This window comes from Equus caballus, chromosome 17 (genome assembly GCF_041296265.1).
Source record: "Equus caballus isolate H_3958 breed thoroughbred chromosome 17, TB-T2T, whole genome shotgun sequence".
Classification (NCBI taxonomy): domain Eukaryota; kingdom Metazoa; phylum Chordata; class Mammalia; order Perissodactyla; family Equidae; genus Equus; species Equus caballus.
The window spans coordinates 19791604-19863692 of NC_091700.1; the positions used below are offsets into that span (position 1 = coordinate 19791604).

General features: G+C 44.0%; 1 protein-coding gene across 1 annotated transcript; it reads left to right on the forward strand.

The window, feature by feature from the left end:
* The first annotated feature begins 1449 nt into the window (after positions 1-1449).
* Positions 1450-32640, forward strand: FGF9 (fibroblast growth factor 9). Its single transcript, XM_005601094.4, has 3 exons — positions 1450-2555; positions 11191-11294; positions 31463-32640. Exons 1-3 carry the CDS (start codon positions 2279-2281, stop codon positions 31706-31708), a joined length of 627 nt encoding a protein of 208 aa, XP_005601151.1. The 5' UTR covers positions 1450-2278; the 3' UTR covers positions 31709-32640.
* The last annotated feature ends 39449 nt before the right edge of the window (positions 32641-72089 follow it).

Below are 72089 nucleotides of genomic sequence, written 5' to 3' on the forward strand. Positions count from 1 at the left end.
GCCGACTACTAAGGTGGATCCGACTTCTCCCCCATAGAAAGGCTCTGATCTCCTTTCCCACCGCAGGGGTCCAGTCTTTGCTTTCGACTTGGCTTCTCACTCGCATGTCCCGCAGTCTGGAGCTATGCTCAAGTCTCGGCAACTTTCACCATCTTGACCCAAGAGTCGGGCCATTTCTAAGACAATGTGAACAAAGACGAGCGGAGGGGAGCGGGGCCCGCGGGCGGGCTGCAGAGCGAGTGTGTGTGTGTGTGTGTATGTGTGTGGGGGACGCTGAGCTCAGCACCCGCCCCCGCGGGGGACCGGGGCACAGGCCGGCTGCCCCTCGCGCGGAGCGCGCCGCCGCCGGGCTCTCGGGCGGGCCTGGCCCGGCAGGGCCCCTCGCGGCCCCGGGCGGCGGATTTCTTTGTCCCGGCCTCTGGCTGGGCGCGAAGGCCGCCGGCTGCGAGCAGAAACCCGAGCCTGAGCTCTGGAGCTCAGGCTTCCACGTGCAGCCCGTGGGCAGAGCGGGAAGCAGCGGCCGCGGTCCCCTGGCGCCCCCCACGCGCCTCGCGCCCGGCTCTCCCGGCTCAGCGACGGGCTTCGGCCTGGACGGGGGCACTGGAACTCGCCTTTCGCTCTTCCGAATAGAAACTGGGCCGGGGCTGGCATTGCTCGCCCTAAATCGCGTAGTTTGGGGGAAAGAGGGCGCCCACTGGAGCGCTCTCCTCCACCCGACTCTCCGGAGACGCGCGCGCGCGTCGAACTCGGGGACCCAGGCGCTTCTCTGGCGCCCCTGCCGACTGCACCGCGGCCGCCCCGACCCCGGCGCCGGGCGGGCCCTGAACACAGCGCCGACCCCAAGATGCCCAGCAGAAAGCCCCGAGCAAAACCGAAACGGTGGCCACATCTGCCTCTCTCGCTCTCTGTGTGTGTGTATGTGTGTGTGAGAGAGAGAGCGAGCGAGAGGGGGAGAGAGAGACAGGGAGGCTGGCTTCACATCCACCCGTCTTACCTGCAATACAGCTTGCGCTTGTGTTTCGCAGAAGAATGAACGAGAAACTGCCATGTCCGTTCAAGCTCAGTAAATCAAACCCCCTTCCCTCCAGCTCTCTCAACTAAGTTTTATTTCCTAGCGCAATGCAACATGACAGAGTCCATGTGAAAACTAGTTTCCCAGTTTCAGTCTGAACCTCCATCAGTGTATCGAGCAAGGTTTTAGGTTACCAGCTTCAATTCCTCAGGGGAACCTGGCGTGTCAGGAGACTCAGGCTTTCCGCCTCCTGCTTCTCCCGGTACATCTTTCTTTGTAAAGCAGGGCTCCTGCGCCGTCCCCAGGAGGTCCCGCGCTCTGGCACGCCGCGCGGGGCCTGCCGCAGAGCGGCGCGGCCGGTCGGGCGGGCGCTAGGACCGCGGGGCGGCCGGGCGGCCGCGGCGCTACCTTAAACCCAGCCCAATGCCGCTGCCTGCGCCACTCTGCGCGCCGGCGGGGGCTGCGCAGGAGGAGCGCTCGCGGCCACGGCGCTCGGCGGCCGCGCGGCGACACCTGTTCGCGGCAGCCAGGGCGGCACGCGAGCTCCGGACGCCGCTCTCCTCGCTCGCCGCCCGATCTAAGCCAATGGACATCTGCCGGGCCTCTGGAGAATTCTGGATACTAGCTTTGGACGCCTAAAGTTTTTTTCTTCTTTTTGTTTTTAAATTAATATTATTATTATTTTTGGAGGGGGGACCGGGAGGGGAGATTGGTCGCCGCCGCCAACGTGAGATTTTTTTTTTTTCCCCTTGAAGGATTCATGCTGATGTCTGCAGAGTCGGTTAGAGTAAAAACAGCGCATGCCTTCCTGGAGTCAGGATCCGTAAATTCTGACGTAGCCCGTGCATCTTAAAAATCCCTATAATAACGCCTAGGCATTTAAGTTGCTATGGTCATTCTGATCTCAAACCAAATGGAGGAGCTACGAATTTTTTTTCCTTACTACGGTCGGATGGGATGAAGACCTTCCTGCCTGTTAAGAGCTGGGGATCTATCTATTGAGATACATAGATATGTTTATCAATATGTCAGTGTGTGAGTATAAAGTGGTGGTTTCTTAGACTATCGGTGGTTTGACCTTGAACCTGTGCCAGTGAAACAGCAGATTACTTTTATTTATGCATTTAATGGATTGAAGAAAAGAACCTTTTTTTCTCTCTCTGCCTCTGCAGTAAGGGAGGGGAGTTGGATATACCTCGCCTAATATCTCCTGGGTTGACACCATCATTATTGTTTATTCCTGTGCTCCGAAAGCCGAGTCTTCTGATGGCTCCCTTAGGTGAAGTTGGGAACTATTTCGGTGTGCAGGATGCGGTACCGTTTGGGAATGTGCCCGTGTTGCCGGTGGACAGCCCGGTTTTGTTAAGTGACCACCTGGGTCAGTCCGAAGCAGGGGGGCTTCCCAGGGGACCCGCGGTCACGGACTTGGATCATTTAAAGGGGATTCTCAGGCGGAGGCAGCTATACTGCAGGACTGGATTTCACTTAGAAATCTTCCCCAACGGTACTATCCAGGGAACCAGGAAAGACCACAGCCGATTCGGTAGGTATACCATTAACCCTTTAGTGTCCGTGCGATGACATGTTCGGATTCTAACTACCAAGAAGGCGGTGGCCGGGCGGGGGTGCGGGAGGCGATCTCTCCCTCTATCTCTCTCTGTCTTGCCAGCTCAAAAAAAAAAAAAAAAAAAGAAAAAAGAAAAAAAAAGCCTCCGGAATTGCAGATCTGCCGTTGGCACTGATGCAAGTCTACACTGAAAGGCCTTTTTTTTTTTTTTTTTTTTTTAAAGGAGGGCATAATTTATAAATATAACGCAAGTTCCTAGTTCTTATGCATCAGATACTCGGGAAGATCTGGTTTAGGAAGTTTCTTTTGAATGGACTGTTTCCACGAGTTTAAAGCTTTAATCGTTAACTACTGAGCACTTAAAAATGCATTTTCCTGATGGCAGTGATTATCGTCTTGTGCCTAACTGAAGTTTTTGCCCCTTCCCTCTTTCCTCTAGTAAGTTTACTGCTTGAATTGTAAATTCAGCGTATCGTTTTTTCCTGCCGCGAGGGTCTAAAAGCCCCGTGGGCGAAGGTCGCTGGTTTGTTCGGTTGGGAGGAGGAGTGAAAAAAGTCAGGTTTGAGTCTCTGTCAGCAGCAGGGGCAGAGACGCTGGGGGGAAAATGACTTGGGAAGGGGCAGAAGGCTCCCCAGGAGTTTGTCCTTGCAGCTATGAAGTTATCACCTATGCTCTGTAATCTCCATAGTGTACAGCCCTGTGTGGGTTTCCTGGGTGGCTCTCTTGGGTGAGTGTGTGCACGCGTGCAAAAGCTGCGAGCTAATTTTAAAGGGCATTCCGAGGATTTCATTTCCCGAGGAGGGTATTTGTGACTCAGCATTGAGCGTTGCAGACCCGAGGGCTGGCGACTGTCCACTTTAATGCCCGCTACCCTGAGCCCAACGGCACGAAGTCCGCGAGCACCGTCCCGATGGGGAGACTCGGGTTTCTTCCTTACTTGCAAAAAAAAAAAAAAAAAAAAAAAAAAAAAATTGCCAGTTTGGGCGACCAGACTGTTGGAAGGAGTTAACTTCTGAGTGAACCCACCTGACAATACTTAAACTGGGTCGTAAAAAACAAAGTCCTGTGGTGATTTTTCTTCCTCATGCTTTAATGCCAGATGTTGACCACAATCTAAACTATCTGTTTAGATTCGTGGGGCCGTAGATGATGCCAGAAGGTGAGGGAGATTCAGGCCTGAGATGGGGATGGTCCCCGATACACGAGGCCTTGCACCTACCAGTGTAAATATTTCTGGCTGTCTCCCTTCTCTGCTAAAAAAAAAAAAAAAAGGAAATAGCTGCTGCTCTTTGCTTTGCAATTATTCAGTTGAAACATAACTCCCCCTCGAGAAGTCATCGCAGCTCTGGTTGTGCAAAGCGAAGAAGAAACTTTGCTGGAAGTGCTGCCTCTCTGGCTGCTTTCAGGCTGCTACGGTGCCTGGCGTTCAGGTCCAGAAGCGCCGGCGGCGGGGCCGAGCCGTCCTCCCGCGCTCGCCGCCGGCAGGTGCCCGCTCGGCTGCCCGGGCCCCGCGGCGCGCTCGGCGGCCGCCCGGCCGGCTCCGCGCGGTCCTAAACGCGCTCGGTTTCCGGCTCCCTTTCCACCCGGCACGGATGCGCCCTTGGTGCTGCGGAGACTACTTGTGTCCCGAGGCGACGGGCAGGGGCTGACACTTTCTGGCCGTGTTTAGGGAATCAGATTTTTCTTGCCTAGTTTAGTCCCTTCTCTTTCTCTTTGTGTGCGAATGTGGGTCCAGCGGGGCTGAGAGCCGCCGCCCGGGGCAGTGCGGTCGTTTGCGGTGTGGGAACCGCTGGAGGCGCGCGCCGCAGCGGGAGAGTTCGTGGCAGGGACTGAGGACGGCTGGAGGTCGGACCGCTGACTTCCCCCGTCCCACCTCGGGCCCTTCTTCCCCTTTCTGAAGCAAGAGTCGGGTCTTGGAGAGTCGCTGGGCTCAGCGGTGCCCGGGAGGTGGGTCGGGGGCCCCCGGCCGGGCAAGGCCTGAGCCGCAGGGGAAGGGGTGGGGGACAAAGGGCCGCGGCGGTGGGCGGAGGGGGCGGCGTGTGCTATTGTTAACCGCTTTCCCGGAGCGAAGCTCGCGGCCCGCGGGCCCGCTTTCCTGCGCCCCGGCTTCGGCCCGGCCTCTCGGCCCGGGGGAGCCCGGCAGGGGCGCAGCGCCGCAGGGCCAGGGCCAGGGCCAGGGCCAGCTTCATTGTGTGAATTAGCCGAGCCCTGTCTTCGAGAGAGCACCTCAGAATCCCCGGTGTATCACGAGTGGACCCCGGCGTAGAGAGATATGGGATGTTCCAGTTGGGGCTCCTCCACGCCCGCCCCCATGGGCTTTTTTTTTTTCTTTTTTGATGCAGTCACCTTTAGGATAGGACGTTTGCTACACGCAGTCGAGTCATTAGAAATCCCGTAACTCTGCCACCAAGTAGAGCGAGGATGCAAGGATGGGATGGTGGGGACCATCAGGATGGGGAGAACCCGAGAGGCGCGTTCTGGGATCAGCGGACAAGGACTGCTGGTACAGCGGCTGAATAGAGACCATAAGACAAAAAAACCCTATAGACTTCGTCACCCCCCTCCCCCCAATCCTGGAGCTTGGAGAAAGGTGTCGCCAAGGAAGTGACATCTCTACTCCTTAGACTCGCCTGGCACTGTTGGCTGGGTTGGTGGGCAATGTTGGGTGGGAGGAGAGGGGAGCGGAAGCCCCGGTCCAGGTTGGGAGTAGGGGGCGCCAAGCCTCGAGCTCCAGGGTCGGCCAGGAGCCGGCCGCGGGGGAAGGGCGCGCCTGCGGCTCCGCTGTGTCACTCACCCTCGTTTGGATGAGCTGAGTGGGTGGCTGTGCGCAGTGGGGGTGGGGAAGGAGGGTGAGGCAGGAGGGTTATTTAAGTCTTTCATCCGGTTGCAGTGAGAAGCGGCCCCCGGGGTGACAGCAGTGCCGCGGTCTCCCGCTGCTACCGCTGCGGCAGGTCCCAATATTAGCAACCCCTGCAGCGCGATGCGTGTGCCGGGAGCCTCCTACCCTCGCTTTCCCTGCCCCGCCCGGCAGGAGGCCTGAGCGGCGGCGCTAGGACCCGGCGGCGCGCGGGGAGGGCGGAGGGCGGGGCGGGCGCGGGGCCGGGTCTGCGGCGGCGCGTCCCACCTGGGGCCCCGCCCCGCCCCCGCCCGCTGCCGGCGGCCGCCCCTCCTGCCCCGGCCGCCCCTCCTGCCCCGGCCCACCTCCCGGGGCTTCGCCTTCACCCGCTGTTTCCCTTCCGATTCTTTAGAAAACAGTAGCTTCGGGGGGGAGGGGTGCGTTTCCACCTTGATTAAAACTGAAGGTGCCTTTTCTACCTGAAATGAAACGGCGGAAGGAAACGTGCTGGAAAAATGATGTTTGCTAGCCCCATGTAACCGCAGGTGACTGCGGCTGCTGGCGAGCTTGGCGGTGACCCAGCAGCGGCAGTGCAGGGGACGTGGGGGCAGGGGAATCTTACTGTTGTCCCAGCAGGAGATGCGGCGGTGACAACTTAGGTGGGACCTTGAGGGAGCCCTTTGTTTTCCTTTGAGGGTGGTGGTGTGGAGATGGGGTTGAGCATGGAGAAAAGGAGCTAGGGGTTGTGTTACTTGGTAATGGGCCGGAGGAACGAGATGCTTCGTTTTCGTATATGTATTTTTCTCTTTAAAGCACTTGCTAGACGGGGCAAAGTGAGCAGAACCTCAACTGAGGAAATGGCAATGTAGAATAATAAAGAAGTGAGCATTGAGCCCTGTCTGCTCTTTCACTTGGCACAGGGAAGCCTGAGCGGGTTGACCCCTGGACTTCTTGGAAAGAGGGTCCCTTCTCCTGCTGTGCCCTTTAGCTTAGAGTGGTGGCTCTGAAAGGCGGGGGTCCTCAGGACCCCAGATGACCACCCAAACTGGGGCTGCTGGTTCAAAGGGGTCAGGGGTCAGGTGGAAGTTGTACTAGAGGGGAGAAACATGATAGTATTTTTTTTAAGGTTAAAAAAATCTTATATCGAGGGTTTTGCAATTTAAAAAATTCTGTTCTGTGTATCTGGCTGTTCACTATCTCACTACGGCAAAGACTACCTATTTAAGGAGCTGTTTTCAGGATTGGTTCACGTTCTTGAAAAATCGGTGGGGTTATAATTCCCATTCAGTCAGTCGTTTCCTAAGTGAACTCTGAGATTTGCTCGAGTTGCTACAGACTGGGCCTGACTTGGCCGCAGGCTCTGTGATGATTGATTTGGCAGCCCTGGTGTGGGATTTTCGGGGTGACCAGGGGTGTTAGTCTATTTTCGAAAGCCTCCTGTCGTGCCTCTCTCCACCGTCTGCGCACATTCTTGTCCTCTGAAGAATGCAGCTCTGTTGAGTGTTGGGGGCTTTTAGGCTAGAGGGTAGTTTAACGTGGGCCAGAGTGGAGCAGCTTCTGCCCAGCCTCCCATTTCCCATGACTGGCCTTGTGGCCTTGGAGGTGAGGCCCAATTCAGAGGGGTTCTTGGGAGCTGGGCCAGCTTTGGGTTTGGCTCATTTGACAGAGTTTTGGGGCTGACCACTAATACCTGGTAAGTCTGGAACAGGGAGGAAGGTCTGGTGTGGTCATTTTCTTGAAGTAGTCCTGGGAACTGACCTTGCCTCTTGCGGACCAGGGACGACATCGGAGCCCATTGGACCCCATCGGACCGCCTTGCAGCTCAGTGAACACACCCTCATTTGGAACTGCTGGCTCCATGAGAGGGAACAGCCAAATGCCACTCATCAGTGACCTGTGTTTCCCACGTCACTTCATCACTCGTTACTGTGGCCCTCTGAGTTGAAGATGTCTAAGTTATGTCTGCATAAGAGGAAAAACAGGCCACTATGATACACATGTGAAGGCGACAGTTTTAATTTTAGGCGCAGTCTCACCATTCCTTCCCACCCTCCCTTCTTTACTCCCTCCCTCCTTCCTTTCTTCTTGCTTCTCTTCCTTGCTCTTTCTTTCCCGTCCTCTCCTATTGACCATTAAACATTTAAATATGTCTGCACAGAAGTATTCTTCTGGGCTAGTATTGGTCCAGCGCCCCTCTGTGCTGCCCTACTCATGTAAACAGACATGTGGGGAGTGGGCCGCACTCAAATGAGTACAGTGGGAAGCACTTGCTTGGTGGCAGCTCAGGCCCAGAGAGAGGTTAGTTGACCTGTTGGGGTTATAGAGTTCGTTGTGGACACGGTGGTACCAGGAATGATAAGGATTCCAATGTGGACGGGGTGGGATCTTGTTGCCAGGTTGCCAGGTCTTTCTGACCTTACAGCACTGGCGCTCTGTATCTGGGGGAATGGCTGTGACTCAGACGTTCTGGTGTTCTGCTTGCCCTCAGATCACTGAGGTGGCCCCGGAAAAAGCTGGGCTGTTTTTTTGAGGTCTCTACTTTGCAAGGACCTGCAGAGAGATGGATGGTGGTCTGAGGTGATGAAATCTTTTCCACTGGGCTCACTATAGAGCTAGTTCCTTCGCATGTGGAGAGTCCCCTCGGAGACTTGTCTCAGGTATTCTTTCTTTCGAGAAACTTCCCCTGACTCCCGTCCCCAAGCCTGAGTGAGCAGCCCATCGGTGGGCTGACCATACTCTCAACATTTTCCTCTCACCGCATTCACCACATTGTTACTGCATTTATGTGTTTATATGTCCTTCCTCCCACTAAATGGTAAGCTCTTTGAGGGTATAGGGTCTAGGCTATATCTTATTCATCTTTATATACTCAACAAATGGCATGGTGCTTGGCTTTATAATAGTCATTTAATAAGTTTGTTGATTGAATAAGTCAATGCCTATGAATTACTTCTATCTTGTTGATGCCAGAAAAAGAAACAAGATGGATACCTTAATACTTTCATTTCCAGAATATATAATAATAATGTCAGAACTTAAGTCCTTTAATAGAAAAAGCTATGTGTTCTGTGTACACGAACCATTTGGGTAAACAGTCTGCATACCCACTGTCCTGCGTTCTGCGTGACAAGAAAGGCCAGTCCCAGTAGCTGACGTGTTCACTTCTTCTGCTCCTTCCAGTCCTGCCCACTGGGTCTGTGTGGATTCCAATTGAGTAGCACCTTCTAGGCGCTGGTGAGGGAATAACTATATGGAAATGGTACAGAAATCACGGGTACATGAAAAAAAGGTCAACCCAGCAATAAGATGTGCCTAATTGATAAGGGTGTCGGCTCTGGAGTCTGATTACTTGGGGCAAATTCTTTAACATCCTTACACTTTGATTTCCCCTTTTGTAGACTGGAGATTAAAATGCCTAGGGTTGTTCTGAGGATTGAATGAGAGAAGGCCTCTCATTTGGCACAGATGAAATGCTCACGTATTCTAGCTATTATGATTGTTGTTGTTGTTATTATTTTTGATGTTCTGCAGACCAGCCATTCAGAGATCACATATTCCCTGTTTTCTGTTGGGCTTGATGGGCAACGTTGGCTAATATTCATTATTAGTTCTCAGAGCTATCTCATGTTTTGAGAGAACAGAAAGGTCATCAAACAGCCTCCAAGAAGATGCAAGTGTCTTTTAGTTTTATGATTAAAGCTTTCCCCACTGTCTTGGTATATTAAATTAGTCAGACCTCAAAGGGGCAGAATATTTCCGTTCATTTTACAATGAAAATTGGACATTATGAATTCCTTACACTAATTTCAGGATAACTATGACCTATATTGTGATATGTTTTCAGGTAGCTAAGAAGAGATTCACGTGTATGTGACTCCTAATAGTAGTGAAATGCCACAATTTTAATCATAAGAGTCAGAAATAGCACAATGAGGGGGTAGCCAGGTGGCACAGTGGTTAAGTTCACAAGTTTTGCTTTGGAACCGGCCCGGGGTTCGCTGGTTCGGATCCTGGGTGCAGACATGGCACTGCTTGGCAAGCCATGCTGTGGTAGGTGTCCCACATATAAAGTAGAGGAAGATGGGCACGGATGTGAGCTCAGGGTCAGTCTTCCTCAGCAAAAAGAGGAGGATTGGCAGCAGATGTTAGCTCAGGGCTAATCTTCCTCAAAAAAAAAAAAAAAAAAAAAGAAATAGCACAATGAAATAAAATGATTGCATCAATAAGGCAGTGCATCTCATGTGAAATGAATGTCATGCAAGTATTGCCTTATTTATCTTTCCATTTGCTTTGTGAGTAGGGAAGGCTAGTAATAAACTAGCTTATTTTAAATGTATCTTCCATTATTGAGTCACGGATTAGCAGATCCAAAATGTAATTTGTAATTTCTCTTTATATTTTTTTCATACACTATTTCACATTCTGTTAAAATAAGTAGTTTTGCAGGTCCAGATAGAAATTCTGTAAACTGTAAGTATGAGATATTTGTTGTGTTTTGTGCTTATAGGAGAATTAGGAATACTCCTTTGTAAGGAATCTCTCTTTTTCACGTCGCCTTGGAACCGTTTGCTTTCTTCGATTTATGTGGTTCATGTCTTCTTTTGATTGCAGCACAGTCTATTTTGTGAGAGTTGCAAAATTAATTGTTTAAAAATCCACGTAAGTGCTTTTTCATTAGTCACATGGGACTGCCTATAGCACAGTGTTATCCGTAGTTTTTTCTAAACTCTTAAAGGTAAGTACATTTTTCAATATTTGAAGATATTTTTAAAACAAGAACTCAATATTTGGTATGCGTTAATGCAAGGTCTACACAAAGTGTAGCATTTTATAACAAAATTGAGAAAATGGCTAAGCACAGTAATATTAGCATTGTCCCGAATACACTGTGGGATAATCATGTTAAAACAACAACATAGTGAGAGAAATTGAAGCTGCTGTTGTGGGGCCATAAAATTCGGGATTTATGCCCAGCTTAGGTGTTGTTATTCTTGGTGAGTAAGAAAGGGAAAAGAAGGAAATAAAAGAAGATCATTACATTGATTTGATTTCGAACTATAGTATTCCTGGCCTATTTTAAATGAAGAGCATTTTTGGAACCAGCATTTTTTCCCCCAGAATATTATGTCATCTTAATTGTTCAGCTATCTCTTTGAGGCTTAGATAAGTACAGCAAAAATCAATACTTTGTTTCAGCAGAAATATCCGGGATATGTAGGCTGGTTTAGTTTTCCAGATGAGGCTCAATAAAGTGATGCAATAGAGAGCGGGATAATTTTCTGTATAAACCAATAAAGTCTTTGGTTATCACCTTATACTCTCGTTTTGAGGGAATTAAGACCATTCTCTGAATAGCATTTTTTTCCCTATTTATGCCCATGCACAAATACTTAATTTCACATTTATAAAGTGGAAATAAGTGTTTTTTCCCATAAACTATACTCTTTTAGGTTAATTAGGATATGTACATTGGTTTATCTATCATATCACTTCTTAGCATATCTATGTAAATACTAGCAATTTTATTTTTAAAATGTACTTGTTATGTGTCATGTTGATAAGTATTTTTGCATAATTATTATAAGATAGAATTTAGTTGAAAAATCAGTTCTTTTAGGCCGTGGTTTTAAGAGAAGACACTTGCTTAGTGAGTGTGAGATTGTGCACGTTGGGAGCTGGGCTCAGTGTCCTCTCAAAATGCCTGGGGATGCTGAGACTCTAAAGAGGTGCTCTGTGCTCTGACTTGTCTCCCGCCTTCTGCCGTTTGTCTCATAGGCATTCTGGAATTTATCAGTATAGCAGTGGGCCTGGTCAGCATTCGAGGCGTGGACAGCGGACTCTACCTCGGGATGAATGAGAAGGGGGAGCTGTATGGATCAGTAAGTACCGTGAGAGACGTTGCCCATCTTTATGTCTCACATTGGATTCGAACTGCATTTTCTCTAGATTATAAATAGCTAGAAGTGAAACTGAGTCTGTTTGCAAGGAGAGTGTAAGTTTTTCCTTTTTGAGGAAAACCATTTTGTTTTTATTAATAGATATCAGCCCTGGATCTTCACCAGACCAAAGTTTCTAAGACAATGCTTTATTTGTATACCAAACCATTTTCATTATCAAGTAAATAAAAAATTCGCAAGTGTGAAAAATCCCATCTTCTTGTATTGAATGGGAGTGATTTTCGAAATGAATTGAAATTATCTTCTTCCAAGTTTTGCCAAGCATTGTAATTAAAACTAGAAATAGACCATGCAGTGAGTGTGAACCCTTTTTCTGAGCTGCATACAATTTTCATTATGTGGAGAGAGAAGAGAGATGGAAATTGTCAGATATTCTTGTATATGAATAAGAATATAAAAATATTATAATTATTTGCAAGTATCATGGGTTTCTTTTTTCCTGTCTCACTTCCCGTCTCCACTGGGTTGTGTGTCCCTTGGGGGAGGCAGTGAAGAAAAATTTGCTGTAGCTTCCCAGCTGCCAGGCAGTGCTGTTGGTGCTCGGGACGGCAGTGAATGAGGCGAAGGCCCTGCTCTGGCTTGAGAAGAGGGGACTGAGTTTACATCTTTGTATCTCTTTACGTCTGCTAGCGTGGTTTCTAAGCCACGGTGCGTGGTACACAGTAGGAACATTTTTGCTAAACGTATGAGTATGAAAAATAGGTTATTAGTTACTCTACACTAAGTTGAATTTTTAGTAAAAAACTTGTAGTGAAATCAGTCTTAGTTTTTCATTGCCATTGTTGGTAGTCAAATGAGAATTTAATCCACGTTATCTGGAATATGAGAACTTTGATTAGACTCTACAAAAAGTTGGACGTTAAAGGAAGCTCAGAATGGAAAAAGTTCTGGAGTCCTGTCGACAGAAATGAAAGGTATTTTCATATAGAATCAGGAGAAATTGTTTCTAGTTATATTCCTTTCCTATCCATATACTAGTAAATACATATGTGTGTGCACACCCACACATGTGCAATGGTTGGAAGTAGTATCACACTTTTACTCAAAAACTCCAAATGACAATAAATTATGGCCTGTGTAATTTGAATATAGCACATACCACTTTTAATGACACACGGATGATTTTTCTGCCTTGGTTAAATTTGAATCTGGATGGGTTGATTTTGTTAGCTATTTAATTCTTTTTTTAAAAAGTGCTTCCTTGAGAGAAATTATTTTAAAATATGTTTTTAAACATAAGACTGAGTTTAGCCTTTTAAACATACTTCTTGGTTTAGGTAAAGTTATTTACTTTCTAAATTATCTTTGTCAACACTTTTAAGTGCAAAGATACAAGATGTAAGGAAGCTTTAAAATTTTTAAAGTATAAAGTGATGTTCTTTTGTCACTCCAATTTTTTTTTCACTTTCAGGTGTATAATGTGGATTTAATTAAGTCGGTCACAATTGAACTCAATAAAATGCTTTTTGTGTGTAGGACACAATCTGACCTTTAGTGGGAGAGACTATAGTTTATCACAATGGTCTCTAAACTTTTTTTATCACGTACCGTCACACCAAAAACTTTTTTTTTGAGTGTGGATCTCAGTAATGCCTATTAAATTATTTTAAAATTGTATATATAGAATATAGTTCATACATGTTATTTTATTTTATAGAACATGTATTAAGGTACAAATTTTTAAAGGATGTGATGAATGAGTAAATACAAGCAGAGGCCATGCTGCTTGTTCCCCTCAGTGGACCACCGTGCACGACCCTCCGGAGCGCTTTCCTGGTACAGAGATGACCGGTCTTTCAGATGAAATCGCGGCCTGACAGCCCCCTGCGGTTTATTGGTTGACAGGAGAGCAGATGGAATTTGGTGTTCAGCAAAGTGGCCTCTGCGTTTGTTGTCCCGGCTGAGCCTGGTCTCTCCGTCTGGGTTCTTTCAGGGGCTTCCTTCCTCATCTCTGCTCGCATCTTGCTGCCCTCCTTCTGTGTACCCCCACGTGCAGCACAGGCTGGGAGCAGGGTGAGGGCTTGAGGAGGTCCCTGAATGTACACCCAGTGAAGACCAGCGACAGGACCGCCTGAAATGGCAGCCAGGGGGCAGAAAGTTGGAGAACCCTGTCCTGTTACATTTTCTGTGAATCCCAACTGCCTGTGTAGGGCTTTCGAGCACGCAGAGTGTTGCTAGGAGTGTGCTTGCCGCCTCCACTGCCAGGGCCACGCACTCGCGCGGCTGGCTGGCAGTCCCCGTCCCGGAGTCCCAGCGAGGCAAGGGGGAAAAGGCGAGAAAAGGCAAAAATGACTCTTCCTTCTATGCTTGAGAGCTGCACGCCTTCTCGTGTGTATCCTCAGGCTTGGAAACCACTTGGAGGAAAGTCTGGCCAGGATCACTTCTCTATATTGCGATTTCCTTTGTGGAAAAGTATCTTAAGCGGCTTCTCTGCATCCAACTTCTCCCATCCCCAACCCATTCTCCACACTAATGGGAGAATTACCTTTCAAACCCAGACGCGAGCTTCCCTGCTCCGCTCCGACCCCTTCCGACCCTTGCCTCTGAAGGCTGCTGCCTGCATTCCTTGTGCTGCGTAGCAGGCGGGGATTTCACCGACTGCTTGGCCGGGTCTGCTTTGCCAGGGTCATCTCTTGACCTCAGTCAGGCTGCTCACTGTTCTCCACACAAGCCGGGCCGTCTGATTTGTGCAAGTGGTCAAGTTAGTCCCTCTCCCTGCCATGCCTTTCTCTTCCCTTCTCTACCTGATGAAGCAGTGTTCTTTATTGAAGATTCAATGAAATCATTGCCTCTTCTGCAAAACCTGTACCGTACCCCTAACTCGAACCCTAGTTACTCTGGTTATCATTTCTTCTGGTTTACTCTGGGCCCCGGTAATACTTAGTTTATATTTCCATTATCAGGCAAGTAAGAGTACAATTTATCATGTAGTTAATTGTATTTCTGTGTTCTCCAATGTATCAAAAGGACATGGGCCACATATTTCTTTTTTTTTTTGAGGGAGGTTATCCCTGAGCTAACATGCCCCATCAATCCTCCTCTTTTTGCTGAGGAAGATTGGCCCTGAGCTGACATCTCTGCCCATCTTCCTCTACTTTGTATATGGGACACCTGCCACAGCATGGCTTGATGAGCGGTGCTAAGTCCTCAGTCGGGATCCAACCTATGAACCCCTGGGCCACCAAAGCAGAGTGCTTGAACTTAACTGCTACGCCATGGGCGGCTCCAACACATATTTCCTTTTAGTGTTGCCTAACACATAGCAATGGCTCTTACATATAGCAGGTGCTCAATAAACGCTTGTTGGATTGAAATGAATTAAACATTGTGATTTATTTTTATGCTCCATTAAACATATAGATGTGGACCTCACTGTGTGTCCACTTGTATGGTCAGTGTGTACTTAGGACTCTGCTGGAAGGAAGAATCCCTCTCTTCCATTCCCATGCTGAAATGGATTGTGATGTGTCATCCCTGCTGTGTCCAGCCCAAGGGGGATATGGCTGAGGCTGGAGAAAAAGATAGTGTTGTGCGAGAACATGACAACAGGAGTCAGGAGACTTGAACTGTCATTTTGTCTCTGCCTCTGGCGAGGTGCCGGGCCCTCATTCTCCTCATCTGCAACATGGAGAGCTTGGCTTCGGTGTCTGGACTGTCTCCTCCTACTCTGGATCTCAAGCATTCATGGTTTGGATTTTTCAGGCTTCACTCTTAAGTCTCGTCTGCCTAACCCGTGATGTTCTCTGTGCACACAGGATGTTTATGCAGCCAGGTCTTTCTGGTCTTACGCATAGAGCTGGGAAGGAAGCTCCCTGGGCAGCCAGCCTCCTTTCCCTTTGGCCTGTGCCTAATGCAGGTGACGGGAGAATGAGGGTGAAGCCTGGGCTCTTCCAGGGCCAGGAATCACATCTTCCATTGGGTTTGTGGGTATAACACCTGGTGTGGCACTTAGAATGAGGAGTGACCAAAATACTGCACTCTCTTTGTGATTAGACTGAGAGAAGGAAAGAAAAGAAACAGGCAATGATTCTGTTATCAAATGCACTAGAAATTGTAACTTAAAGAATTTTGATCTGTATGAAGTTGTGTAAAGTTCAGTAAAATAAACTGGAGATGTTTTCTTTCTAAGCATTGGGGAAACCTTGAAAAGACTGATCTCATTAGGAAAGAAGGTAAATAGGAGATTTGGGGAAGTAGCAGTCACTTTTATAAAGTAAATGAGTGTGTAAATATAGCAAAAATTACTTTAAATGTGTTTTCATATTTTGGGATTATTTCTCTCTTTTCATCTATGTAGTGCTTATGTTTCCAAGTTTACCTTGGAATAGATCTAAAATGTCAGAGGTCAGTGGAGTAATATTTCTTCAGAAAAATAGGTAGGATTTTGATATCCTATTAGAATGTAGAAATAGGAAAAACTATATTGCTAATGTGCATCATGTTGTGATTTAAGGAAAACCTGAATAATTCCAGCTATGGGGTGGAGTTGGATTTTTGTATTCATGTGTTCATCCATCCATGCATTCATTCATTGGTTTGCTCATTCACTCACAAACATTTATACCTACTATGTGCATAACACTGTGCTAAGTGCATAACAGTGCAACAAATATCTCAAAATCTCGTAGGAGAAATGTGCTTATAAATAATTCAGTGCAACATGAAATATCCTATTTTAGGGGAATGCAGACCTGTCTTGGGGGCTTAGGAGAGTGTTTCAGTAACTGCTTGGGGAAATTGGGTTGTGACATTTAAAATGAGTCTTGAAGGATGAATAGGCGTCTCAGAAAAGGAAGGACAGACAATAAATGAAGGCATATAAGCCTTCACATGTAAAGATTAGAATGTCCTGGGCGAAATTTAGAGAGGATGTTAGGTCACACTCACACACAAGTGCATACTTGGCAAGAGGATTGAAGTATTAGAATATTAGTTTACTTTTGTCACTTTTGTCCTTACCAAAGAGACAGGAAGTAAGGCTCCTATGGTTACTTTTAGGCTCTTAATCTAAATTATCTGAGTGCTATTAAGATACTTTAAAACATCAAGAATAATTGACTATAATAAACATCTCACCAAAAAAGAGTGCTATGAAAAAATTAATTTCCTTCAAGAAGCTTGCATTTAATGAAAGATATTTGACCTTTTCATTAAAAAAAGGTAGCACAATCACTAAAATTGTAATGATGTGGGAGTGTGGAGCGTGGAATCTGCAAAAGTGATGCAAAAGGATAGCACAGATTTCTGGTTTGTATCACGTCTATAGCACTTACCTTGTTCTGCCCAGGATTTTAATTCCTGTTGGTCTTTCCCACTAGATTCAGTTTTTAGGAGTCAGAGTCTCTGTCTTTAGAATCTTTCTGTTTCTTAAAGGCCCAGCAGTGCGTGGTATGTGCAGTAGGCATACAGTAAGTGTTTGGTGACCCAGCTATTCAGCCTGTCCCAAAGCACATACATGCAGAGCCTGGCTGTATTTGAGCGTCATGCATTGATAGCTCTGCCCAGCAAGTAGTTGTCAGCTTATAGTGTCCTGTGTTCCCACTGGAGTTATCTCATTTACCTGTTAACACCGAGAGTGAGAGAGGCTCTGTGATTTGATCAAAGGCCCGGAACTCTTAGACGGCAGAGTAGGGACTCAAGCCTAGTTCTTGCAACTGTCGGACCAGCGCTTCGGAATCCCCCGTCATCCTGACAGAGATGCTTGTAAAACAGGTGTTTACTAGTGGATTTGGTGGTTAAGTTTCCAGAGATACGACTGGGTCCTGGTTTATGTGAATCCCTATAATCAATAACTGAGATGTGATGGGTTTTGACTGTGTTTGCAATGCACATAAACTTTTCTTTTTAAAGATTGGCATCTGAGCTACCAACTGTTGCCAGTCTTTCTTTCTTTCTTTTTTTTTCTGCTGTTTCTCCCCAAATCCCCCTCAGTACGTAGTTGTATATTTTAGTTGTGGGTCCTTCTAGTTGTGGCATGTGGGACGCTGCCTCAGCATGGCCTGATGAGCGGTGCCGCGTCTGCGCCCAGGATCCGAACCGGCGAAACCCTGGGCCGCCGAAGTGGAGCACACGAACTTAACCGCTCGGCCACGGGGCCGGCCCCGCACATAAACTTTTTAAAAAATCAAAAGGGGCAGTTGTCTCCAATGGGTGGAGACACGTGAGCCAAAGAAGTTTCTTGTGTGGTGTTTCCAGTGTGGAGAGTGGAGGTGGGAGGGACCCTGTAGATCAGCCTGCCCCAGAATGAAGGAATGTATCAACCACTTTACATTGTTTTTGTTTTTGTTTTTGAGGAAAATTAGCTCTGAGCTAAGATCTGCCACCAATCCTCATCTTTTAGCTGAGGAAGACTGGCCCTGAGTGAACATCCATGCCCATCTTCCTCTACTTTCTATGTGGGACGCCTATCACAGCATGGCGTGCCAAGCAGTGCCATGTTCATACCTGGGATCCGAACCGGTGAACCCAGGCCACCGAAGCGGAATGTGTGAACTTAACCGCTGCGCCACCGGGCCAGCCCATGTATCAACCTCTTTAAGAGGAAAAAATAAAGTATCTTGGATCCTTAGAAGCCCATATTGACTTAAATCGTTTTATTATGTTATTTGAGTATGTACAAACATAAACTCCTTATACCTCTTTGGCAACTACAATTCAAAACATATGAATATTAAAACTCACACTAAATTATAAACCAATAAAATCCAAATTGGCATGATGGATTTAATGGACTGGATGATGTCTGAGGCTCACTTCAGACGTGGCTTCAGTGTCAGTGTGGCCCGGCAGCTGTGGCCCAGCTTTGAGCTCAGCACACCCATTCCTCAGAGCACCTGGAGGCCTCTGGAGGGCAGTTCCCCCACTGTCGTCCTAGTCGAGTTACTGGGAAACCGGATGATATCCTCTGGTCATCACTGATGTTCTGAGTCTGTCTTTTTCTTTTCCGATTAGCCCTACGGTGAAAGTAGCACTACTTAGCGCGGAGAGTAATTTTAAACACAAATACATTTGTAGGTGGCAGCATGTGGTTATAGGTCATCTGGAGAGTCCAGAATAGCCTTCAAACAATTCATTTACTTTTTCATGAAATGAAAAGACAAAGTGAGAACGTTCTTGTAGAAAACTTGTAGCCACCCAGATTAGGTGCTTTGTCTTCCAGGGATCTGCAGATGCCACTTTTGAAAGCATCCTGGTACGTGTGAGGTCCTAGCAAGGAGGGTCAGCGGTGTGCTGGGAGGCAGCTGGACCTTGGCAGTTTATTGGAGACCTTCTTGTCTCCGTTAGGCGCTGTGCAGTGCTGACTGAGCAACTTTTGACCACGCAGAGTAAACTTGTGTGTTTATGGAACAGGATACCATCCCAAATGTCAAGGAACCACTAGACTTTGCAATTTGTCAGTATGGTGTGTCAGTTCAGATTGCTTTATGGTAGATGTTCAGGCATGTCCTGTGCATGGCGTCTCCAATGAATGTAATTCATGTAAGGAAATGAAAAGGGTCGTTTGCTTGGTAATCTACTTGCTAGCAGGCTTGCTATGGAAATGGGTGGTTTTAAACCTTATGCATTTAAACCAGATGCATTGCCTTATATTGCATACGTACATTGGCAATTTTCAAAGGGCAAATAATAATTCTTTGATGATAAAGAGGGCAGCTCCTCAGAGGAGCATCTTCTGCTGTACTCTTTGATTTAGTTCATACAATGTCCTTGTTTGAGAGATGAGGAGAGGAGAGTTTAGTGGCTTAGTGACTTACTCAAGGTCACATAGATAGTAAGCGACAAATTACGGTTTGAACGTAGATGAATTAGTAAACCTTGTCCGATAAATAATGCATAAGAGTGACCATCCATTTTTGTGAATAAAAAATATTTTTTTACCAGAGTAAACCACATATTAGAGCAGGATTTTAGTTTTTCCTTCATAGATAGGATTTTGGAAAAGGTTTTTCTTTCTAGTAGCCTAGTTTTTATTTAGTGGTTCATTTCTTTCCTTAGCATCTGTACTGCTGGCCATTAGTTAGTGGAAAATCATCTTTAAAAAAAGTGTCTATTTATTGAATTTCAGTTAAGTTTATGTTGTTTAGCAGGGTAGCTGCATTTGCTGGTTGTCTGAGGCATGTTGAAGACCTCCCAGGCACAGCGGCCAACGCCGTGGAGCACAGGGTTGGAATTTTACAGGGTTTGGAAATGATTTCGCTTTAATTATTAATAGCTCAGTCTTATTAATAGCTCCTCTGCGATAAGAGGTGGGAGGAGGATGGTTCTGGGTACCAGGTCACGTGCTCAGGAATGGGCTTTCTTCACGCTCGGAATCTTGGAGCAGAATCTTCTCATGACAGACGCTGCTTTGCACACGATCCTGGCTCTTCTCTCTTCCGACCTTCGGTTTGCGTGTGTTCCCTGCTTCGCAGGGCTGCCTTGTCTGAAGTCCCCTGCCTCAGTCCCTGCCAGGGAAGTCTGATGAGGAAAGCTTGAGAGCCTGGTTTTGGGAAGCCCTGGGTCAGGCACTTATGAAAGCTGTTTCTTGGGGTGGAACCTGGACAGGCACCTAGTTCTTCACTGTCCCTCATGGAATTCCAGTTCATGACAGGGACGCTCTGTGAAGGTGGCACTTGGTTACTTTGGTTTCCCATGGAACTGCCCATACTTGAAACAGGGTCTTGCATGCAGTTGGCACTGAATAAATGGAATGTGTGAATGTGTTGGCAGTAGGATCCCAAATCACCTATTTCTTTTTTCTATATTCCAGGCAGACCCTGGTTTATAAGCACCTAATTTATGAATAGCTATTTGAGGTGTAGACCAGAGTGGGTTCCTGATCATTTTGAGTTTAAACCTTATGGCTCCCTTTTTGATAAAAATTGTTATGGAACCCTGCATGGTAGTAACTGTACTTGTGTCTTTTGATTGAAAAAATACATTATGACAAAAACTTCTGTGAATTCATTAACACTTTAAAATGAATTTGTTACAGAGCGGTTCATATATTTGTTTGAGAAGAGCCGCATGGCTGTGTGATGGATATTTCATTTAGATCATTTACTGACACTGCTGACCCCTGGTTCCTAGCACTTCGTCTCACTGCGCACATGAAATCCAGTCAACTTGTCAATTGGGGGCTGTGAAGACAACCAGTGGAAGTGGCCTTAGGACAGGAGGGGCACAGGCTCGCTGCGTCCTCCGCCCCTCACCCACCCTCTGGGCCATTTCCTCACCCCGTCCTTCATCTGCCCTCTCCAGCGCCTTCCCTTCTTTCAGAGGAGATTGTCAGTCACACAGAGCCCTGAACGGTTATTTCTCAGACCATTTTTGGTGGCAGAGCTTCCTGCCTCTCCTGTCAGCCTCTTCGAGCTCCTTGCACTCCTGCTGGTGGACAGCCTGGTTCAGAAGGAGGAAGCGCTCCAGCCTGTTCCTCACTCACGCTCCCACTCCGCTGCTCTAATGCTCACTCAGTCACCCCCTCTTCCATTCACTCGGCCACACACCCACTCTTGCTTGCTTGCTTTCACAAAGTCCACAAACATTATTTATCTTGCCTGCTACTAATACGTGCCAGGTACTTTAGTAGGTGCTGGAAATACAGTCGATCCTCATTATTTGCAGACTGTTTATTTGCAAACTTGTTTACCTCCTAAAATTTGCTCGTAACTCTAAAATCATTACTCACTGCACTTTGTGGTCATTTGCAGACGTGCGCAGAGAGGCAAAGCATGAGTCCCCTGACGGGCGTCTTCTCAACTGAGGTGCCACAATATGATGCTCTGCCTTTTTATTTCAGCTCATGCTGTGAACAGCTGTCCTTTTAGAGATATATTTACTGCCACGTTTTTCACATTTTTGTGTTGTTGGCGATTTTGCCATTTAAAATGCCCCCAAAGCGTTGTGCTGAAGTGCTGTCTGGTGTTCCTAAGTACGAGAAGGCTGTGCTGTGTCTTTTGGAGAAAATACATGTGTTGGATAAGCTTTGCTCAAGCGTGAGTTGTAGTGCTGTTGGCTGTGAGTTCATTGTTAATGAATCAACGATATTAACTTACACAGAAACTCACGTAAAACAAGGTTGTGTCTTGGTTATTATGACCAGGGCTCCCAGGAACCGAACCCCGTGCTTCCCTGAGGAGCAGTGGTTCAGTGTTCGCTAATTCAGTGTTCACGGTGACTTTACAGAGCATAACTCCTGTGAATAAGGAGAATTGACGGTACGTGCAAATGCAAATGGCACTTCCTCTTGTGGGTGATCTTAGAACTGATTCAAGAAGAACTCGAGACTTTGTTGGGGGAGTCATATATGCAAACCAAGAATTACAATCTGGTATGATAAATATTATAATAGAATTATGTGCAAAAAGGGCTTGGAGAGCTTGGAGTGGGGAGCTTAATTCTAGGGGTAGGAGAGGATGTCAGGATTATTCACAGAGGAGATGGAGAAAAACAGGCAGGTGTTCTCAGGAGAGAAAAAAACTTGGGTGAAGGCAACTTTGCTGCAGGGTTTGGAAACATGGTGGCTGCTAGGTGTTTCCTGATTCTGCCATCTTTTCTTCCACCTCCCCTGTTAGGGTTCTGTCTCTGCTTCTGTTTTTCCCAGCTGCTGCCAGAGGCTGCATTGCTGACCTTTGGAGGGTGCTCCCCTGCATTCACAGCCATTCCCGGGACGGTGCTGCTCTCTTGCTGTGTCCTGGCCTGGCAGGTGCCCTTGAGCCTCATGGAGAAAGCTGGCCTCGCTGGAGCAAAGTGGGAGGCACTGCTCAGGGAGCAGCTCCAGCAGCTGCCTGGCCACCGCGTCCCTCCTGCCTCCCCCATGCCAGGGACTGACTGGGACTTGTGCAAAGATATCCTTTGGCAGTCTGTTGACTTGGTGCACCTCAGCAGCATCCTGACAGGCAGCTGAGAAAAATGCCTGCATTCCTGACACCCCTGCTGCAGAGGGCTCCTCTTGAGGATTAAAAGGTTATGGCATTAAGTGGGAGAGACATGCGCAGAGCTGTCTTCCTTCATCCTCTCTGTAAATGCCTAAAGTCCTGACATAAGTTGATCCCCTCCTTTCTTAATCTTTGTTGTGTTGTAATTCTTCATTGAAATCTCCATCGACGTTTGCTTTTCCTTTGTCATGAAGTGCCCAGAGCTCAATGCAGTATTCCGAGAACAGACTTGCCAAGGTCATGCCAAAGACATCCCTCTCGCTAAGGCGCATAATGTGATTGCTTTGCCCTAGTGGGGACTGATTTTTGCCTATTTAGCTGCCACTTTGTACTGTACATTCTCGCATACCTGCTGTCCACTCTCAGCTCTAGATTTCTTTCCGTTCTCCTGGGCCCTTCCTTCCTTCCACCCATCCATCCATCTGTTTTCCATATGAATTGCTGTGTTTCTGATAGTTTTCTCTTGGTTGGGTTAACTTGCCTTGTATTCTTTTTCTTTCTCTCTCTCTCTTTCAAGTTGATTTTCAGTTTTCCATGTTTTGATGAAATATTCAAGCCTGTACTTGCATTCTCAACAGTTTGAACTAGGAGATAAAGCATGGAGTAGTGGAAACACGGGGCCTAGAACCTACCCAGCTCTGTCGTTCACTAGCTGTGTGACCTTGGGCAACCTCCTCAAACAGGCTGAGCTGTAACTATGAAACAGGCTAATGGTGGCCACGTCATAGCAGTGCCGTGAGGATTAGAGAAGGTGATGCCTGTGAAGCACCAGCATGGTGCTGGGATCAAGTGGCTGCTCAGTCCAGGCTTGCTGCCTTAGCATCTTCATGGGTGAGCGTGGCAGTGATGGAAGTCCTGTCCTGGTCAGCCTCGATCCTCCTGACTGGATGGAGATGCACGGAAATTGTGTTTCTTCCAAGTTTGAATTCTGAGATAAAGATTTATGACACTCTATAAAAATAAGTAAACATTTTCCTTCAAATCAAAATATGGCGTCCCTCGAATTATACTTTAAAGAGTTAACCATAAAGCCTTACTTATTAATTTTATATACTTGATTCTCATTTGTAGCTCATTATTATTTTATCTACTTAATTAAATAAATTTTCTGTTTTGGGATTTAATTTACTTTATGATTATTATTATTATTTTAATGTTCACATATTAGTGAATTCACTAGGCTGTCACAGCACCCAAAATGTCTACCATCACAACGGGGTTTTCAGGGTTAAAGCACTGTTTTAAAAGGCCTGTGTCAGCATATGAGTTGGGTGCTTTGGAGGAACAGATGACTAGTCAGTGGTGTCAGCGTTGATCAGGGCTGGCAGAGGGCTGTCGCGCCTGAGCAGAGAGGGGCCCAAGCGTTGCAGAGAGGAAGGGACGGCGGCATCAGTCACTTTCTAAGAGAGAAGAGTCAATTATGAATCACAAGGTGGGGGTTGGGAGGAAGAGTTGGGTTCCAGGGAAATCTGGGCTGACGCGAGTACAGTTGGAGCTCGGAGTTGGGGACCCAAGGAGTCAGGAGGATGCCAGAGACAAGCTTCGTCCACCTTGAGTTTTCACTTGGGATTTCTCCGTGGGCGTTGGAGGGGGTGGAGGTGCAGAGGAAACATGAGCATCGGCTGGGGGTATTTGAGAAATTCAAGAGTGCTGGTGTTATTTCTCTTTAGTGTTGCGTTTTATCTGCCTTGTTACACACATGCGGCTTTCCACTCAGGTTTGAGCGCTCTGTGACATCGCTCATTTTTTGTTTTCTTACAAGATTTGGTTTTTCTTCCAAGTAAGTTCTCTTAGGGCAGCTCCTGATGCAGGGTTTGTTGGTCAGGCAAACATTCATTAATGAGCTGTGTTTACTGAGGCCAACGTTGGGAGGAGGATGGTGGCAGGCCCCAAGATGCAAGGAAGTAGTAGGCAAGATGCCCTGCAGGAGGGGATCATCCTAATGGTTTCCCTGGGAGGAGGGGGGAGGGCCCCTCTTGCCAAAGTGATGTCTCTTCCCTGTCCTCCTTTCCTCCTTGAAATAGCTACCTCATTCCCTTGGCTTTCAGTCTGCGTTTCTGATCTGTGCTCCCGCCCCCTCTGCAGTGGGCAACTGATGCAGCACATTTTATTTGGTTTCTTTCCCTATTTTCCAACTCCACAGCAGTTTCTTTTCCTTTCCTGTTCACTTCTTCCTTACAGAGTTATTGTGGATAGCTCTGCTTTCCACATTTTGATGTTCCAAGACTGAATTGCTAGAATCTTAGACACAAAGAGACCTTAGGAATCTCTTAGTCCAATTCTCTCATTTTACAGATGGGGAAGTTGAGGCCCAGGATTGTTAGTCAACCCATCTCCAGTTACCAGATTTGGTATGTTGTTTGTGGAAGGTTGGCATTTCTTTATCTAAGGAAATTCTGTGAATCTTTTAGTTCTTCAAAAATTGTCTTTGGGCTTATGCTGTCATTATATTTGTTAACCTTTCAGTTTCTCTAGTTTTATTTCTACAAACCAAGTCCTGAATTTGGTCTGCTTAGTCTACCATAGAAAATCTTTGGTACGTTTTCCTCGTTCAGTCCCTCCCTACAGTACACCAAGGATCCTCATGAGACGGAGTAGCTGGGTTCAGTAGTCTCTGGGCGGTATCCTTTTTGGATCCCTTATTTCCTTAATTTCCCTCTCAGCCTTTTAGCTCTCCAATTTTCCTCCATCGTCAGTCAATCTGATTCTTCAAGGGCATACTACTCTCAGTTTTTACATAGAGTAATATTTAATTTGAAGTTTTTTCAGCTTTTGCATATCTTTGATGTGCATTTTGAGTGGTCATTGAATGGCATGCTACTCTTATCATGTGATAAGAAATGTTGTGTGTGATTTCTTTTTAACTCAGTGTTCTAAGATCTTAAAAGAAATTTCATGAATTTTCCCTGTAGGGTTCTTTGTGGAAGAATTAAGTGCGTGTTGCTTACACATTGACACAAGCACAGATATTTTTTAAAGTGAATATTGAACTTCTCAAATTTGTATTCTGTCCTACCTTGAGTAAGATTTTCTTTCCCCTGTGGGACTATGTCTCTGGAAATGTATTGCAAATTTGTGAGCTAATATATTTTGCTGAGCAAATGTCCATTTCTACAGGCAGCTTCTAAGGAAGGCCTCTAAATTGTCTAGCCAGTCCCGTGGTACACTTGGCAGGCTCTGTCCTTGGCAGCATCCTTGGTGCCATATGGCTGGTGAGAGCACAGCCTAGAAGATGTCTGTGGGTGCCCCTAGGTTCAGACTGGGCCCCCGGCCTTTGAGTCCCTGAATACCTAAGAAGCAGCTTCTGGGGAGAAGGTGTTTCTGCTTTTTTTTTTGGTCGAGGGGAATGGAGAGAATGTAGGAATTCTTAATTTTCTATATATTTTGATGAGACAAAATGAAAAATTGCCTGCCTGTTTGCTTCATTTTTATGCATTGACCAGACACAGCTGATTCAGTTATTCCCACAATTCCAGCAGCAACTGTGATGGCCAGGATCATGGACTTAAAAGCAAGCCCATCTGGAATAGTGGGTATTTTAAAGAGGTTTTGAAAAACGGGGCTTAAGGTGAGGCACATTGAGGACATAAGAGGGTTGGATCTGAATTGGAGCTTCTAATGAAATAAATAGTGCCCTCCTGCCAGTTCTGTCTATGTTGGTTGCTTCCTGTCTGTTTGGGGACTTCTCCCAGGAGAGAAGAGTTAAAGGACCTGCTTCTTGTTAAAGGTCCTTTAGTCATTATATTTAATTACCCTGATCCTTGCAACAACTCCCATTAAGACTTTACTGCTATGTTATTAATGAGGGAGAGGACATCTGTACAAGTCATTGTGGTTGAGGCAGGCTTAAATACCGTGATGTAGGAAACGGTAGGCAGGAGGACGAGTGGCTCCCTCCCATCCTCACCTTATGAAACGCTCGGGGACACTGCAGTCAGGTCAGTTTCTCTAGAGTCTAAGTTTAATAATGGTTTAAGCAACCCAGTGAGTTGAAAAAAGGCAATCATTTCGACAGTGTGGTTAAAGCTACTATGTATATATATAAATAAAAATATGGAAATCATATTTGAAAATAGCATGATATGTCTATAGTTTTCAATGAGAACTATTGAGTAAGAAATTTTGAAAAATTCTGATTTCACTTTTCAAATAGGTATAGATACGAATTGGGCATAATAATGCCCATGTGGATTATACATTTTCTAATTGTCTAATATTTTAAATTCGTGTCTATTGTAGTGCCCGCTTATCCTCAGTTTCGCTTTCTGCGGTTTCAGTTACCCATGGCCAACCGTGGTACAAAAATACTAAATGGATGAGAGAGAGAGAGAGCGTGCACATTCACATGACTTTTATTACAGTATATTGTTAGAATTCTATTTTCTTGTTCGTTATTGTTGTTAACCTCTTACTCTGCCTAATTTATAAATTAAACTTTATCATAGGTATGTGTGTAAGGAGAAACACAGTCTATTTGGGGTTCAGCACTGTCCACGGTTTCAGTTGTCTACATCTTGGAACTTATCCTCTGTGGATGACGGGTGTATGAGTTGATGTCTTACAACATTCCTAAACATTCTCTGGGGTCTACTATAATTTTCACATTATTATCTCATACTTTGGTTTTAATAGGTTTGCTAAAAGTTTTGATTTCAGTTTTTCCCACTGCTCAGAATTTGATGATATAAAATAAAAAGAGGTTTCCATAGTTGCTAACATTCAACAGATTTTGTTCCAAAGCATAGGCTTTAGTAGACTTTTGAATTAAATCCACATTCTCCACCCAAACCTAGTGATATAATCCAACAGTTCAAAGATAGGTATGCTATAAACAGCTGCAGTTAAATAATCTAAAAAAAAATTAAAACATGGAAATACAATAAAACAAGAATTGATCACTTTATAGTGGAATACTCTATAAACTGCCCGCATTGGAAACATGTGGTGAGTTTTAAAACATCTGACTTCTATAATTCTAACGTGTATAGTTTATTTGAAGGCAGAAACTTTTTTTCTCCTCTACATATATATAAGAATACAGATTAATATATTTTTTTCTGTCTCAATTTGTATTCATTTACTTATTTGTAATTTAGAAAAATCACTTTGGAGTACAAATACTTAACATAAATATATTCACCTCAACTAAATATTTTGCCACTAAATACTGAAGTGTTATCTTAAGGAGATTAATTCTGTAAATCTTGCTACTTTATCTATCTTAGCCTAAAACAAAAATCACACATTAACATAATCCCAAATAATAAGAAGAAATTATTTAAAAGCATGTACATGATATAGAAAAGTAATAGTCTTTACCTTTTAATTGTCATTTTAATTTTTAAGGTGTGCAAGCTTCCCTGAGTGGTGTTACATCAATTGTGTAATAATTACGGGAGCTGAAATGTGCCAGTGGTTTTGCAATGTAATGTCTGCACAATCTCATTTAACTTGTTAACTGAAGTTGTACGATACGCCCAAGTATGAGACGATTGAACTCTTAACCATCACAAAAAATGCCCATGCAGATTATACTGTTTTCAATGGAATAATTCACTTTGTTTTCTGGGTTGCCTAGAATGTTCTGTTATGTGTGTATAAATGATGCTCCACAAAATAGCCTGCTGGGGGAAATAGAGCTGTGTTTCCTGAACAGTGGAAAGGCTAGGACAATTTCTTAGCTTATTCAACTGTTTCTTTAAAGGTTTCTTTTGGTGTACTAAACCCTCCAACACCTGTAAAATGAAAATCTTTCATAAATACTGAAAATAAATGTTAGATTGTGATATCCCTACCCCTGTAGAATTTTGTTCATCCCCTGTTTTCTTTTCATCTCCACCCTTTCCTCCTGCAAAATGAACAGTGTTTTTTAAGAATTACCTTTTGAGGTAAAGAAGAAAGGAAGCACATGTGACTCTTGGAATAAGAGTTGCTGCCCTTAATTCCTGACATAGTCTGAGGACCCTCGCCCTTCCCTGCGTGGCCCTCCCAATGCCTGGCCCCTTGGAAACAGCATCAGGAGTTCCCCTCCATGACAGGGTCTGGAGGAGCCACACTGCTTAGGCAAAAGTAAAAAAATGGAAGAGGCGCATCTTGAGAGTATGGCATCTCCAGTGGACCTCCTGGAAACTTCTTGCTCTAGTGGCTTCATTACTGTGATAGCAGGATCCTGTGGCATAGACGAGGGGCAAATCAGTTCACGTCTGGGCCTCACTGTCCACATATTTAATCAGGAAGGGTGCGCTAGCTGTTTTCTAAGGTTTGTTCCAGTTCTAAGAGGTCCTGATGTTGACATAATGTCAGCAACCACATTGTTTATTGAGGGCTTCCTCAGTGCCGAGCACTGTCCTCTGATGGCGCATTTGTAGTAGCCCTGTCTCAAGATGCTTGTTGCCACCCTGCTTTAGAGACGAGGCTGCTGAGATGTGGAGAGGCTAGGCAAGTGATTGTAAACGTCCCAGGGCTAGTGAGGGCCGAAGCTGGGTTTGCAGAGGCCTTTGACTCCAAAGCCAGGCTCTTCACCATTGTGCGAACCAGCTGCCTTCTGCCAAGGTGACCCTTTGTGTATTTCTAATCCCAGAAGGGCTCTTGTGCTATAGGCATGATGTGTCTACAAGCAAATATCAACTAGTCATCACTCATGGTTCCGAAAGGAGGAGGAAGTGTTCTGTTTTTTAGGTAAAGTGTCTGTCAGGGGCTGAGACTGCCCACTGAGAAAAGGAAAGCTTAATTTGAATAGTTTTTCATGTCCTTTGTAGAGTTAAAGGCTCAGTATACAATTCCATACTTTGGTTCATTTTATGAAGTAAAAAAACAAATGGAGCAGCTGGCCCAATGGTTAAGTGATAAGTTCATGTACTCCGCTTCAGTGGCCCGGGGTTCGTGGGTTTGGATCCTGGGGGTTGACCTAGCACTGCTCATGAAGCCATGCTGAGGCGGCGTCCCACATAGCAGAACTAGAAGCACTTACAACTAGGATATACAACTATGTACTGGGGCTTTGGGGAGAAAAAAAAAGAAGTTTGGAAAACAGATGTTAGGACCAATCTTCCTCACCAAAGAAAGAAAAAAAAAGAGGAAGCGATACCAGAGCGCTCTTAAAAAAAAAAATGAACAGAATTTGTTTAGAAAATTTTCTTAATCGCAGCAAACCCAAACCAGACAGTTGTAGCCAGGACTAATCTTGTCTGTGAGGAGGATATTTATTATGCAGATGGAAGTAAAGACTAAAATAGCTGTTAATGCCTTTAGCACTCTGTTTTTATTTCGTCAGTTTTAATTGAGCTGAACGAGAAATCGCATTCAGCCTCATCTCCTGGCGCAGCGTAGGGCTGTGTTTCCTGAGAAGCACGAGACTCTGGGCTCGTAGGTTTGGGGGTGCCTCTCCACTGCGCCCCTCCTCCTGCAGGCCTGGGCTGCCGCACCCGGAGGGGAGTGGGCCAGGTGAGCAGAGCTACGGAGAACTGGTTGCTCCCTGCAGTTCCTTTGTCCCTGTGAGCCCAGCGCCGCCGGCCCTCCTCTTCCCATCATTGCTGTCCTTGCCAGATGCATTGCTTTTTCTTTCTGCTTCCCCCTTTTTCGATCCTCTCAGCAAAGCCTTGTCCAAGGAGATAATACTTTGTTACAGACTGCCCAGTGCTGCCTGAGCCCCTGGAAGAGCTCCCAGCAGGAAGTGCAGGCCCTGTGCGCTTTCAGGCGCGTTTTAAGCCTTTGGTTCCTTAAAGCAGGGACATAGAGAAGCTGCCTTGCCGTGGACTGTTGGGGTTGTCGGTGTTTCCCTTGCCCTCCTGACTTGTTCCACAGAACCGGGGATGATGGGCACTAAACTGTGTTCTTAAGCGTGTGCGTGTAAAAGGGTGTCTATGTTTGGGGGACGTGTAGTTTGCTGTCTGTCCTCTGGGTCTGAACGACAGAAACGGAAGAACTCCAATGCCCTTGTCTGTTTTGCTGTTTTGACCCTGTGTGCGGACATGTGTTTGTTTGTTTTCTTATTTATGTAGCATGCCAGGTGTGCAAGAACAAATGGAATATTTCTAAAAGTCATTTTAGTGTTTCTTTTTTAAAAGTACCCTCTAGGAAGACGGTGTTTTTAGAAGTTTGAGTTTAGTCGTGCGAGGAGGCCCTCCAGCGCTGCTTGTTTCTGCAGGGCGCAGCTCAGAAGTGCACCTTCGTGCTTGGAGTGCGCTCGTGGTTGTGGCATGTGACCTGCTCCTTCCTGCCCAGGAGACGCGCAGCCGCAGGAGCCCTAGGCTGTGGGGCTAAATGGGACCCAGGCTTTCCTAAAGCTGAGGTGGAAAGAGAAATGTAATATGTTTATGAAAATGTGGAATCTTTTTGCTTTAGGAATGCAGAAAAAGTGCACCTTTTTCTTGGCGGCCGTGTGCCTGAGAATGCAGCTTTTTAAGTTGGGGGGGGCGGGGATCTGCTTCTATCTAAGTTCAAGGAAACAGGCGAGCTTGAATACTGCTTTTTACTTCTTTGTACTCAGGAAGACTCACTCAGTCACGATAGAAAGGATTATATCTCAAAATGTGGGCCGAGGATTATCTGCATCAGAATTCCCCCAAGGGCCTGTTAAAAATGCATATTTCCAGACTTTCTGGATCAGAACTTTAAAGGGTTGGGGGTTGGAAATCTGCATTCTGAAGAGGCCTCTCCAGCGATTCTGCACACTGAAGTTGAAAACCACTCCTGCAGAGTCGGGCGGAAGCACCGCTGCTCCCAAGGGCAGGAAATATCTGACATCGCTGGTGCTGTTGCTCATGTTGGTCCACATAGCAAGTACTTTATCCAAAGTCTGTTCAAGATGAATCAGTTATTTGAGCCGTGGGCCTGAGCAAAGGCTCCCCCTCTCAAGATGGCCACCACCCAAATCGCTGTAGTAAAAACGAGAACAACCCACCACGGGAGTTGTCCTTTGCCTGTTTGACTCATTCAGAGAACTGGCATGTGGAAAAGTTCAACTAGAAAACATTTAGAATCTCTTGTGTTTTAGTCATTATGAATAAAAAATTAGAATGTAGTTAAGCTTATAAACAGCTATTGCAAAATGTGTTAAAATGGGTTAAAATAAGTATTTTCTCTTCAGAGTTATATTGTGTAGCCATTGAATATTGCTTTAAATACAGAGACCTAATTTTGCAAAATATTTCTTTGCTTTTTTTTTTTTAACAGGAAAAACTAACCCAAGAGTGTGTATTCAGAGAACAGTTTGAAGAAAACTGGTATAACACGTACTCTTCGAATCTATATAAACATGTGGACACTGGAAGGCGATACTATGTTGCGTTAAATAAAGATGGGACCCCAAGAGAAGGAACGAGGACTAAACGGCACCAGAAATTCACACATTTTTTACCTAGACCAGTGGACCCCGACAAAGTACCCGAACTATATAAGGATATTCTAAGCCAAAGTTGACAAAGACAATTTCTTCACTTGAGCCCTTAAAAAAGTAACCACTATAAAGGTTTCACGCGGTGGGTTCTTATTGATTAGCTGTGTCATCACGTCAGCTCCACTGTTGCCAAACTTTGTCGCATGCATAATGTACAACGGAGGCTTGGATGGGAACATGCTGATTTGTTCTGCACTTAAAGGCTCGTCCTCCTGGAGGACTGCCTGTGCCCACTTGCTTGATTTATTGTGAGAAGACGAGAGGGAGACTGAGAGTGGGGGTGCGTGTGGGAGTGGATGGGGAGCAGGGGAGATTGAAGAGAGAAGCAAAAGCAGAGAGGACAACGGCCTGATGCATGCTGGGAAATAGACACGCTTTTCCATTTTTGATCAGTTCTACTTCATCCTATATCAGCACAGCTGCCATACTTCGACTCATCAGGATTTTGGCTGGTGGCCTGCACAAGGGTACGCTGCATTTTCAAAGGCATGGAGGGTGCAGTCTTACTTAAAAGACTTTTTCAGTTAATTCTCACTGGTGTCATCCCAGTGAATCGAAAGCAAAGACCTCTTAGTAAAAAAAAAAAAAGTTAAATTTATTTATAGAAATTCCAAAGGCAACATTTTATTTATTTTATATATTTATTTATTATATAGAGTTTATTTTTAATGAAATATGTACAGGCCAGATAGGCATTTTGGAAGCTTTAGGCTCTGTAAGCATTAAATGGCAAAGTCCGCTACAAACCTGTGGTAAATTCATGCAAGTAAATATAATGGTGCATGGATACGAGAAATTCTAATGACCCTAATGTACTAAAGGCGACAATCTCTTTTGTGCCCGTATTATTGTAAACTTATGCACATCATTCATGACACTGAGTATTCACTCTTCAGACTGCTTGTTTCATAGCTTCTCCCAGAGGATTAAAGATAAACTGGGTCTTAAACTTTTATTCTGTGTCTGTAATATTTCCTCTCTCATAAATGACTTCCTCCGTCATTGTTAACTTCACGGTTGGAAAAGATAAGGGTTGGTATATATCCTATTTGTTGAAATCTATTGCAGAATATACCAAAGCTAAACAATAAGTGTGCTTCTCTTTTGCTCGGTCTCCAGAACAACGGGACTAACAACAACCGTACTGATTTAGAATTCTCAAAAAGGAAAAAAATAACTTACATAGCACAGATTTTTTTTTTAAGGGACAAGAATCAGATTAACAGGATCATTCTTGTAAACTTTTTATTTGTGTACTTGGCTATCAAATATGAAATTATACAAGTATGATAGGGGTCATTGTTACGTCTTTCACAGAAAATCCTTTTGGTGTGAACTGCCCTTCAAGAAGAACTTGCAAAATGAAATGAATAAATCTTCATCAGTAATGACAATGAGAGGGAAAGTATTATACTTGTTGACTGTGTTTTGTTTTTTTAAAGTGGTCTTCACAAGCATTCAAGTTTTTTAGAGAGGAGGTTCCTGTATAGCATATCTTTTACAAGGCTTTTATAACATTTTATGCTGAAAAGCATAAGAATACATATTTCTTCAGGAGCAATAATTTTGAAACTTGCCCTTGGGCAAGGGAGACTATTTCTTACTATATATTAAGGAGAAAAGAGCCAAATTCTTAAAGCAATATTTAAGGAAAAGGAATTTATAACAAATTCTCATACCACAGAGAACACTTTCTAGCCAGTTATGTTGGGAAATTGAAAGTGACAGTTAAAAAAATGTGTTGGGATTTATGCAACTAATGTTAAAATTTAATATTCCAACTATGTTTTGCTCTGATGCACATTCTCTATGAAAAATAAAGTCTGTCACTGGTGACTTCGAGGTGTTCTGAAGCAGAAGCACATGACTTCCTGCCGTGAGCACACGGGCCCGTCTGTGGTCCAGGTCGGAGTACGCAGCAGGGCCCTCCTGCTGAAGTGCGTAAGGAGAAACTAAGTCTAACCTTTGGAATTAAGAAGACATATTTTGAGGGGAGGGGACAGACGCAATGTAAAGTAGTGATTTATGATAAAGGTCAGAATGTCCTCTTCGTTTCTTTTCTTTTTTTTTTTTTTTTAACTTTCACAACAGAAACTGCATTTAATTCCAAGGTGTAGTATTCTTATTTATTATTTAAGCCTTTGCTGCTGCTGAAATGTGCACATATTCAGGCTTTAGTTTTTCCAAAAGGCATTTAATATTTTTGGCTGAAAAACATTAAACATCTGACCACAGGGAAGAATCAAGTTTCTTGGATATCATAGGCACAATATTTAGCACTGAAGAAATTGACTCTAGGAGATAGCCAAAAGTAATCTTAAAGTAGCATGAACCGCTAGATAATCAGCCTAAAAGAAAGAAAAGAATTTGTGAAAAAGACTAAAATATCCATGCATTCCTAGAAAATGCTACTTTAATGTCTACTTTTGGAGTTATTTTGTTTTGGTAACTTTTTTTTTTTTCAAGAAAAATTGTTATATGCTTTTGGCAATGATACAATAAACTGTAATGGTCTGTAAATAAATATTGACTTATGCAATTTATGTAAATAAGTGTTCTGGGAGAGTAGATGGCTCAGGGTTTTGGCATGGGCGTTGTCCTTTTGGGCAGTAGAGCCAGTCATCCCCAGCTCATGGGTTTGCATCCGGTTCTTGTCATAAGAGACCCAAAACCCGTTGGATGGGGCGGCCCCGAGCCACTGTGGAATGGGTGGTTCCAGTTTTTGCAAACAGTTGCTCAGACAACCAAACCACTATTTATTGGTGCCAACACTTGCACCTTGGTCAAAGACTTATGGGCATGGACTGAACCACCCTCCCATCTGTCAGTGAATGTCCCCAGGCACCGTCGAAGGACATGCCAGGTCAGCGTTGGGGAACCTGTTCCTGCCAGGTCCTGTTTTGTAGATAAACAAATGGTTTCAGTTTATGGTGTTTTCATTCTATTTCATCTCATTAACACTACAACATTGTGTTATTTACTTGATAATCTGTAATTGTATGTAAATACATACAGGATTATGTAATTTGTGTAAATACATAATTACAGACTTTTGAAAACTGGTATTTTTTACTTGATGTCCGTTTTGGAGCTGCTTCAGATTATGTGCCTACATGAACCAATGGAATTTTACAAACATGCTCTCCTTGCTCTTACAGCTGTTGTATGTGTGTTGAGGGGATGGAGGGATGTGGGGGATGGACGGGGAGGAGCAAACACATCCAGATGGCTTTTCTTTTCTGAAAGCATTAGAAGAAGCAGCGAGTAATCTTCTGGGATAAAGATTTATTAACTTGCAGCAAGCAGAACGCACTGTGTGTGCACATTTACGTGGATGGTGAATGACAAAGGCATATTGTTTGAGGTCAAATTCTGTTTGCTGCATCATTTGACCTTGAAATGTGCCAAAGTTAGATCCACTATTTGTGGTCACTTGCACGAAAGAGCAATGAAATAGTGGGGGTAGGAGAATAGGCCGGATGGATTCAAAAGCTGTCCTAGCCACTGAGTTCCTTTCAAGTGTGTGTGTGTGTGTTATATGCTAAAATTACCCACGTGTGTCCACAGACGTTTCACATTTTAAAATGGATATTTTATTGTTAAAAGTGGAATGGTGAGGAATTATAAGAATAAACTGTGCCTACTTCCTTCAGAGTATAGCCCCAGATTCCGGGATTCAGGTTTGTAGAATGAACCCCGGCCACAACAGGTTTGGTTACAAACGTGTGAGCAGTGGCTTCGAGTGTGATTTCTACCTTTTACTTGCCATGTGCCTCTGTGGCTGCATTCTCTTAGGTCTTTAGAAAAGTTTTTTTCCAGTTTTATTGAGATATAATTGACATACATCACATTATGTTTAAGGTGTACAGCATAATGATTTTACTTACATATGTGGTGAAATGATTACAACAATGACTTTAGTTAACTTCTGTCATCTAGAAGAATTTCTGATGTAGCTTTTTCTTCCCCAGGAAGGAACATGTGGAAATAAGAAATAGCCACTTCTATGATTTTCTTTGGAAAGAAAGTGAAAACGAGTATTCTTGGTGTGTATTCTTCCTCTTGCAAGGATAGTCATCAGGTTGATAGACTTCTGGCTCTAAGGTTGGACGATTATTGTGATGGCCACCAGGGAGGCAAGAAAACACCAAAGAGAGCCCTGTTTGCTACTGTGGTTAATGGTAAAAGAGAAAATTCTTACTTAGATTTCTCGTTATTCTCCAACTATATTCCAGCTTATATCTTGAAAAACATTTTTAAAATTTAATTTTAATTTAAAAAGTTGTAGGCACATTGACATCTCAGTAGTCCTTGGCAAGCCGTGCTTGAGCCTGGCTCTGGCTTTTTTCCCCTATGGCCTTCAGAAGATCCTTCTAATTGTGTTCGTGGCTTTAGGTATGATTCCCATTGTTATTAGTGGACTTAGCCAGGAATATTTGATACTGGGAACTTCTTAGAGTTTTAACTCCTTAGAGTTAAAAGAAAAACTGTAACGTGGATGTTCAGAGCTGAACAGCGGGCTCTGTCCTCCTCACACGGGAAGGGCAAGCATTCTTGACAGTGTTCATGGCTCAGCTTGGAGAAACTTATTTTTAAAAATACTCAAGCAGGCTTTTTCCTAACCATTTTGTGGGATGTTGCAAAACATTCTGTAAGCTCCACCTGGCTGTTGCCTCGAGCTTCTAGTGTCTGCATATGTACAGGGTTGGGAAATGACAGCTTTGGGAGATTTCTGTTTCTGACTAATAAGAAGAGGGCTTTTCCTAGTTTGTGAAGATGTTAGAATTATAACTGCTTTTTCAGAAGGAAGTGATACTCTCAACATCTCTTTACCCTCTGGTTCACCAAATTCTTCCTTCTTCCCCAACCCGTCCCTCCCTCCATTTCTCTCTTCCCATTTTTCTTTCCCTCGCTCTCTCCCTCCTTCCTTTGTTTTATTGTGTGGAGCTGGCATCAGCAATAAAGAGACAGGCACAGTCACTGAGGGCATACACAGAATTGAAACAAACGGGCATACTGGTGTATTGTGCTGAACACTGTGATAAGGAGGGTATGGGGGCTGGGGGACGTAAGGTGTGCCCGAGGTCATGATGTCTAAGGTGAGAGGCAAAAGATGAGTAGGAGGTACAGAGGAGAGAGCTATAATCTCTGGCATTCTAAATGTGTCAAGAAAGTGCTTTGCATTTGGGGAATTTGGGCTCACTGTATCTTTTACCGATGCTTCCTGGATGACTGATTGAGCCTGATGGCCAGCATTAGTCTTGGAGGGGTTCCTACCCCTTGTGGAGTGGCATTGGTTCATGGAGATGATCAGAACCAGTCTTTGAGTCACAGCAGCTCTGTTGCCCTGTACTTACTGACGCCATGCTCAGAATGCTCTTTTGTTATTCTTGGTTTCTATCCAGAGGAAGGTAACTCTGTTAGTTTTTGTTAATATTACTCACTTTAATTTTTCCCTTCACATTTACTTTGTGTCATGGGCAGAATCCACAACATCATAGCAACTGAAGTACAGAATAATGAAAAAGGAGAAAATATAATCTATAAAATGTCCATTTCATTCTTTCAACAAATGTATAGTCCAACACTGACATGGAACAATGCTGAGGATAAAGTAGGGAAAAAAACAATGTTCTGATCTTGTTACCTAAATACCAGGCTGGGTTTTATGTCAATGAATGTATAAACACACGGTACCCATGTGAGATACTGTAGGACTGGGACGCCAACATTATAAGGCAAGTAGAACAATGTAGGCGATTTTCCATGAACTTCACCTGTCTTCAACTATGTATTCAATTTACATTAATATATAAGAACTCAGTTAGATGCAGCCCCATTCAAAATCCTATTGTTTTAAGTAGGACAGCATTTTAAAAATGTCCTTAAATTTGCTGATATAGATTCTTTCAATAGATGAGCTCCTTCTTGGCAGTAAATGAGTTTCTTTTGAAATAAACAGAATAGAGGCTGCCCTATTTTTCCCTCCTTGGGAAAATCCAAAGGAAAAGGCAATGGAATTCCAAAAGCTTATCAATTGTAGATTTGTGATGTCTTTTAAAGGTACCAGAACTCAGTGAAGCCAAAAGAATTAATGAAGCTTTGGAAAATACCTCATCTCCCATAGAATCCACCTCGTCGAAATATAAATGGGCACATAACCATAGCTTTCATAGCAGAGAGATGAAGCTATACATCTTGAGTAGAGGGATAAAACTTTTTGTTTTTCTCCACCAGAATTACAAATCTGTAGTCAATCAGCTTCTGGCCTCCTTGTGGTTGCTTTGGTTTCCTCTTCCAGTTATAGGGGTACCATGACTTCCCACTCTCCTGGGTCTCCTACCCCCACCCCACATTTAAAGAGTAGATTTGTTTAGGCACCTGTTACAGAATAAGTAGAACTGACAGAATGTGATGGATGGTCTTTCGAATTTACTCAGAAGAGTTCTTAAATTTGGCTTAGGAAATGAGGGCTAATTGAATTAGGGCAATATTTGAAGCAGGGCATATTGGCAAGAAAAGAAACTCTCCATCCTTCAGGAGATCCATCACGACTGCCCTTGTCTAGATACAATCTAAGGGTAGAACCACCCATGATGCTGCCACTCACCCAGCATCTGAAGTGACATCTAGAAATAGAGTCGGGTTCTGAATGGCTCTTTGGTGAGTGAGTGCAAAATTAGAAATCAAGCTACTTCTTTTGACGATCTGCTTTAAAGAAGCAACTGTAAATTTTGTGGTAACTCTAATGTGCCTATGTATTTGATTCTTGTGTCTTCCTCCTGGCATATTTCCTGGCGTATGCAAGAAGTCTGAATTCTACTATTCTCGTCTCAGAGCTTTCACTTGGTTCCAGATGCAAAATACTTATTTTAAAATACAGATCATTAAGTAGAAGATATGTATTGTATTAACAATGCCTCTTGTTGAAGTACATGGATTAGCTTGCCTGAAAATATAGTCTAGTCACATCTATCCCATACCCATGAGTCATGGCCCCATTCTGTGTTCCACGTGGTCCTAAACATGTTCTCAGATACATCAGTACTTTGATATGGCCAAAATACTTCTCAAATGAGTTTTTCTATGCCCTAATTAGCTGGGTGCTACAGAGACTTGGGTCACACGCTTTTTCAAATAGCAGAAGTAAATATTATAGCAAACGTAAAAATAAAAACAATAAATATTATTGTAGTTTGGATGAATAAAAGTTATTTTTTGTAGTCATGGGTCATATTTGACACTTTAAAAAAACAAACAAATAAGCCTTTAAAAATCGGTCGACTATTGAGTTTTATTCTTAGATAAACCCATGATTTTTCAACATGTCTATATAATACCCAGTAGGTGATTTAGAACCTGACCAAAATTCAAGTGAAGGGAGCTTTTCATTGAAACTCACTAATTTATTCAGCAAGCAATTATTGATATGTACCAGATTATGAAAGTAGAAATAAAATTGTTAGATTTTTAAAATATACAATATAAATATATATTGATCCACTTGACTTATGCCTACCTCTTGTAGAAGTGTCGTGAACTAATTGTTATCAGCTTTTCTTCTTGTCTCCCTTACATAAAATATCATTTCTTCCTGGAGAAGAGGACTGGGATGTGGTTTAATCATAGCACCATCTCTTTAAAGCAGGTACTTTAAATAATGGACTTATGTCATTTGGAAATTTTCTTTTGGTTACCATTCAACTGAGTGCTTAAAATTGTTCCTAAAGGAATTTCTTCCTGGTTTGACTTTGAATTGAAAAATGTCTCTGAAAAATAAAACATGCATAAAGTCAATATGATATAATTTAGCATATCTTTGGGGCATGTTTTATAACGATTAGTCTATATTTTTAGTTCAGAACAGCAGTTAAATTTCAAAATTCCTCTGTGACTGTTTTTATCTCAGAAACATGTGATGGCTTGTCATGAGGCTATCTTATTTGGGAACTACACCCAATGGTTCTGAGCACACTCAAGGAACTATATTAAGGAGCATGTGACAAATGTATGAACAATTTATAAATGCATTTGATTAGTTACTGCTCCTTAGAAAGGGGCTGTGTACTGATTAGTACGTGAGTATAAGGAAACAACTTGAGGATAAGGAAAGAATCACCCTGAAGGGTGAGTTGTAGCAGTACTTGGAGCTTGCAAAGGGCCGGTAATAGTGCTTCTTCCTACCACCCAAACTGGAAAACTGCAAGATTCGTAGAGCATTGGGTAGAGTACCCAGAAGGGTTTGCCTCAGTTGTGAAGAATAATTAGCCTTAGACTAAACACTGTTCCAATCCTACCTAACATATTTTAAAAGAAACACTAAAAAGGATCAAATTATTCAAGTAAATGTAACTTCATTTGCAGAACAAAGCTCAACAATATTTATGGGAGTAAAAAATATCTAGCATCCAGTGAGATAAAATACACCATGTTTGGCATCTAATGAAAAATTGCCAGACGTGCCAAGACGCAGGAAAATACAACCCATACTGAGGAGAAAAATCATTCAATTCAACTGGACCCAGAACTGACAAAGATGTTAGCATGAGCAGAAAAATACATTGAAACAGGTACTATAACTATATTCCATATTTTTTAAAAGTTTGAGAAACAGAAGATATAAGAAAATATTCAAATTTGACTTATAGAGATGAAAAGTACAATGTGTGAGGTGAAAAATACATTGGATGGGATTAATGGCAGTTTAGATACTGAAAAAGAAAAAATGCACACAATCTAAAATGAAAGACAGAAAAGGAATAAAAAAAATTAAACAGAGCACAAGTGAACTGTGGGAAAACATCAAGCAATTTAATATATGTGTAACTGGAGTCCTCAAAAGAGAGGAGAGAGAAGGAGACAAAAATATTTGAATAGGTAATCGCCAGAAAGTTTCTAAATTTGATAAAAACTATAAATACACAGATCCAAGATGCTCAAGGAACCTAAAGCATACGAAACATGAAGCAAACAAACAAACCCAAACTACACCAAAGCACATCATAACTAAATTGCTGACTGCCAGTGATAAGAGAAAGTCTTAAAAGCAGCCAGTTAAAAAACACATATTATGTGCAGGCATACCTCGCTTTATTGCACTTTGCAGATATTGCATTTTTCACAAGACCCTCCTCCAGCCAAAGATTATGACTCGCTGAAGGCTCACATGATGGTTAGCATTTTTTAGCAATGAAGTATTTTTTAAGTAAGGCATGCAGATTGTTTTCTTAGACATAATGCTATTGCACACTTAATAGACTACGGTATAATGTAAACATAACTTTTACATGCATTGGGAAACTAAAAAATTCGTGTGACTCACTTTATTGCCATATTTGTTTTATTGAGGTATCTGGAACCGAACCTGCAATATATGCCTGGATAGAGGAATAAAGTTAAGAATGATAGCAGATTTCTTGTCAAAAACAATGTAAGCAAGAAGACAGTGGAGTAACATCCTTAAAGTGCTGAAAGAACAAATCCATCAAACTAGAATTATATACCCAACAACAATATCTTTCAAAAACAAAGGTGAAATGAAGAATTTTTCTGAATTCATCAGCTGACCCATACTATATGAAATTTTAAAAGTGCAAATATTAATTTTTTTTGAGGAAGATTAGCTCTGAGATAACATCTGCTGCCAATCCTCCTCTTTTTGCTGAGGAAGACAGGTCCTGAGCTAACATCTGTGCCCATCTTCCTCTACTTTATATGTGGGATGCCGCCACAGCATGGCTTGACAAGTGGTGCATAGGTCCGTGCCTGGGATCTGAACTGGAGAACCCCAGGCTGCCAAAGTGGAATGCCTGAATCTTACCACTTTGCCACCCAGCTGGCACAAAAATATTAATTTTTAATGTTAAAAATTTTTAAATCTTAAAATCCTTCAGGCAGAAGAAAAAAGATAACACAGGGAAATATAGTTCTATCAAAAGGAATGGAGAGCACCAGAAGTGATAACTACATGAATAAATATATAATTTCTTATTTAAATTCTTTAAAAGATGATTGAGTAAACAAAAATGATAACAACGTACTGTGGGATTTATCACATATGCACAAGTAAAATGTATGACAACAATAGAGCAAACCTGGAAGGGGAGAAATGGAAGTATATTATTGTAAAGTTCTTATACTATACATGGAGTGGTATAATATCACAATAAATTAAAGATGTGTGGTATAAACTTTAAATCAATCACTAAAATAAAGTGTTATAACAAGATGATAGATTTAAACCTATCTATATTAATAATCACGTTAAAAGTAAATGGTCTAAACACCCCAAAGCAGAGATAGTCGGCCTGGATTAAAGAAAAGCAAGATCCAGCTGTATCCGACCTACCAGAAAGACGTTTAAAATAAAGACACAGGTTAAAAGTAAAAGGATGGAAAAATATATACCATGCTAACATTCTACAAAAGAAAGCAAGAATGGCTATATTAATATCAGACAAACTTGATTTCACAGCAAAGGGTCTTACCAGGGCGACAGAAGTTAATTTCATAATGATAAAGGGGTAAATTCATCAAAAGGACATAAAAATCCAAAATGTTTGTTTACCTAATAAATAGAGAATCAATATGTACGAAATAAAATGTGATAAAACTGCAAGGAGAAATAGCCAAATTCACAATAAACATTTAAGATTTCAATAACCTTCTTTCAATAAATGATAGAACAAGTAGACAGGAAATCATTACATATATATCATATTTAAACAACACCCTAATTGACATTTGTAGAGCACTCCACTCAACAATAGCAGAATACATACTCTTTTCAAGTGCACGAGGAACATTTACCAAGATGTTCTAAGTCATAAGACTAATCTCAATAAATTTAAAAGGGTTCAAGTCACACAAATCCTATTCTCTGACCACAACAGAATCCAACCAGCAGAAGCTGCTCTGGGTAATCCCCAAATACTGAAAACTAAGTAACAACTTCTAAGTAACCCATGATTCAAAGAAGAAATCATAAGTTAAATTATAAAGTAATTTGAACTCAAAAGTTAAAATACAACATATCAAAAACTGTGGAACACTGCTAAATTAATACTTGGGGAAATTTATAGCACTAAATTTCCTGTATTAGAAAAGAAGAAAGCTCTCAAATCTTAAGAAACTAGAAAAAGAGGAGAAAATTAAACCTAAAGTAAGCAGAAGAAAGGAAGTACAAAGATCAGAGCAGAAATTAATGAAATAGAAAACATAAAAACAGTAAAAAAAATCAATAAGACCAAAAACTGGTTCTTTGACAAGATCAATAAAATCAATAAACCTTTAGCCAAATGGATCAGGAAAAAAAGAAAGAAGACACAAATTGTAGATATCAAAAGGAAGAGGTGAGATCACTACAAATTCCACAGACGTTAAACTAAAATAAGGGAATATTAGAAACAATTGGTGATAATATTTAATGTTGGATAAATTAATTTAGATTAAATGGACAAATTCCTGGCAAAACGTAAAGTACCAGATACCAAAGCTGACTCATGAAGGAATAGCTAACATGAGCAGCTCTATGTTTATAAATATTAGTTCTATTAGTATTTTTGTATTTAACGTTTAATATTAATATAACTATAACTATAGATATTAATATTAATTACAAAATTAATAATTGAATTTGTAATTAAAAACCATCCCACAAATAAAACTCCAGGCTCAGAGGCATCACTAGTAAATTCTAAACATTTAAGGAAAAAGAAATACCACTTTAAGATAAACTCGGAAAATCGAAGAGAAGGAAATATTTTTAAGTTCATTTTATGAATTAAGCCAGAGAAAGACACTACAAGAAGAGAAAATGACAGACCAATATCCCTCATAAACATAGATATAAAAATTCTAAATATAACTTTAGCAAATTGAATTCAACAATATATAACAATGGTAGTATATCATATCCAAGTGACATTTATCCCGGGAATGCAATGTTGATTTACCAATCGAACATCAATCAATGTGATTCATCTTATTACCAAGCTAAACAAGAAAAACATAATATTATCTCAATAAACAGAAAAAGCATTAAAAAAAATTCAAATCATTCCTGATAATACCTTTAGTAAATTAAAAATAGAAAGAAATTTCCCCAACCTGATAAAAGATGTTTGTGGTAAAACTGTGTGAACATCATACTTATAAGTCTGAGTGCTTTACTCTCAAATTCAGGAACAAGACAAGGATGTGTACTCTTACCGCTTCTATCCAACATTGTACTATAGATTCCAGTCAGTGCAATGAGGCAAGAGAAAGAAAGAAAAGGCATCCAGATCGGTAAGTAAGAAGAAACACTGTCTTTTTTTGCAGATGACCTGATAATCTATGTGGAAAATTTGATGGTATCTACAGAAAAGCTACTAAAATTAAAAAATAAGTTAGCAGGATGCAAGAGCAACAGGCAAAAATCAACTGTATTTCTACATATTCTTAACAAACAATTGGATATTGAAATAAAAACACTTAAGATTAAGAAATATTGGGATAGACGTGACAAACGATGTTCAAGATCAGCACACTGCAAACTACAAAACACAGCTGCGATAAATTAAAGAAAGCCAAAATAAATGGAGAGATACACCATGTTGTGTATTGTTAAGATGTAAATTTCCTGCATATTGATCTGTTGATCCAAGGCAATCCCAATCAAAATCTTGCAGTCATTTTTTTTTAGACATTAACAAACTGTAAAATTTACGTGGAAATGCAGAGAATCTAGAATAGCCAAAACAACACTGAAAAGAAACAAAGTTGGAGGACTGACACTACTTGAATTCAAGACTTACAAAGCTACGCAATTAAGACTGTGGAATTGGTATAAAGATATGCAAATTGATCAGTGGAACAGAATACAGAGTCCATAAATAGACCTATACATACGTTGACATCTAATGAAAAATTATATTTGTTACCTTCTATTTTATTTTGATAAGCAAATACCCAAAAAGAAAATGTAATTTAGCAATGAAATCACTGAAAAAGAGATATGACATGCTAAATTCATCATTTTATCTCCATACTTTTTAAAATTAAGACTATTTTTTTAGAGCAGTTTTACGTTCACAGCAAAATGGAGGGGAATGTTCAGAGATTTTCCATATATCCCCTATTCACACACATTCATTGCCTCCCCAATATCAACATCCCCCATCAGAGTTGTACATCTTTTACAATTGATGCACCTACATTGATGCATTATGGTCACTTAAAGTCCATAGTTTACATTATGGTTCACTCTTGGTGTTGTACATTTTATGAGTTTGGACAAATGTATAATGACATGTATCCATCCTTATGGTTTCATAGAGTATTATCACTGCCCCCCAAATCCTCTGCACTCTGCTTATTCATCCTCCCTGTCCCCAACCCCGAGCAACCACTGATCTTTTTACTGTCTCTATAATTTTGCTTTTTCCGAGGTTCATATAGTAGAAATCATACAGTATGTAGCTCATTCAGATTGGCTGCTTTCATTGAAAAGCATGCATTGAAGTGTCCTCAATGTGTTTTCGTGGCTTAATAGCTCATTTCTTTTTAGCACTGAATAATATTCCCTTGTCTGGACATACCACAGTTTATTTAACCATTTACCTACTGAAGGACATCTTGGTTCCTTCCAAGTTTTGGCAGTTCTGAGTAAAGCTGCTGTAAACATCCGTGTGCAAGTTGTCGTGTGGACATAAGTTTTCAACTCCTTTGGATAAATATCAAGGAGTATGATTGCTGGATCTTATAGTGAGAGTATGTTTAGTTTTGTAAGAAATCATCAAACTGTCTTTCAAAGTGGTTGTACTTTTTGCATTCCCGCCAGCAATGAATGAGAGTTCCTATTGCTCCACACCCTCGCCAGCAGGGACAGCTAACTTTTGACAAAGATGCGAAGGGAATTCAGTGGAGAAAGAACAGCCTTTCAACAAATGTATGGAACAATTGGATATCCATATACAAAAAATTAAATCACACCTTGCACCATATACAGAAATTAACTCAAAATGGATTATAGACCTAAATATTGAACCAAAAACTATAAAACTTTTAGAATTAAACATAGGAGAAGATATCTGTGACCTTGGGTAACGATTTCTCACATACAACACAGAAAGAGCACAATCTCTTTCAAAGACATTGTTAAGACAATGAAAAGAAAGGCCATGGGCTGGCAGAAGATATTTGCAAATTATGTCCAGATTTATACGTCAAGGGACTTATATTGAATATATATAAAGAACTCTCAAAACTCAAGAAAATGGGCAAAATATCTGAACAGACACTTCATCAAAGAATATACGAATGGCAAATAAGTACATAAAAAGATACTCAACATCATTGCTCATTAAGGAATGCGAAATAAAACCACAATGAGATACCACTACACACCTATTAAAATGACTAAAATTAAAAAAAATTGACCATTCTAAGTGTTGGTGAGAATTTGGAGGAACTGGAACTCTCACACGCAGCTGGCAGGAATGTAAAGTTGTACAACGTCTTTGGAAAACATTGTGGCAGTTCCTTAAAATGTCAGACATACGTTTGCTATGTGATCCAGCCATTTCACTCTTACATAGGGACCCAATAGAAATAGAAGTATACGCTCACGCAAAGACACACAGATTTTTTTTATAACAGCCAAAGACTGGGAAAACCCCAAATGTCTACTACAGGTGAATGAATAAACTATGGTACATCCATACAATGGAATACTCTAACAATAAAAATGAATGAATTACTGAAACATGCTGCAGCGTGGATGAATCACATAATAATTGTGCTGAATGAAAGAAGCTAGACAAAAAGGAGTACATACTGTATGTTTCTATTGAAACAAAATTCTAGAAAATTAAATCGAATGCAGAGTTATAGAACATAGATCATTGGTTGCCTGAGATGAGTAGCACGGGGGTGGGAGGAAGGATTACCAAGGGGCATGAGGAGACTTTTGGGGGTGACGGATATGTTAATAATCTTGATTTACTGGGTGTATAAATATGTCAAACTTATCAAATTATACACTTTGGTGTAGCTTATTGTATGCCAATTATACCACAATAAAAAATTTAAAAATATTATATAATATGATTACAAACAGCATTGACCTTCCAGAGCTGTCACATGGATGCAATGAGATAATGGATGCCGACGTGACCCTGGCACAGCAGAGAATCCAAATGCAAGTCAGCTCCCTTTGCTCACAATTACGGCTGATGTTTTCCTCTCAAGGAAGAGCTCCTCAAACTTGCTGAACAACAGGCACAAGGAGACTTCAGAGAAAGGGACACAGGATTAGGGTATTCGTCCTGGATTGCCATTTGTAAAAACTCAGCTCTTTGGGCTGGGGGCATCTGCCAGGGAGAGGCAATGAATCTGGGGACGAGGGGAGCATTTCCTGATGGGTGATGGAGGAAAGAGTCTTCCACCCGATTCTGAACTAAAGCTTTGTGTGGGACAGCACACTGTCCATAGGAGAGAATGGCTTGACTTACAACATACAATAAAGGAGACATAGAAGCAAAACACCAAGAAAATCAAGACTTATATGTAATGGCATATAGAATACCTTTTTCGGCTTGCTTTGTAATGATTAGTTCCATATTCCTAGTTCAGAACAGGAGTTAAGTTTCAAAATTCCTGTCTAGCTGTTTTTATCTCAGAAACACGTGATAGCTTGTCACGAGGCTAAATTGGGTACCACACCCGATGGTTCTGAGCACACTCAAGGCACTATATTAAGGCCTTTGCGACAAATGTATGAACAAACTATAAACACATTCGATTAGTTACTGCTCTCTGGAAAGGGCTGAGCATTTGAAGCAAATGCCAGAATTTAGACTATGCTATGAAGTTCATGAGAGATTAGAAGAAAGAATTAATACAACCTGTAACCCAGTGACTAAATTATCCGTTCCTGGCACGGTGGGACTTTATATTTAAGATATGACACGAAGGTCACAACTGTAGGATTATGGATTAATGGTCTGAAAACAGTTATAAATAAAGGAGAGCAGGTCCAGTCAAAGCCTCATTTTTGTCTTCTACAACTAGAATGAGAACTTTTCATTTGAGGGGCAGTTAATAAACCAGCTACGGCTTGTCTCAAAAGAAATTAGTCCATTTTGTGCCTTTCCTACACAAAACGGGAAATACTGGACTTAAAAATTACATGTTCCAACTGTACTGCTTAACTATTTAAAAAGGAGGTTGAACCGTTGAAATATGAATCATTTAGATTGGTGTTAGTTCACATTTGGGTAATACCAGTTTATAGAGAATATTTATTTGCATTTTCTCACGGGATGGAAGATCAATGAAATTGATCAATATTTTAAGAATAGTGGAAGTTACCACTAGTGTCATTCTTCAGCATTGATTAAATACCCATTCTCTACAAGCCATTTGGCATAGTGTTTAAAAGATTCTGTAATCAGGGTGCCTGGATTAGAATCCCCTCTCCACCATTTTCTCTATCTTTGTAGCCTGGGACAAAACTCTGTACCTCTTTGTGCCTTCTCTTGGTCCTCTGTCCGTCCCTCTTTAGGAGTTGTTGTCAGGATCAGGTAAGCGAAGACTTAGAAAGCGTTTCAAATAGTGCCTGGCACACAGTAAGCCCTCATCAGATTTTGGCTATCCTTACATACCTTACATTTGAATCCTTAAAATAACTTAAGAAGAAACTGATTATCTCTGTTTTATAGGTAACAAACTAGCTAGCTCATGGTATACCTGTGCTTGCACCCAGGCTTTCTGACGTGCGCCTTAGCTTTCCTTCCCTATAGTGTATTACAACGCAAGAGGGATGCTGTCCACCAAGATTTCTACTTTTTGGAAACTCCCACCTATGATTTTTCTTAGGTTGTAGTGGATTCCTTTGCACTCCTCCTGACTCTGTTCTGTCAGTCCAGCTTCACAGGCTACAGTGTCCTTAGCAAGCTGTAGTGCCTCTTGGAATGCAAAGCAGAGGGTAGGCACAATCTCTCTTATCTTCACCACATTTTAATTTTTTTATTTTAATATCTTTTTTTTAAGATTGGCATCTGAGCTAACAACTGTTGCCAATCTTTTTTTTTTTTCTGCTTTTTCTCCCCAAATCTCCCCAGTACATAGTTGTATATTTTAGTTGTGGGTCCCTCTAGTTGTGGCATGTGGGATGCTGCCTACACATTGCCTGATGAGCGGTGCCATGTCCGCGCCCAGGATCTGAACCAGCGAAACCCTGGGCCGCTGAAGCAGAGCATGTGAACTTAACCACTCGGCCACGGGGCTGGCCCCCCCTTCACCACATTTGAGAGAAGTGAAGTGATGGCCCAGCATTAGCTTCTTTCTTTTTCTTTTTTTTGAATTGGCAACAAACGGAAGCTAGAGAAGTGAAGTGACTTGATTAGGTTCAGTTTCCACTGGGGGTGAGAAATAGTCCACCTTACAAGACTATCTAATTTTTACACTTTATGTATCCCAATAACGTGCCCTCTCCCCTCTGTTCAACCTTCCAACTTTGTTTACTTTGTCTTCATGCAAAGGAGATCTGATCAGATAGGTAGTCCAGGAATCCTGAGACATCGCCTGCGTGAGCCTCGCTTGTCATTGGACTCGATGGGGGAAGACCACGATTTACCACCAAGCATTGCCAGTTGTCAATTCAGGTCCATTCTTCCCTTCTCCAACTAGTGGGTAGCCAGGCCCGTTGCTACTCAACTAAAGACTCAATTTCCCAACCTCCGTTTCAGCTGGGTTTGACCACCTGATTAATTTCTAGCCATGGAATACAAGCAGAAGAGATTTATGGCATTTTTAGACTTGGGCTTCAAACAGCACATGCTCACTCCCCCATCTTTCTCTTTCCCATGAGTTGGAAAACACATGACTTGAGACTCAACTTTGACCATGTGGACAAGCCCAATGTCCTAGGGGATGGAGGGATGGTGGAGATGTGCTAGGGAAGAAACCTTAGTTCCTTAAATGTCTTCACGGAGTAGAGCATCCAGCCCACTTACTCTGGGCAGTTAAGAGAGAAATAAACAAGGACACTATCTTATTAGATCTCATTATTTCACCTTTGCCTTTTTCCCTCTCTTAGACAGGGTTCTTAGGTTCTTCATCTCTAACAGCTTTCTGCTGGGTCTTTCACAACAGAGTTTGGTTCTCTTTAAATGAGTAATGAATTCTAAAGACAAACCCAGAAAATAGCCCATAAGCAGTGCCGCCATCTATGTTCATTGAGCGAGAAGAATTTGTTTCAATTCTTTGCAAGCTTTGGCAATTCCATTGTTTATTTTCCCCTCCAGAACTACACTTTGGTATAAAGACACCTTGTTAGTGACTCATTGCTAGGTACATTGTTGTGCATTCTCTCTGGTTTGGATTTTGGTGGTTTATTGCTAGGATCGCACTATATTTTATAAATGACTTTTGAAACCATTTCAGAGATTATCTAGAGAAGACTAAAAATGTGTACACAAGGAATCTAGCACTAGGAAAAGTGCGGTGGTGGAAAGATACATGATCGTCTTATCTACCTATACTTAATAAAAAGTCAGCTTAGAGGATTCTGTAACTCTCTATTGCACCAATTTCAGAAGATGCACAAACCCACCTTCTTTCATCTCTATAACTCAATAAAAAAGAAAGCCAACAATGTGTTTTTATTTTATTGCCACATAATGGTACTTGAATTGCTACCATATTGTTTACCTAATAACTCGTCTCTCTGGAACTAACACCAGAGGACGTGGATGGTGACAATCACTGGGAAGTAGGGGAGGCCATATAAGGAGAGGTGTTTTGGTGTTCATCGGACCAAATGGGAGCCAGCAGCTTTGTATATGACCAAGCTAGCACAAGGACACCCAGAGAGACAGACGATCAGGGCAGCTCAAGAGCCTTTTCTCTGCTCTCCCGCACCTGCCTCAAACTGTACACGACAGACCTTCTTTAGGGAGTGTCTGGAGCACCTGCCTGGATGTTCTCTGCCTGTCTCTCTTTGCTAGGGGAAAAGAATTCTGAATTGCCTCTCCTCGAGATCACTCTATGAAATTTCAATTTACCACCAAGCATTGCCAAACGTCGCGCCTGAGCTCACGACTTGTGTATCGAACTCCCTGTTGGATGGCTCTATCTGGATGTCTTGTTGGTACTTCAACTCAGTACGTTCAAACAGAATCTATTATTTTACTCCTTAACCCTGCTCTGCTCCCTGTGAGCACCATCTCAAAGGTGACAGCACTATCCATATAGGTACCCAGAAAGAAACTCGGAGTCCTTGTCCCTGCCACATCCCAACTCTACATATCACAGTCACCAAATCCTGCTGATCTATCTCCACATCATTTAAAAAATCATTTCCTTCTCTCTATCCCTTCCATCACACTACAGTTCAGGCCCTCCCTCAACATTTCAACATACTGCAACAGCTGACCTGGACGCCCCACCTCAGAGCATGGCCCTCCCGTCCGTCCTTCGCAGAGCTGCCAGAATGGCGCAGATCCCTATCCCCATGCCCCTGGCGCCTGCTGTGTTCTGAAACGTTCTAGATTTTAGAAAGGTGTTGTGGGATATACACCATATCTTATGCGATACCTCCAGCAGGGTCTGAGGTAGCACCTCAAGTTCCATAACATTAATATTTCTGCTTAGAAAAATCTATTATGTTAAGTGGATAAATAAAATCTATACAGAGCCCAGTGCAGGTTAGGTTTTGTGGGCTTAAGGTCAGACTGGTCCGATTTTGTCACCTGAAGTGTTAAGCTCCGTGTTCTGAACCTTTTGGGTTCCACATTGTGTGCTCAGTTACATTTCACCGAGTCACTCTCCCCACTTCAGGAACTTTGCCGGCCCCTCTGCCTGCAGGACGGATTCTAATGTGAGTCGCAGCCCGCACCCCCTCGGCTCAAGGTGCCTCCTCACGGCCAACACTTGCTCCTCATTCTCTCTCTCCTCTGTGCCGCTGAAATGCTCCTGCTTCCCCAACGGTGCTGTTTCTTGACTCCAGCCTTTGTTCCTGCTGTCCCTCTGCCTGGAGTGCCCCCTGCCCCTCGCTGGGCTCGCTCTTAGACTCACTTTCCACCTCATCTCCTTGGGGTCTTTACCCACGAGACAGCACCTTTCCCCTCGCTGGCCACAAAGCACTTTGTATTGAAATGGTTTGTTTTTGTGTCCCAGCTCCCGGGCAAGCCTGAGGGCGGTTTGCCTATGTGTGCCCAGTGCCTACAAAGTGCCTGCGGCCTGGGAGGCAGTCAGCGAGTTTATTGAGCCAACTGAAAAAGCAGTCCTCCTTGCTTTCTCCCTGGAGTGGATTTGCCGCTTTCTCGTGGGTGCTAACGGGGGAACTGGGATTCTGTAGATGGACTTTAGGCTTTGGAGTTGACTCCTTCAGAAACAAATTTATTTGTCACGGGCTGTCTGGACTTGGCCTCCAAGTTTCATAACTACAGCTCATCAGCATTGGCTAAATTGACAAGGAGAATCCCAGATTCGCCACAAAATCCTGACGCAGCGGTGCTCCGTTGCTCTGTTCAACGAGCTGGTGAGAGAAAGCTGCCGTGTGGGTAGGGATCCCCAGGAGGTAGCAGAGAGAGGCCGTTAGGGAGGTGGGCTCTGCGGGCAGCCCCGGTGGTCTCAGTCTTAGCTCCACCTCTTGCTTGAGACAGTCATTTAACGTCTTCACGCCTCAGTTTCCTCATTTGTAAACAGCATAGCAGACTGAGAATGGCATCTGGGAGCGTGGTGAGTCTAGAGAACTATTCCCACAGTTTTGGCTGTGCTGTGAACTGGGTCACCTGGGGCGAGTCACTCCACCTAATGTGCAAGTGGCTGTGCTGAGCCAGAACAGCAGTCTCGTCTATTGTATCTCACTGTACAAGTTACGAGGTGTGGGTAGCAGAGCAAGTAATTTTGTCGTTCAAAATTCAAAAACTCAAAAAATGTTCTTGTGCACCTAGGACTGTGCCGGGCCCTGTGTGAGGGCTGGGGTTGCCCTGCCCACGTGGAGGCTGATGTGCCGTAGAGAAGGCAGCTGTGAACGAGTGATGCACAGGCAGGGAGGGCTGCTAAAAACAGTCGGAGACTAACTTATTTTTTTGTTTTTAGTAGATGAGAGTGTCTTCAAGGTTATCCACGTGTTAATGTCACTCACTTAGTTGCATTATGATAAGCATTTTTTATGGTGGAAAGACAGGGCTGGAAATTTGTTAGTGTGCCGGAAATTGTGCATAAACCTAGGTGCACACATGAACTGGTTTGGAAAAAAATAAGGTAAGGATCATTGAAATGTAAGATTTTCAATGGCCCTTCTAACCCTAAAGTTCTATATCCTGCGATCCAGAGCAATGATCCTGCCAAAATTGTGCTTTCACTTTGCCACTGCTACATATCATTTTTGGTAGTAAATGCTTTATGTCATTCTATTTCTTTGCAAACTCGTCATTCATTCAGCTTTCATTTGGCCAATATTTATGGGACAATGACTCTGAGACAGGTACCGGCATTGGGTGCTGGGGAATCAACAGTGATCAAAAGGGACGCATTTGCACCCTCTCTGAGTTTCCCGTCTGGTGGGGAGGGATAGAGCGCGACATATAGTGCTCCATAAGTTGGGTAGTAGACGTTGAGGGTAGACTGGAAAACCATATGATTTAGAAAACAGGATTTCTTCCTGCTGAATTGCAACATTACTCCTTAAGTATCTTTAATTTCTTTCTCTTTCTGTATCTTTAAAAAGAATTCAACACAACTTTCCCCGTGTTCTTCGTAAATTGTGCTTCCTTCCTCTCCCCTGGCTCCTGGCTGTGCCTCCTTGTACCAGCTGAATAACCCTTCCCGCCGTGTTTACGTGCTGCCAGTGTTTATAGGCTGCTGAGCATTCCCCTTGGCTGCTCACCAGTCACCACCCAGACGTGCTGGCCATAGTTAGTTATTTTAATCTTTCCCAGTAAATCAATTCTCCCAACCTCCCCATCTTTTTTATTACTCTTCTCTGAACTCCCTTCAGCTTTTCCACGTCTTTATGGTATTGAAGTGCCTGGAATTGAATGTAATTTTCCAGGTGGGGTTTGAGAAAGGCTATTAGAGAGGGACCCTCACCTCTCTTCTCTGCTGATGAAGCCATCGGGAGCAAAGCCCAAAACTACACTAGGCTTTTTGCTGCTGCGTCAGCTTTACTAACTCATATCTAATTTTCTTTGCACCCTCACCTGCCAGCTCTTTCACACAGCCTCGGTGGTTGCTCGATGGAGAGAGTGGGCGTTGGTATTTCTACAGCGGTTTGACTAGCTCCTAGCTTTTAGTTGGGAATCAGCACCAAGAATCAGACGGAGAAAAATCGAGAACAGCGCCCCATAGAGCAAAGCTAGTAGGATACTGAATGATAGGGACAGTGACTGCCGTGCGTGAGGTACTGACTCTGCGCCAGGCTGTGTGCTAGCGGACTCATCGATATATTCTTCAATTCAGGCCTCATAATAATTCTGTCAAGTAGGCTGAGGAAATCGAGTACCGGGAGGTCACCCAGCTAGAGGTGGCACAGCTGGGCTTGGACACAAAGCCTTGGTCTTGGGAACCAGCACTTCTAATGGGGGCAAGGAGAGGTAGGCGGCCTCACAGAGCGATGCATGGAGCACCCTGGCGGCAGAGAGCGCTGGGATGAAGTACGGTTTCAGCATTTACTCGCCCAGGCATCACGACCAGCACTGCTGGGCCTCATTTCCTCACCTGATAAGAGGTGGATCCTCAGAGGACCACTGAAATGTTTCAGTAAGTGAGTGAAAGTTCAGTTCCTGGAGGCAGTAGACACTCCATAAATGTTATCGCTCCCCTCCTCCCTCAGCCCCGTCGCCCAGGAAGCAGCTTCCTGAGTTACCCCAACTAGAACTGGAATGCAGAGCTCGGGAAGACAGACCCCGACAGGGCAGGTCGTTCAAAGTTTTAATTCTGAGGGACAGAAGGAGCTAATATCTGAGGACATTTCTAAAAGGAGCTTTACTTGAATGTATCTTCATGGCCAACTGCCAACTCTCAGCAGGAGCACCATCTCTTGACACCTCACTTTTATTTTTCCTCCTTCCTTTTAGATCCCAGTTGAAAACGAGTCATTTAACTTTATTTCTCTTAATCCTTACATAAACCTTGATCAGATGTATATAGAAAATGGAGTTTGATGGGGGAAATTAGGGTGCAAATGGTACAGTGTGTGCATCAGCATGGCCTTTTTGGGAAAAAATAGTCTATTTTGAAGCCATTATTGCATTAGAAAAACATGCTGGGCTTCCCCTCTCTCCATCTATCAATTCCTTGAGGCTTATTGTGGAACAGCATGGTGCAGTGGACAGCGTACGGTTATGGGAGTCATTCAGATCTTGAACCCAGGCAGTGTCTTTCAATTAGGATTTCTGCCAGTGAGTTGTGAGTTGTTGGGAGGTATAGATAAGAAAACATATTCTTCACAGTACTTGATATCTGAGCAGGTGCTTCACAAATGTTGGTTTTTACTTCTCTTATCTCTTATTCTACCTCTCATTCTCCTTTATAACTCATGATGTGTGCAGTTTGCCAGATGACCCACAAATCAGTGAATATGCCTAAATTATCTACAGTATGTTCAGAACTGATGTATGCTATGCACCACCACCACCACCACCACTAATAGCATCACCACCATCATCACTGCCACCACCATCAGCAGCATCACCACCACCACCACCATCACCACCACCACCACCACCGCTACCAGCAGCATCACCACCATCATCACTGCCACCACCATCAGCAGCATCACCACCACCACCACCAGCATCAGCACCATCATCACCACCAGCATCACCACCACCACCACCAGCATCACCACCATCATCACCACCAGCATCACCACCACCACCACCACCACCAGCATCAGCACCATCATCACCACCAGCATCACCACCAGCATCACCACCACCACCACCAGCATCACCACCAGCATCACCACCACCACCATTACCGGTCTTACTACTACCATCACTACCTCCACAAGTACTTACTGAGCACTCGTGTGCCAGACACTATGCTAAGCACTTTAGAGACATATTCTCATTTATTTCTCATAATTAACCTTTAACGTAGGTACTATTATTATTCCAGTTTTGAAAATGAGACTACTGATGCTTGGAGAGGTTAAATAACACATTCAAGGTCATACAGGACATGTGAGAAAAAAAGAAACGGGAGCCATGAGCCCTGCCCTGAGGAAGTGTATGATCTGTTGGGAAGCAAAATGAAAGCATATGCAAAATTGGTGACCTTGGAACACCTTCCCACAGTAAGTGCCAAATTGCCTGGTTCAGGCTGGAAATGCTGCAGATGTTCAGGGAGCAGGGACTGGTGAAGGTCAAGGTGCCTGTCAGGTTCTTTTGTTTTATGGAATTAACATTTATTCAGGTCCCCCTAAGCACTGCATAGATACACATGAGAAACAGGAATCTCAGGCAGTCATTCAGACTTCACAAGAATCCAGAAAAAGGTCAACAGGCAGGGCTCTTAGGGAAAACAGAAATTGAGGTAGACCCGGCCCCAGAGAAGTCGGACTCGGGACGTTGTACTGGATCCAAGGCTGCTCTAGTAACAGGGCAATCTTGTGGCCTGGCAGCAGCAGGAATTCTGGCTCCTTCTCTAAGGCTCTACTGTTAACGTAACTTGACCACTCACTGATGTTTTCACTCCTGCTCCTGTGAGTACCCTCTCCCTCTTTATCTTCTGTTCAGGTTTCTAAGAGAGGGGATCTCATTGGTCTGCCTACCTTATCATCCTTATTTAAGCAGAGCTTTTGTAAGATTTTGTAAATTCACTGGCCACTGTCCAGCCTGTTGACTGTCCGGCCAAGATTAGAAGCCCAAACTAATCCCATTGGCTTTGGCCAAAGGATCTTTTCCGTACAGAATATGGTCCTCTATGCAGAAGGAGCCCCTTGGGATAGCTGTGACACCAGGATTGGGGTCACAGAGGTTTCTGTCACAGGAGAGCTCCAGGTGTGGCAGACACCTTGATTGGCCTGTTAATTGCAGCTGGGGAAGGAGCTCTATGAAGGAGCTTGACGGGCAGGAGTTTTAAGAGAGGTATTCCAGTTTGGGAGAAAAATATTTCAGAAAAATCCACAGAAGGAGGAGTGAAATTAGCTTTTGGTAGCAGAGGACACAAGGAAAGGAACAGTGGGGAGTAGAGACGGCTATGTCGACCTGATCGGGGGCCTTCCAAGTCAGGCAGAAATGTTTGGACCATAGCCGTGAAGCCCTAGGGAGCCGGTAGGGGTTTTGGAGTACAACAGCGATGTGAAAATGGGATTTAAGAAGAACCAGTGTGGTGAAGGTATGAAGCACAGGTCGGAGCCGACAAGCCCCGACTCAGAGATCCCTGTCAGGATGTAGTTACCTTCATGGAGAAGTGTGGCCAGGACACAGGAAAAGAATTCCTTTTCAGAGAGATTTTAGTTTCTTATGCTTAGGCACCTTCTAGCATTTCTAACCCTCTTGCAGACTTAGGCAGTTAACATGTTCCCGTGACACTCTGTTTATTAGATAACTCACACAGTCCGGTTTGAACAACAAAAAACCTATTTGAGTGAACTCAAATCGTAGAGTAGGTTGGTAATGAGTCACAAGTAGTTTTAAAAATAGTTATTTTGTTTACTGAATTCACCTCCTTGCTAAACTCCTGAACTAAACTTCCATACTCTTGCTGTCATATTTCCTCTCCTATATTTTCTGTTTTATTTCTTACCTTTTCTTTTTAAGAAGTCCATTTGCAGTTTTTGTGGACGCCACCTCAATTTTTATTCTTTAATTTTTGTGTGTTCCTACATGCTGCTGCCTGCACACCACCAAGTTTGCTACTCAAGCCTCTGTGGTCCCTCTGGAAAACACAGTGCACTGAACCCATAAGTGAGTTTGATTAGCTTTTATTCAACAAAGTACCTCATGGTTTCTAAAAGCTTCCTTAAGATTCAAGATTTGAGAGTATGATTAACAAACAACACACACCAATGGTGGTTTTGCTTTCACGGAATGAACACAAATCGTTTGATTTTCTCTTGTGTCTTGAACAAGTTCACCATATTACATAAAATGGAAGACGTCGCTGATTGGAAGATCTACCATTATTTAATGGACTGCTATTGCTATGAACTAAATATTTGCCGATTAAACTAAGATGCACAGGAACATTGGAAGATATGTCTTAAGTTTAGAGATATGAAAATAAATGTGTAAAAAATAGATGTGTAAAACATGAAAAATAATTTGTCTTAGAATTGGTGAGTTATGATGGGTTACAAGAATCTTTTGAATTGTGTTTTCAAATTGAGAAGTAAACCAATGAAAGCAAGTCAGTGATAACCTTAATCCTAGGCCAAACCCTCCTCTTAATCCTAATCTGAATACTGCATAACCCTGTAGCTAACATTTTTAACCCTAAACAACTCACCCTCTCTCCCACTGTCCCTATTCAGCTGATCACTCAATTCTTTTAATATTATAGTAGAAATTCTTCATATTTGATGACTTCCCCACTGTCTTAGTTTGGGCTGCTATACCGAAATAATGATAGACCAGGCGCCTTAAACAACAAACATTTATTTCTCACAGTTTTGAAGGCTGGAAAATCCAAAATCAAGGTGCCGGCAGATTGGCATCTGGTAAGAGTCCTCTCCCTGGTTTGTAGATGGCCGACCTCTCGACTTCTTATTGTGTCCTCACATGGCTGAAGGAGCAGAGAGGAGGCCAGCTCTCTAGTGTCTGTTCTTATAAGGGCACTAATCCCATCAGGGGAGCTCTATTCTCTTGATGTTATTATCTCCCAAAGACCCTGCCTCCTAATACCATCATATTGGAGGTTAAGATTTCAACACAGGAATTTTGGGAGGACACAAACACACAGTCCACAAAACCACCCCTGCCTTGATTGGGATCTTCATCCTAATTTGCCTGGGCTCTTGGAAAGGCCCATTATTTTGTCTGCTCACCTCTGGTTCCACCCTCTTCTGTCCTTCCTTATTGAAGCCATTTATTTTCCTAAAATTAAAATCATCACGCCAGTTTTCTATTTAGTAATTTCTTTCCTCTACCTGGAATGTACTTTTTTCCCCCTTCTTTGCCTGGCAAAGACGAAGCTCATATGTCACCTTTGTGACACCATGGGTACATTTTTGTTGCTGTGGCCTTTTTATGCTCCCATTAGCACTTTGTCCAGAAATAAGACCCAGGATCTGGCGTTGGGTGAGGATGAAAACTAGGCCGTGTGCACGGTCAGTGCTGGTGACAGAGGAGAATGAGAAAGGTTCAGCCCATGGTCTGACTAGCAGGGTTCTGGGTGATTATTGATGACTGAAGAATAAGGTTACTAAGAGACTGAGATATGAGCAAAGAGGAGCCGCAATTCTTAGACGATCAGGAATAGGACGTGTGACTGGTTGAAAGACTGATGCGATTAGTTCCCTCACTGGCTCTTTTCTCGGCTTCTCCATGTCTGGGTCAGCTTTGGCTCTACGGCAGGAGTTGGCACCCTACAGCCCACAGGTCAAATCTGCTTGCTGACTGTTTCTGTAAATAAATTCTTATTGGAAAATAGACACGCTCACCTGTTTATGTATTGTCTGTGGCTGTTTGTACACTGCCATGACTACTGCAAGCTGTTGTCACAGAGGCCACATGGCCTGCAAAGTCTAAACACACTTATTATACGGCCCTTTGCAGAAAAAGTTCACTGACTCCTGTTGTAAGACACCGTAAAGGCATCCTCCTACCGTGCCTGACACTTTAAGCAGTCGCTTCTTGTCCCCACTAAAAGAAAAAAAATGATTAAAATATGAAATGATAAGTTAATAAAAATAAAGAATAAGTTAAAAGTAGCACATAAAAAGAAAAATAGAAAAAATAGTAAAAGCAAAGGACTCGTTCAAAAACAACAAACCCAAGGTCCAAGCTAAGGTCTTTGTCTGAACGAACCCCTTTGAAAGTGCTGGGAAATGCTCTCTGTGTCTGCAGGACAGCAGGGCCAAGGGACAGGGTCAGAGGCTTTGAGAAGTGAGGGAGCCGTGGGCGGCAGACCCTTAGTGCCTCAGGGGGAAGCTTGTTTTTTAATTTAGGGAGACCAACTCCTCACCATTCCCCCCTTCCTGTCCCCTGTGCCTTCCTCCCCTGTCCTCACTGTGCAGGGATCTCTCGCGTCCAGCCTGTGACATGGACGCTGTCTTTTTGCTCCCTGTCTGTGGTCACTCTTAGCACTAAACCGTGCTTAGGAAATCTAAGACATGCACCTGGGAGGAGAGAGGCCAGGGCAAGAAGCCTCTCTTCTCAGAGATGGTGCAAACCTCCTGCCCAACCTGCTGAGAAGCGGTGCGGTTCCTGAGAGAACATATGCTGCTCGGGAGAGAAGCGAATGTGGGCTTGTTTGGAAGTGAGCATTTGACTCCCAGGCAGGCTCAGTCTCAGAGTAGCCCGACCTGGAGAGAGGATATTTCTGTCTTCTTCCCCAACTCCTTTCTTCGCTATTTATATTCAAATGTCATCTTTTGTCAAAGGTCTCTGGTGAGGCGGTAATAGGGGTTCTCAGGTAAGCAGCTCACAGGCACAAAGACCCACCCCTGGATAATCTGACAGTGTGGCTTGCATCCAACAGGGCCATATGTCATGTAATCCTAACCTGGACCCTCTGCCAAGCCAAGCTATTCTTACTGTCATTCAGAGACAGGTTCCAAAAGAAAAATCTAGAAGTGTTTGTGGGACTTAGGTGCCGGAGAGGCTGTGCCTAAGTCAGAAATTTTAAAATGTGCTTCTGATCAGTTATAAATTCAAATGGCCCACTGGTCAAATGGTTAATGCCAGGCTGTCCTTGACCAGGGTTTGGCTGGGAAGGAGCAAGGCAGAGGGAGAGCCATGGACAAGTGTGGTGATTCGACGTGGTTGCTTGGTCTCTAGATTTGGGGGTGACATAGCTCTAAGAAGTGAGGTAGAAATGGCTCTGCCAGCTGGTGCATCAAACAACAACTCTAGCTCGTATGTGTGCAGAGCCCACCCACAAAACCCTCCCTTGGCCCCACCCATCTGAAGCGCTGTGAGGGGCTTCCTGTGCACAGACTCCTCAGCCATTTGTTCTCTTGTGGATGAACTTTTCTCCTCACTTCAATTAAGCAAACTGTATCACGGACACACTCGGTTCAATGTGGATAGGGCCAGCAATGTCTGGGCATAATGCTGGCTGTGTGTGTGTACGTGTGCATGTGTTATAATAAATATAACACGAGAGGAATAAACAAAATTCTGATGAAATTTAGAGAGAAAAATCATATGCTATTGGGGGGGATGAAGAAAGATTCATTTTATGGAAGTGAAATATGAGATTTGAGATGGGTCTTGAGAGATGGATAGAATTTCAACAAGAGAAAAACAATCCAGATATAGCATGAGAAAAGGCAGAGAGGTAGGAAAGTAGATGCATATTGGGGAACAACGTGTAGCTTAATTTGAGTAATGGATAGGATATGGGTAGGGGAGTGGAGGAGGTATGTTAGGTGGGATCTATATCCGTGAGGATTAGGTTTGGCTGAGAGCGGCAGAAAACCAAAAGTAACAATGGCTTAAACAAGATAAAAAAATATGTAAAGTCCAGTGGTCCCCAGGGCTGGTATGGTACTCCGTTGTGTCAGGGACCCAAGTTTCTCCTCTCTTGTTACTTCACACTGTGGGCCTTTAGTTGATGGTCCAAGATTATAGGGACAAAGAAGAAGGGGGTAAAGACCATGTGTCCTACCTCTTAGAGAGGGCTCCCAGAAACTACACAGAAATTTACCTTCATTCAATTGGCTAGAACTTAGTTACATGGCCACACCTAGCTGCAAGGGGTTCTGGGATGCTCTTCATTTTAGATGTCTACGTTCCTAGCAAATCACTGGGGGTTCTATTACCACAGGAGGAGGAGATAACTGATATTAAAGGACAACTGGTAGTATCTGCCCTGGATTATGGGGGACCTTGAATGCCAGATTGAGAAGGATATACTAAACTTCAGAGGTTAGAGGAAGATTTTGAGTAGGGGAGTTATGTGAAAAGGAGCATTTGAGGAAGATTAATCTGTCAGTAGTATGCAGATGAGTTAACATGGGGAGAAAGAGAAGATGGGGAGACCAGTAGGTTTGTTAAAAATTGCTGTGGGGAATAAATGGTGAGCATGGGGATATAAAGGGGCAGAAGGTTCAAGACTCATTGCAAAGCCAGTCAGCTGAGAGAAGAGTGACGAGAAAGTCAATGACGATGTGAAGATTTCAAACCTGAGTGCTTGGGGGAATGGGATTGGTAATATTTGAATTGTAGACCCATAAGAGGAGCTGGTTTAGGACAGATTACGGCAGGTTTTGAATATGTTAAATTTGAGGTTCCAGCAAGATTTTCAAATGAGGCTTAAAATGAGTAGTTGACCTTGTGGGTCTAGAATAATATGGAAAGTTAGTTGCTAATGGGCCATATTTGGCTTTCAGGTGCAGTTTGTTTGCCCTGTGTGGTGTTAACTTGCACAATTCAATAAAATTGAATTAGTTGTTAATTACTGGCTTATAAAAATCTGCATTTCTGACTTCTTTTGAAAAATCTTAAGATATGGAATTGCCGGGCCTTCATTTTTGCAAGACAACAATTGGCTAGAGTTGAGAGTGAACTATGTGCGTCCACCTTGCTGCAGTCTCCACCACTCCCTATTATACTCTAGTCCAGCCTGTTGTAGTTATTTACATTACCTGCCTGGCCTCTGTAGGTATTTGGGTGTTCAACCCTCGTTCTAGGGTTTGGAAAAGATGTCAGGGCCACAGATACAGATTTGGAGGCCATGCTTGTAGAAAGAGAGAGTTGAAGCCATTGAAATGAATGAGACTGATGAAAGAGAGAGAACAGAAAGAGAAGTGAGGAGGTCTAGAACATTGGGGCATCCCATATTTATGAGTCAGAAGGACAAGTGGACCCTGCAATGTAGACTTGGAGGGAAAGTATCAGAGAGGTAGGAGCATGCCAGAGCGGTATCACATCAAAACCAAAAGAGAAAAGGATTTCAAGATGGAAATCAGCCAGTGTCAAATGCTGCAAAAGAGGGAGGAAAATGAATCCCAGTCAAAGGCCATTTGCTTTGGAGAGTAGAAGGTCTTGCAGAGTTTCAGTAGAGTGGTGAGGGCAGAAGTCAAGTTGAAATACTGCTTTGATGTTCATAATAACCTGAGTTCATCTGTAGGAAGATATCGGGGCGTAGAGGAGGGCAGGGCACACCTCCCAATTTCTCTCTCACCTGGTGAGAGCACCCGGTGAAGAGGTAGGAGGGGGAGCAAAGAGCATACTCTCTGCCAGGAAGAAGGGTACTTCCTCTTTTCCACATCTATTAAGGTCAGGTACTTTAAATATGCTCCTTCATTAATCCTCGCAAAAACCTTGGAGTTAGGTCTCATTATTTACATTTTTGTAGATGAAGAAACTAAAGCCTACAGAGGTCATGTGATTTGCTCAAAGTGACTTACAGAGTAACAAAACTGAAGAGTTAGGACTTGACGTAGCTTATGTCCTCTCTGTCTTCTCATACAGCAGCCAGTGACACTGTCCTGGGGGAGAGCAGAGGCCCCCTTGTTCTCTGTGATTTAGATCTCAGAGAACTTGCTATGTGCCAGGTTCCACGGTAAGTGCCTCTATCTGCATTTCCTCAGTTTATTTTCATAACAACTCCTCCTGGTAGGTGTTCTTATTACCTACATTTTGCAGATGAGGAAACAGAGAGGCTGAACTGGAGGGTTTTGCCCAAGGCCACGCAGTAAGGGCTGAGCTGGTGCATACTAGATTTACTCTTGTGCTCTCAGTTTGCCTCCCACATGCTGTCCCCTCAGGAGCCAGAGTCAACTAGGGTAATTACCAATCCGTCCTCCTTGTCAGGCAACACAGGGCCCTGGTGACATTGCTGGATTCGAGACCCAAGAATTGCTTCTCCTGTGGACTGGCTTGCTCTCCTTCGGGGAGACGTCCCTTCACTTTCATTTTCAAAATGGGTCATTCAGACCAACTGATGGATCCTAATTTCTGATCCCCGAAGCAGGATGCATAGTCCAACAAAGGATTGTTCTCTGACTTGTGCTATTACTTATATAGAAAATTTTGCCAAAGAGTAAACGTGAAAACCTGTTTGCTTCTGTATTTAATGATTTTGCTATTAAAAAGAACAAAATGACAAAAAAATTTGAGATCATCCTGGAAAATCTGGGAAGCCTCTTGCTTAGAGGGCTCTTCCGTCTCTGTAATTTAAAGGACGGTTTGTCCGGTTGGGTTGGGCCCAGATTGCTGTCCGACTCCTCAATGCAGATGGCTTCTCCTTTGGGAAGTAGTGACGCTCAGGAATGGACCCCTCGTGTTAACAAGAAACATAAGGTGGGGAGGGGCAGGGGGCTTTAACAAGGTATTTATCACAGTGATTGTGCCCAGGGGTTCTCACAGTGATTGCTTCATAAATTTTAGTGATCTTTCCTCCTCTGATTTATGTGGCTTTTCTAAAGGGCATTGTTCAGCAGTACATTAATGTGGATGCTAAATATAGCCGGGCAGAGCCCAGTCCACGCGCTCCAGTGCCCACTGGAAGGCAGGCATCTGCCAGTCAATAACCTACTTTTGTTGCGGTGTTTCTTGCTAGAATGTATCATGCCGTAGAGGCTATTTATATCTGCAAGGCATTCTGAAAGTTGTTAGAAATCCTTCCTGCTGCAGCGTGCTGGCCTCGCGGGAGCTGCTGGAGTGTGAGTGTGCAGCGGGGCGTTCTTCCCAGCAGCTTGGGACTGAGTGACCTTGATGGGCTCCATCCTTCCTCTGAAAACAAAAACACCAACTTGGAACTTTAATTAAAAGGCAGCGAGTAGGCTATCAAGCTCGCAGCGTTGGCTGAACTGTTGTTAATCGCAATGTGGATTTGAGGTCACCATTGTGAAGCCTGCAACAGTGACCTACCAGGGTGAACATATCAGCTGAAGTGACCTCCAGCTCACCAGGAGGGAGAGGCTCAGGAGAAGAACATTTTTTGGTGCATGAAACAGACACGGTTGAGAACACAGGGAATTCTATTGGGACATTGCCGGCCACTGTCCCAAAGCGAGGGAGTGAAGAGAGCTTCACAGATAATGTCCTTCTGGTTGGCTCCATGTGGAACCTATGGGTTTAACCTCTCAGTTCTAGTCACTTGTGTGGTGACAGATGAAGTGGGCCCGGTTCATGGTTCAGCGTGGCTCTCGGGCTGCTGCTGGTTCAGCTGGCCCATAAAATGAATTTAGTCTGCTTGGGTGGGTTGTGTTTTGCATTGAAAACATTATTTAAAGGCTTTTAAAAATAGCATTATTGGTTTACATTACTTTGTGAGGAGGCACACACATTGTTTATTGCAAAGATCTCCTGATTCCCAGGTTTAAAAAAAATCTCTAAATAAAGGGCTCATCCCACTCTAGGCTCTTCAGACCCTGACCACCTTGAGTGGTGGCGTGACTTGCACCTGGAGCCCCGACGTGTGGGGCGGGGGCTCCCCAGCCTAGGTCAGCACAGGATCCTCAGCGAGCTTTGAAAACAGGCATGTGCCTGGGCTTGGGAGATATTCTTCAGTGAGTCTGAATCTGTGTTTTAAGGAGTTTCCTGGAAGATTTTGATGACTGAGATGGTTTGGGAGCTCCTGGTTAAAGAACTTTTGGAAGTCCAAGCTAGTCATGGGATAAAAATAACTGGGATTCTCAGAGAAGAGGAAGAAAAGGGAAGACTCCAGTGTGTCCACTGCTACTTTCTTCTGCTTCTCTTGTGAGGATACTGGGGACATCCAACAAGACCAGCAACAACTGCGGCCTGGACTCAGTCCGTGCCTGGCTGTTCCCTGCTCCTTGCAGGACCCCCTTTGTCCTAATAATCCTTGAGCAGATGTTAGTAGCCCCATTCTGTCATATCCGTGCCTGATGGCTCAGCTGTGCACTAAAAGGTGGTAGAGACCCTGGCATGGCCCCTCCTTCCCACCTTGCCTCAGTTTCCCCCTGGGCTGGGAAGGAGCAGCCTAACCCCCGAAAGCCGGGTCTTACTCATCATCTTTAACCACAGAGCTGAATCCCACCCCCCACTTCTATGGCTGAGAGGAGGGGGGCAGGAAGGTAGGATCCCACATCCCAGTCCTCTGCTCTTCGCAGCATTGAGCTCCAAATCTAACCCAAGGTTTAGCACAAAATTCGCCAGATTCCGTTGTGATGAGGGCTGGTATCCTACACTCTCTCTGATGGCTCCCAGAGCTAGAGGAGGGAAGTGGGCAGGGACTGAAGAGCTTCCACTGAAGTTGTCAAGGAGATGGGTAAGGCGATAAGAGGGGGAGGCCCGAATTGTAGGATTTGCTGATTTCCACAGTATAAATACTCTCATCACGGCTGATTTCGAACTACCCATGGCTTAACAACTGGCTTTGAAATTTCCTGAATGTTTGACCACTGAAGATTGCTTACCAGCAACTAAAAGTGCGCCTGGTGGCTGTGCCATGCTGGTCTTCCCTTGCCCAGCTGGTGCCTCTCTCAGCTTCATTCCAACACCCCTTTGTTGTGGCCCTAGTCTCCACTCCTGCAGAGGGTCTGATGCACCTCCGGGTGTCCTGCGCACACTGTACCAGTGTGATGACTTGCACACAGTGGGTGTTCAGTAGATGTTGCCCCTGTGGACTTTACCTGTAGGCCCCACTCCACCTGTACTAACGACTACAGCTCCTCACTTCAGCAAAGCACAGGGACCTGGGAGCCTGTCAGCAGTGGGAATCACTGACGTCACAGTCGTAGCGGGTCCTGTGTGTGGGACTGGTGGTAGCAGTCATTCTAGTGCAGGATAGGGAGGGGACTGCAATGAGGGGCTAAAGGCGAGGCAGGTGGAGGACAAGCCCTCAGACCTGAAGCTCGGGTCCTGTGTGTGGCCAGGAGGAATGCTGCTGAGCTCTGGGTCAGCCAGAGCGAACGGTGACTCCTGGGACTGAGGCTCCTCATGGAGCGAGTCTGGGGCAGGGTGACAAGCAGAGCCAGGTGCTGGCGGAGCAGCTGCAGCTGCCCCAGAGAGCAGTATTTATATGTGCACCATGTGGAAAGCATCGAGAGTCGTACACTGGAATTTTTAAGCCACTTCTCTCTCTCTCTCACACACCATGTCCAGAAGCTTCTTAGAACAGGAAAATAGTGACGTGGATGTGGTCACCTCCCGCTTAAATATTATCTAGTCAACCGTAAACGTCCAGTGCTGAGCACAGCGATCACTCCACATGCGCCGGTCCCCCAGAGCTCAGCCGGTCTCTCCGCCCTGCAGCCTCAGCCCAGGGCTGCCCCGGCTGCTCAGGGTTAGGCTGACAGCGCTCTGTTGGGTCTCCTGCCACTGTTCTGAGCTCCTCGGATTGGACCTTTGCCTCCTAGGGAATTTTCTGTAATGAAAATCTGATCATCACCTTGACTAAAATCTCCGCTGTCTTTGGGGTCAGGTCTGCACTCCCTGGTGAGGCCTCGGAGGCCCCCTCGGATCTGGCCCTGGCGTGCTTTTCTACTTTGGTCTCCCACGCCACACACGCTCATCCTGAGCTCCAGTCCTGCCGGCCGCCCTGGGGCTGCGTACGTGATCTGCCTCACTCCATGGGGACCGCTCTGGCCTACTTGTTCACTGGCTCCGGCCTGCCCTCCTGTCTCAGTTCCAGCTTCATCTCCTTTCCTAAACCCCTTCCCCTCGGCCTCCTCCTTTTCGGAGTTCCTCTGTGCTCTGAAGCTCCCTCACACATGCCCGCTTTAGCACACTGTGGAGTGACAGTGACAGCTCCTTGTATCTCCTGTGTCTCGTTCACTCTGATGCCAGTGACTTGATAAAATGCCCATCATGTAGCAGGCACAAAAAAGATGCGTTTTCAGTGGATTTACTCTAATGGATTATGCACCTTTTGCCTGTCGGCCTTATTATGGCAAATCAGAAGCCAGCCTCGGCACCTCTCCTTAGGGATCGCTGGGCAGAAGGCAGGGTCGGGGGCAGAGACGTTCACAGGGAGTAGCGGGTGGTGTGGGTGTGATGGAATCACAAAGAATGCTCATAGCGCCTCTACCCCCCTCTTTCTATCCCTGGCTCCAAATAATTGATAATTGACTGCATATATGGGTATATACAGCATTTTATTATAAACCCTAAGGGCAGAGCGCACGTGGACCTCATTTGCTTTGCCCACAGCCTAGCCCAGTGCCACGGACAGAAAAGAGCTTGATCAACACCTGACCACTCCAGAAGCTACTGTGTGTCTGGTTGAACCCTGGCGTGGAGCTAATCTCTCTGGTGGGGGAGCCTCGGCATCTGTGGGCAGCCTCATTTCAATAAGGGGGCATTATTTTGAGCAAACATCAACCCAGGAAATAAACATCTGTGGTGTTGTGTAACTGGCTTTCATATTGCCCCCAACAGAAAGTGGGTCATTGAAATGTGGGTAGAAAACAGACTAGGTGATACCTCTGCTTGGGGAATGACATGATTTAAGCCCTTTTGTGTGGGTCTGATACCAGAGGCCATGGCACCGTGACGTGGATGGCAACGTTAAAAGGACGAGACACATGCCTTGTGGAGACCTTGGCCCTCTGTTTGACATGTCAGTTCTGAGTTTTATGACTGATGATGCAGTGAGTCAACACAGACAGCACGGCCCTGCAGCCTCTGTGGTTCAGGGGCTGCCACCGTGCTGAGGGCTGCTGGCTTTCATTCTAGACAAATTTTACAAATGTCCCAGCCCTGTGACTTTAGATAAGCAAACAAACCCAAAGCCTTTGCAACTCGATGTTTTTTGATCACAATTGGCAATTTTCTGCTTCAATCCAGCTTCTTCTACTGAAGCGGGCCACGTGCGGGTGGATTCAACTGAGTTTGGGGAGAAGTGCGAATCCCTGAGGAGTCTCTGTTTTTAAAAGCAACATTGCTATTTTATTTTAATATGCATGAGTAAGTCATATTACATTTCATGGGGCATTTAATAAGAGTGTTCAGTAAATAGCAACTTTAAGTAGGCTATTGAGAGTAAAAGGAACATATACTCTGAGACCCAGCCCTTCCTTGATGGTCCCCAATGAGACATACTAGTGCTTTGCTTTATCAAGGAGTCTTCTCGAAAACACACTTCCTAGACTCAAGATTGTTTTGACTTGATTCACTGGAAAGTCTTCCTCATCAGAGGAAGGTTTGGCTCATAAATTTATTAGGTTTCAAGTTATGTGGTCACATGGAGGAATGATGCTAAGTGCTGGAGCGCCAAAGTCAAATTCCACCAGGTGGAAGTTGTCAACGACAACCGCACGTGACGGCTATAGGAAGAATGGCTCACACGCCTTAGACGTTGATTATGGAACAAGAGCTTTCCGTGAATCATCTCATTCAGTCCTACTAGGCAGTTACTATTATCATGCCCATTTTACAGAGCAGGAAATTGAGGCTTAAGGGCATTGCCTATCACTTTAGTAAGAGGCAGAGGCAAGATTTGATTTAGGTGATTTGACGCTTCAGCCTGCAAAAACGTTCACTCTTGGAAAATGTCATCATGAACACAAATGAGTCGGGGTCCACTTTACGCAACAGGCAGAGCTACAGACTAAGACCCACGGTATAGGCTCTCCGCATCACGATGAGAAAGATGTCTGCCTCTCATTTCGATCTTAAGGTATAAAAAGATGTCTGTCATTTGTTCTGTGGACTCTTTGTGATCTTGCCTCCAGAAAAGTGAACTGTGCAGACCACTGGAAAGCTGGGTAGGCCGAGCTGTGGTGTGGAGCCCAGGCCCCTGTGTATGGTCCACAGAGAGTTCCGCGTGTCTTACCTCCAGCCCACACCTCATCAGCCTCCCTCCCCACGAGGTCAAACCAGGTAGGCAGAACCCCAGCCTGCCTGTCGGGGTGCTGTGTGGCTGTGATGGACTTGTGTCTTAATGGGCTGTTAATGGGATCTGCCATCCAAGTTTCTAGATGCTACAAACTTCACGTGCTGTAGAACTCACTCGGGAACTGTCGTGGATTGAATCGTGTTCTTCAAAAAGACACGTTGAGCTGCTAACTCCTGATACCTGTGAACGTGAGTGTATTGGAATAGGGTCTTTGCAGATGTAATCAAGTTAAAATGAGGTCATAGTGGATTAGGGTGGGCCCTAATCCGATGACTGGTATCCTTATAAGAAGAGGGAAATTGGGCACAGACATAAGGGAAGAATGCCATATGAAGACACAGACACACAGGGAAGAAGGCCATGCGAAGATGGAGGCAGAGATTGGAATGCTGTGTCTATAAACCGAGGAACAGGCTTCTCACCAGGAGCTCCTAGAGAGGTGAGGGAGGATCCTTCTGTGGTGCCTTCAGAAGGAGCACAGCCCTGCCAACACATTGATTTCAGACTTCTAGTCTCCAGAACTGTGAGACAATAACTTTTTGTCTTAAGCCACTCCGTTCGTGGTACTCTGTCATGGCGGCCGGAGCAAACTAACACAGGAAGCTTGTTTAAAATACGGATTCTTGGGCCCACACATATAGATTGTGATTCACAGGTAGGGCTCACAGTGGTTTTTTAAGTAAAAAGCCAGATGATGCTGATGCCAAGGCTCACTGTGAGTAAACCCTTACCCAGAAGATGGGTAGACCCAGTCACATCCATCACTTTCAGCATCAAAACTACAGAGTGTTTTGTAAGTTTATTTCATAGAAGAAAAAGATGCTTATCTGTCACTGTAGACGATCAAGAAAAAGAAAAAAAATGCACACTACTGGTTTTATAAGAGAGGGTATAAAAGAAAAGTGTCTTGGGACAGTGTTAGAGATAAGTCCTTGCTATCTGCCACCTGTCTGGGCTGTGAGGCCAGCATTCAGGTTCACACCCTGTCTTATCTTTATTACCTTCCTTATCTTTAATGTTCTAATGTTGACCCAATGGGGGGCTGTTGTTTTGAACCAAAAGATACAACGGACTGGACTTAGAAATATTTTTACATAACTTCAAGCTTGCCTTCTGGACTTCCACTCCACCAATCCACTCTGTAGCCAGAGCGATCTCTCTGAACACAACAATGCCGTTGCCTTACTTGCTTAACCCCATTCCACGGCAGCGCTGTCTTCAGGATGGAGCTCAAGCTCTTCAGCATGGCAGGGGCTCTTTGTAACTCGGGTTCTGTTCACCTCTCCGGCCTGTCTTCCCAGCTACATCACTGGACATTCTCCCCCCAGCTCTACACATGCTTCTCTACCCACCGTCTACCCCTGGCCATTTTACTGGCTCACTCTCTCGGGCTCTCAGTTTAGAAGTCACTTCCTATGGGAAAGGTTCCTAACCCTTGAAGGCTGGTTAGGGGCCCCTCCTATGTGCTTCTGCAGAATCCCAGTTCACCCTCACTGTGGCATGTGTTATACTGGGTGGTTGTTGCAGGCTTACTGCTGTCGCCTCCCTCAACCTGTGTCTTATGGACTGAACTATGTCCCCTCCAAGTTCCTATATAGAAATCCTAATGTCCAATGGGATGGTATTAGAAGGTGGGGCCTTTGGAAGGTACTTAGGTCATGAGAGTGGAGCCCTCATGAATAGGATTAATGTTCTTATAAAAGAGGCCCCACAGAAGTCCCTCACTCCTTCCACCACATGAGGACACAGCAAGAAGTCTGCAAGCTGGAAGAGGGTCTTCACTCCAACCACGCTGGCACCCTGACCTCAAACGTCCAGCCTCCAGAATTGTGAGAAATACTATCTGTTTTTTAAGCTGCCCAGTCTGAGGTATCTGTTACAGCGGCCTGAGCTGACTGAGACGCCATGGTTTCTCCAAGGACGGGGAAAGTGTTTTACCCCAATGCCTGGCACATTGACACACAAGGGGATGCTCAATAGCTGTTTTTTTGAGTTGTTGGCTGTGAAACAAGTGTTCTCAGCTCTACTGCTCTGTCTTCACTGCCAGCCCCTGGTACACCTCAGAGGCCAACTTCTTCTTTTCTCTGCTCCTGGGCTTGGACTGCTGAGCAGTGCTGGAGAAATCACACAATCACGATGACTAAATCCACCACGAGCCCCCACGTTCTAATCCCTCTGCTTCCCAAATTGTTCTTGTTCACGCCTCGTCCGCATTGCTGCCTTTCCTCGCCCAGCACTGCTGACATTCTGCACCCCGTTCCTCTCTTCTGACTCCTCAGAGAGGGGCCTGGCCATCCCAGGGGGTCTCCATCAGCTCTCCTTCTAACTCCTTGCTGTCTCCTCCTCCTTTCCAAGTGTAACCCATCTCCCATTCCTTTGATTGCATCCCCCGTGGTCCCTTTTGTCACTTTGCTTTAGCAAGTATGTCGTTTAACTTTGACCCCTTCCTCTCCATAGGCTCCTTCTCCCCAACTACAAACTTGCTTA

Bases quoted from the DNA above. Each gene is read 5' to 3' on its own strand.
- FGF9 (XM_005601094.4), top strand. From the start codon at position 2,279: ATGGCTCCCTTAGGTGAAGTTGGGAACTATTTCGGTGTGCAGGATGCG. The intron at 2,556-11,190 runs GTAGGTATACCA...TTTGTCTCATAG, and splicing joins GAAAGACCACAGCCGATTCG to GCATTCTGGAATTTATCAGT. The intron at 11,295-31,462 runs GTAAGTACCGTG...TTTTTTTAACAG, and splicing joins AGGGGGAGCTGTATGGATCA to GAAAAACTAACCCAAGAGTG.